The 72,089-nt window shown below is 37.2% G+C and overlaps 3 long non-coding RNA genes across 3 annotated transcripts; 1 reads left to right on the top strand and 2 right to left on the bottom strand.

Annotated features, from left to right (window-relative positions):
- The first annotated feature begins 18,025 nt into the window (after positions 1-18,025).
- LOC113277803 lies at positions 18,026-19,737 on the top strand. Its single transcript, XR_003325145.1, has 3 exons — positions 18,026-18,735; positions 18,963-19,265; positions 19,395-19,737. It is a non-coding gene; the product is annotated as an uncharacterized LOC113277803 (long non-coding RNA).
- Positions 19,738-30,808: 11,071 nt separating this feature from the next.
- Positions 30,809-31,496, bottom strand: LOC113282705. The gene is made up of 4 exons (XR_003327114.1): positions 31,414-31,496; positions 31,212-31,314; positions 31,013-31,122; positions 30,809-30,895 (listed from the first exon to the last, which is right to left on the bottom strand). It is a non-coding gene; the product is annotated as an uncharacterized LOC113282705 (long non-coding RNA).
- A 1,595-nt stretch (positions 31,497-33,091) lies between these two features.
- LOC113282706 lies at positions 33,092-39,900 on the bottom strand. The gene is made up of 2 exons (XR_003327115.1): positions 37,257-39,900; positions 33,092-34,172 (listed from the first exon to the last, which is right to left on the bottom strand). It is a non-coding gene; the product is annotated as an uncharacterized LOC113282706 (long non-coding RNA).
- Positions 39,901-72,089: the final 32,189 nt, after the last annotated feature.

Genomic DNA, 72,089 nt, shown 5'->3' with positions numbered 1-72,089 from the left:
ATGGAATATGAGCTTATATTTTGTCCTAGAACTTTGTAGGTACGTTCTAAGCAAACCTTCACGAGACTTCACTCGTCCACTAGGGACACTTAGTGGTTTAAAAGGCTTAGTGCATATGCTAAATGCATTCGAGAGACCAACGACAGTGGTATAGGTAGTATTTCCTTAATTTTGTTTTACTTGAGGACAAGTAAAATTCAGGTTTGGGGGTATTTGATGATTCCTAAAAAGTGCATATTTCTATATATTTTTCTTGGCATTTAACTCATCTTTTGTGCATTAATTCTACATTTTATCCCATATTCTGTATTTTCATTGTTTTCAAGAATAAATATTTTTATTAATTAATTTTGCATTTTTAGGTACTAAATAAAGCCTGGTTAACTCACGGAGCGAAAAGAGCAAAGAAACGGCAAAGACTCCCACAGAAAGGCAGCGAAGAATGATGTTTGCAAGAGCCGGATCAACTAGAAGTGGGCTTGAAGAGGAAAAATTGTCCTTAAAGAAGATATGGGCTTGGCATACCCAAGGCCCAAAACCCTTTCCCAAATCCATTTCCAATATCCATACCCATTTCCATGAGAGCCGTCAGATTGGATCCATCACATCATCCAACGGTCGCCTCATCACCGAGCATCAAATATTGAAGCTCCTGTCAAACATCATAGTACCTAACTCCAATCTAAGCCGTCAGAATTGTTGTATCACGCATCCAACGGTCGCTGCAAGCCTGTTCCATCTCGCCGTTAGATCGATCCATCATCTTCGCATCCAACGTCTCATCCTCGCTGTGCATCAACAATTGCTAAACCCGCTCAACACCCAAGAACCCAAATCTATTAACCCAACCAAACGCACCTTTCTTCCCAAAACCATCGACTCCATTCCTCTACAGACGCCATACCACCACCATCTCCACCACCTGCTCCTCCACCTGCTCTCCCAACTTCTCCGCCATCACCACCATAATCACCACAGCGTCAAACAATGATAACCCATCATTGTTCCCCTCTCCCTAGTCCATCTATTCTACCTATTTCACACATATCCTTCTCCGAAACCCAAAGTGTGAAGTGGGTAAATTAGGTCGAGCTAGAGTCAAATTGGCGGTATGGGAAGCAAGAGAGGACCAATTACAAGCATGGATCGAAGTTTGATTGGATTCAGAGATTAGGTAAAATTTTAATTTCAATTTTTAAAACCCTAATTTTTCCGACATTGGGGATTTTTTGGGGGAATCGATTACATGTTTAATTGAAGTATGGGTTAGTATATTAGGGTTGTTATCAGAGTTAGGTAGGATTTTTTTGATTTAATTTGTATTTTCACCAAACCCTAATTGGACTGTTGTGGTCCTGTTTTGGGGAAAGTTGGTTTGTGTATAAATAGGGATGATGGGTATGTGTTATAAGTCATTCCTGGACTAGCCAGTGCTTCACCCAAGAGGACTGGAATAGCCAGTGCCTCAAGGGTTAGTTTTTACTTTAAATGATGTTGTACATTTCAATTGTTTTTATCCTATCCATGCTTTGATCTTGTTGTGCTTGAACTGTCTAGGATTGAGCATCCTTTTAGGTTGTTAAAACACTAAGCAAGCTTCTCTGCGAGTAGTTTCAGTGTGATAGCCCCAATTACTACAAGGTTTAGAATTATCTTAGTGCCTTTAGCCTCCTTTCTAGACCAACCCTTAGATGAACAGCCGGCTTTGAACCGCAACTGTCATCTAGTTATTCAGAAAGCCTAGAAGCTGACTGATAACTAACAAGGGACAAGAACATAGCTGGAGGATTTGCCTTTGTTTCTTTATCACTTCCCTTGGCTAACAACCTTGGTTTGTTTGTCTTTGCTTCACTGTTCTTATTCACTGCCACTGATTTTTCTTGTTAACTGTCACTTGCTTCATTACTTCAATTCACACCCAAGTCTCTGTGGTTCGACCCTGCCTTGCACACTCACTACAACAGACCCTGTGCACTTGCAGGTATCATTTCTGTGACTCTTTTAGAGAGCCACCAGTAGCTTCATCAGAAAGACCATAAATGTCTGCAAGAAGGATCATTTAAATAAGATAAAACAACAAGATGAATGAATAAAGAGAAAAGAGAAAAGTAATATACCGTAAAGCTGATTATTAGATTGTTGAAGACTAGAAATTTTGTTCTTATAAGAGGAAAAATCAATTTCTAATTGTCTATTCTTCTCGCGAAGACCTTTAACTTCAACTTCCAATTCTTCATTCCTTTTGCGAATTTGAAGATTCTTCTTTTCAAGATTTTCACGTCTTCTCTCTAGATCTGAGTCAACCGCAAATGAAGCTTTTCCAGCCTGCAAAAGGAAATAAAAAATATTAATATAAAAAGAGATTTTGAGTTATAACAATGAAAAAGTAAAAAGATAAAAGTATACCAAACTATTGAGAGAATGCAAGAAGTCGGGAGTCACTGATCTAGAAACTCCGCTGAGAGAGCTATCACCATCTAGTAAAGGGGCATCACAAAGGGTAGCGAGAGCTTTGCAGGTATTTTCGAATTGGTTATCTCCCATTCCTTGTAGAGAATCAGAAAAGACGCCAGAAAGCTTATCCATAGAAGATTCAGGTGGAGAATCTTCAGTTACAGCAAGATCATCATTAGCCTCATCATCCTTGTCACTTTCGGAATTTTCATTGGGAAGAACATTTGAAGGAGAAGGAGAACGAATTTTTCTTTTCTTTGGAGGGGGACCAGTTGATTTTTCCCTGCGAATAGCACTTTTACCTTTATCACCAACCTTCGCAGCATCAGCAGATTCTTCTACTTCAGCAATAATCTTCACACACAAATAGAAGTAAGAAATGGAAGCATGGGAATGACATTACTATTTAAAGTCATAAGAGAAAATTTCTTGTCTCATCTGTGTATGAGCGAAGAGCTAACAGAGTACTGGATTTCCCAGTCCTGTTATAACTATCCTTTAGTTTTTGGATCTGCGGAATATCGCAAGAGTTAGCGAACAGAATAGTAAAAATCAATAAAGAAATATAAAATGAGTTAAAGGGGAAAAACATACCTCTTTCTCTTTTTCAGGACAAGAGAAAACCCAAGGTTGATATGCAGCGAGATTCACAGGAAGAATGTTTGATCCAACAATGTAGGGTCCCTTTAACATTAAAGGAAAAACACACCATTTATCGTCTTTGGATTGGCGAGGAGTTGTATTTTTACCAGAATGCCAGTCAATATCTTGCATAAGAATTTTGGCTTCATCGATGTTATCTTTCCTTCTTAATCGAATACCCCAGCGAGTATTCTCTTTCTTCATGGAGATAAGTTCGTAGTTTTCAAAGAAATTCGTCACTGTATACTTCTCAGCAACTATCTCTAGATTTGCGAATTTTGGATCCCTAAGTTCTTTGGAGTAAAGAGATCCTCTACCAGCACCACGATTAGCGAACTCTAGCATCAGACGGATGCAATCCCCACTTAGTTGGAAGATGGCTCGCGAAAATCCCGGATGAGCGAGAATTTCATAAAATAGAGGGAGTTCTGGGTTATAAAGAGGAATAGGAAGACCTGCGAGAATCTGACCTAGCGAAATTATGATTGATTGATCATCACAATTTTGATTAGAGAAAAGCTTGACAGAAAGAATTGATTTGGCATTCTCACCAGGAATGGTGGAGAGTGTAAAACCTTTATCAGCAAGATCTTTTTGGACATCTTGTAAATTCTTCTCATATCTATGACCACTTGGAGCCATGTTTGAATATAGAGTATGGAAATGTATGGAAAGTAAAAGGATTGAAGGAAGAAAAAATTACAGCAGCAGAATTTACAGAGATATAACAGAGTTGCAGAGATGAGAGAATAAAAATAGAAGAGAAAGTAAAAAGAAAAGTGGAAAAAGGGGGGATAAGAGTATATAAAGAAAATTTTTACTCGAAGAAATAAACACCATTAAGACGAAGAGACGTGAGCGGTTGAAAAGTAGCGGTTACAGAAGACGTCTCAAAAAATAAATGGAAGAGAGAGTACGTGTGATAAATGTGGAATATGAAAAGATAAGCAGCTGCGGCATTTCTCACATCATTCCCTACTTTGCAGAGAAAGATATGAGAAGAGGCAAGATGTAGGAAACCCTAATTTCACTGATTTGGGGGATTTTTGGGATTTTGCTTATATGTATAAATAGATGCTGTGGGATGTTTGTATTGCATGCCTGGACTAGCCAGTGCTTCACCCAATAGGACTGGAATAGCCAGTTCCTCAAGGGTTAGTTTTTATTTTAAATGATGTTGTGCATTTCAATTGTTTTTATCCTATCCATGCTTTGATCTTGTTGTGCTTGAATTATCTAGGATTGAATATCCTTATAGGTTGTTAAAACACTAAGCAAGCTTCTCTGCAGGTAGTTGCAGTGTGAGAGCCCCAACTATCACAAGGTTTAGAATTCATCTTAGTGCCTTTAGCCTCCTTTCTAGACCAACCCTTAGATGAACAGCCGGCTTTGAACCGCAACTGTCATCTAGTTATTCAGAAAGCCTAGAAGCTGACTGATAACTAACAAGGGACAAGAACATAGCTGGAGGATCTGCCTTTGTTTCTTTATCACTTCCCTTGGCTAACAACCTTGGTTTGTTTGTCTTTGTTTCACTGTTCTTATTCACTGCCACTGATTTTTCTTGTTAACTGTCACTTGCTTCATTACTTCAATTCACACCCAAGTCTCTGTGGTTCGACCCTGCCTTGCACACTCACTACAACAGACCCTGTGCACTTGCAGGTATCATTTCTGTGACTCTTTTAGAGAGCACCCAGTAGCTTCATCAGAAAGACCATAAATGTCTGCAAGAAGGATCATTTAAATAAGATAAAACAACAAGATGAATGAATAAAGAGAAAAGAGAAAAGTAATATACCGTAAAGCTGATTATTAGATTGTTGAAGAATAGAAATTTTGTTCTTATAAGAGGAAAAATCAATTTCTAATTGTCTATTCTTCTCGCGAAGACCTTTAACTTCAACTTCCAATTCTTCATTCCTTTTGCGAATTTGAAGATTCTTCTTTTCAAGATTTTCACGTCTTCTCTCTAGATCTGAGGAAACCGCAAATGAAGCTTTTCCAGCCTGCAAAAGGAAATAAAAAATATTAATATAAAAAGAGATTTTGAGTTATAACAATGAAAAAGTAAAAAGATAAAAGTATACCAAACTATTGAGAGAATGCAAGATGTCGGGAGTCACTGATCTAGAAACTCCGCTGAGAGAGCTATCACCATCTAGTAAAGGGGCATCACAAAGGGTAGCGAGAGCTTTGCAGGTATTTTCGAATTGGTTATCTCCCATTCCTTGTAGAGAATCAGAAAAGACGCCAGAAAGCTTATCCATAGAAGATTCAGGTGGAGAATCTTCAGTTACAGCAAGATCATCATTAGCCTCATCATCCTTGTCACTTTCGGAATTTTCATTGGGAAGAACATTTGAAGGAGAAGAAGAACGAATTTTTCTTTTCTTTGGAGGGGGACCAGTTGATTTTTCCCTGCGAATAGCACTTTTACCTTTATCACCAACCTTCGCAGCATCAGCAGATTCTTCTACTTCAACAATAATCTTCACACACAAATAGAAGTAAGAAATGGAAGCATGGGAATGACATTACTATTTAAAGTCATAAGAGAAAATTTCTTGCCTCATCTGTGTATGAGCGAAGAGCTAACAGAGTACTGGATTTCCCAGTCCTGTTATAACTATCCTTTAGTTTTTGGATCTGCGGAATATCGCAAGAGTTAGCGAACAGAATAGTAAAAATCAATAAAGAAATATAAAATGAGTTAAAGGGGAAAAACATACCTCTTTCTCTTTTTCAGGCCAAGAGAAAACCCAAGGTTGATATGCAGCGAGATTCACAGGAAGAATGTTTGATCCAACAATGTAGGGTCCCTTTAACATTAAAGGAAAAACACACCATTTATCGTCTTTGGATTGGCGAGGAGTTGTATTTTTACCAGAATGCCAGTCAATATCTTGCATAAGAATTTTGGCTTCATCGATGTTATCTTTCCTTCTTAATCGAATACCCCAGCGAGTATTCTCTTTCTTCATGGAGATAAGTTCGTAGTTTTCAAAGAAATTCGTCACTGTATACTTCTCAGCAAATATCTCTAGATTTGTGAATTTTGGATCCCTCAGTTCTTTGGAGTAAAGAGATCCTCTACCAGCACCACGATTAGCGAACTCTAGTATCAGACGGATGCAATCCCCACTTAGTTGGAAGATGGCTCGCGAAAATCCCGGATGAGCGAGAATTTCATAAAATAGAGGGAGTTCTGGGTTATAAAGAGGAATAGGAAGACCTGCGAGAATCTGACCTAGCGAAATTATGATTGATTGATCATCACAATTTTGATTAGAGAAAAGCTTGACCGAAAGAATTGATTTTTCATTCTCACCAGGAATGGTGGAGAGTGTAAAACCTTTATCAGCAAGATCTTTTTGGACATCTTGTAAATTCTTCTCATATATATGACCACTTGGAGCCATGTTTGAATATAGAGTATGGGAATGTATGGAAAGTAAAAGGATTGAAGGAAGAAAAAATTACAGCAGTAGAATTTACAGAGATATAACAGAGTTGCAGAGATGAGAGAATAAAAATAGAAGAGAAAGTAAAAAGAAAAGTGGAAAAAGGGGGGATAAGAGTATATAAAGAAAATTTTTACTCGAAGAAATAAACACCATTAAGACGAAGAGACGTGAGCGGTTGAAAAGTAGCGGTTACAGAAGACGTCTCAAAAAATAAATGGAAGAGAGAGTACGTGTGATAAATGTGGAATATGAAAAGATAAGCAGCTGCGGCATTTCTCACATCATTCCCTACTTTGCAGAGAAAGATATGAGAAGAGGCAAGACGTAGGAAACCCTAATTTCACTGATTTGGGGGATTTTTGGGATTTTGCTTATATGTATAAATAGATGCTGTGGGATGTTTGTATTGCATGCCTGGACTAGCCAGTGCTTCACCCAATAGGACTGGAATAGCCAGTTTCTCAAGGGTTAGTTTTTATTTTAAATTATGTTGTGCATTTCAATTGTTTTTATCCTATCCATGCTTTGATCTTGTTGTGCTTGAATTGTCTAGGATTGAATATCCTTATAGGTTGTTAAAACACTAAGCAAGCTTCTCTGCAGGTAGTTGCAGTGTGAGAGCCCCAACTATCACAAGGTTTAGAATTCATCTTAGTGCCTTTAGCCTCCTTTCTAGACCAACCCTTAGATGAACAGCCGGCTTTGAACCGCAACTGTCATCTAGTTATTCAGAAAGCCTAGAAGCTGACTGATAACTAACAAGGGACAAGAACATAGCTGGAGGACCTGCCTTTGTTTCTTTATCACTGCCCTTGGATCACAGCCTTGGTTTGTTTATCTTTGTTTCAATGTTTCTTATTCACTGCCACTGAATTTCACTTTCTTTGTTCTCTGTCACTGTTACCTCATTGCTTTAGTTACTACCTTGTTAATTTAGATAACTAGCTTAAAAACTTCAACTATACACCCTAGTCTCTGTGGTTCGACCCTGCCTTACACACTCACTACAACAGACCCTGTGCACTTGCAGGTATCATTTCTGTGACTCTTTTAGAGAGCCACCAATTTTTTGGCGCCGCTGCCGGGGACTTGGCATTGTGTGGTTGCTGTTTTTCCTTGCTTTCTTTTGCTGCTATTCCCTTGCATATCTTGCATTTAGTATAATCATTTAGTGTAAGCATTTATCTCATCATAACTTGCATTCATTACTGCATATTCATCTTTGCATTGCATACTCATTGCATCTTGCTGTCCTGATTGCATATCATATTTGCATATTAGTCATCTTTACATTCTTGCAGTCAATCTTGCGTTACAGTTCTTGTTCACTGCCTTTCTTTGCTGTCCTTGACATTTTTGTTGAGTGACCAGGTACTGTGACCTTGCTGTGAGGCTGAGAAAAACCTCTGGTGTTGTTGTGCTGCTGTGAAGCCCAAATGGTGCTGCTGCTGTTACCTGTGGTGCTGCAGCAGAGCTGCTGTTGCTGAAGTTGTTGCCCCTGTTGTTGTTGCTGTGACCTTGCCACAAACTGACCTGGTGCTGCTGTTGTTTCCTTCCAGGCCAAGCCTATTGCTGTTGTTGAGTTGATCTTGTGTTGTTGTCTGCTGATGCTGAAACTAGACCAAAACACAACTGGGCTACACAAGCTTAGGATGATCCAAAGCCCAACTGGGCTTTTGCAACCAAACTGAACAGCTGGGCTGTGCTTAAGCAAGTAAGCCTAAACCCATTAAGAGAACCCAAACTGTGGGCTTCCATTTTTCTTGTGGGCTTGTAATATTAGACCCAACATTTGGGCTTATATTTTCTGTTGGGTTTTTAATTAATTTCTTGTGGGCTTGTTTGTTTAATTTCTTGTGGGCTTGTGGTTTTAGATTGATTTGGGCCTGTTGTTTTAATTAAAGAAAACTGAACTTTTGAAAGCCCAGTTGGGCCTCATATTTTAGTTAGTAGCTAGCCAAAGCCCAACTAAATTTCTGGGACTGTGGGCTTAACATCCATTTGAAAACTAAACATTTACACTGTGGGCTTGACCCAAAAACAGAAAACGTTTTCAAAGCCCAGTTGGGCCTCGACCTTTGGCTATTTAAGAGCCCAAATTTCAAATTGTTACCTGGGCTTGTTTCTGAACTGTGGGCCTGAACCAAAATTTTAAAATTCCAAAAACCAACAGTGAGCTTTACTCACCAGCAGTGGGCCTGTTTTTCAAAAACGTAGCTGGGCTTCGCAAAACCCAACAGTGGGCTTGGTCTCCTTATCCCATTAAAAACCAAATGCCTTTTTCCCTAAAAACCAAATTTTTTTTTTCCCTAAAAACCAAAATTTTCTCTTTCCCATTAAAAAACCAAATGTTTTTCATTCCCAACAAAACCAAATGTCTCCCGACAAAACCAAATTTTTCCCAAAAAGTCCAATCTCATTAAAAACTAAATTTTCTTGTATAGAATCTAGTAGATAGTTTCTTAGTTAAATCTTTTGTTTCTTTTGTACATATTTTGCTAATCCAATGTGACTCTTAACTGAAATATGTTGGATTTTTGCCTTGAATAACGGAGTTCTAATTTTGCTTTCGCCGTCAAATCGGGTATTCTCTTTCCTTTTTCTCTACTCAGCATAATCTTCTTCGTATGTTATAATTCTTTTCATATTTTGAAACATTGAGGATAATGTTTAGTTTAGGTTTGGGGGTATAGAGTATACACCACGATAACATGTTATAATTAAAAACAGAACTCTTTCTTTTTGAAAAAAAAAAAATGAAAAATGAAAAAAAAAAATAAATATAAAAATGAAAAAAATCATAAAAATGGAGCTCATTTACCTTGAAATGTTGACTCTTGTGCATGTATGTAAACATAAGGATTCTTAGTCTAGATATTTAGGCACCCCGATTCTAGCACAATTCACATGTGATAAGAAACTTGCACGCGCACGATCTACCAATACATGTATAACCTCGATCTTCAAGGTGTTTGATAGGAAGTTAGATTGCCAATCACTTTAGAATACTGAATGAGACTTGACTAGCTTGTTCTTTGGTTGGCTGGGATAGAAGTTGGAGGATATGTTAAGAAAAGCAACCATAGAATTTGACCGGATGCATTCGATAAGGGCCACCTCTTGCTAAGAGTCATGTAATTATGTTTTTCTTTTTGTTCATGTATCAAAAGTGTCACTATGTTGTAAAGATCAAAGTTATTTCTTACAAAAAAAAAATCAAAAAAAAAAAATCAAAAAAAAAATATATCAAAAAAATAAAATAATAATAATAAAAAAAATCAAGTATTTATTCCATGTTTTGTCATGTTAAAGACAATAGTTCTCTCTTGTTCCAAAAATAAAAGAGAGTAATCAATGTAAATAAGAGTCATGTAAAGAGTCATCTTTTTGTTGTAAATAGTCTTGTAATAAGCAAGGAGGGTGCAGCCATCGATGTATAACGCGGGTAAACTGAAATATCACCAACTCATTGGGTGAACATTCACAATTCTCGTAAAGCCGGACAGCTAGCTTGGCTTAGAATTCGGTTCTTAGCCTAAAAACTATCTCTTGGTGATTAGTAGTCATAACTTCAGGTCATTCTAGAAACATGTGTAGATACACTTTACACTCTTATCACGTGTCTTTAGTTGTTATCAGTGCTAGGATTGTGCCTTTGATAGCTAGATTGACATCTCCATTTTGCTGTGAGCTTCTACTGTCTTGCACATGTCACATTTCATGGAATCTGAGCTTATATTTTGGCCTAGAACTTTGTAGGTACGTTCTAAGCAAACCTTCACGAGACTTCACTCGTCCACTAGGGACACTTAGTGGTTTAAAAGGCTTAGTGCATACGCTAAATGCATTCGAGAGACCAGCGACAGTGGTATAGTTAGGATTTCCTTAGTTTTGTTTTACTTGAGGACAAGTAAAATTCAGGTTTGGGGGTATTTGATGAGTGCTAAAAAGTGCATATTTATATATATTTTTCTTGGCATTTAACTCATCTTTTGTGCTCTAATTCTCCATTTTAACCCATATTCTGTATTTTCATTGTTTTCAAGAATAAATATTTTTATTAATTAATTTTGCATTTTTAGGTACCAAATAAAGTTTGGATGAATAGCGGAGCGGAAAAGAGCAGAAAAGTAGTGAAAAGCCGGGAGGAATTACGCAAGGAAGCCGCGAAGAATGTTGTGCACAAGATCAAAAGGCTAGAAATGGGCTTGAAGAGGAAGAATTGTTCTTAAAGAAGATATGTGCTTGGCATACCCAAGGCCCAAAACCCTCACCCAAATCCATTTCCTATATCCATACCCGTTTCCCTTTCTAGCCGTCAGATTGGATCATCTCAGCATCCTACGGTCGCAGCATCGTCAGTACATCAAAGTCTGAAGATCCTGTCTAACACTACAGCACCTAACTCCATCTTGCGCCGTTAGTTTCGTTGTTTTTTTGCATCTAACGGTCGCTCGTAATCTGTCTCCATTTGGCCGTTAGATCCGTCTCAGAAGATATCATCCCACGGCTCGTCTTTGCGAAACATCAAAAATCCTTATCCTCGCTCAACACCCTAGCACCTAGGTCTATTACACCCAAACAAACCCTAAGCTATCTTCCCATCGACCAACTCCATCTTCTTCCCCCTCTTCTTCACTGCAACAGCCTCTCCATCGCCTGCTCCACCACTGCCCCGCTCAACCACCACCTCAACCACCACCATCTCCTCTCAAATAAACCAAACACCATAACCCATCTCCACTACCATCATTACCACCTATCTAGCCACCTAATTTCCCATTTTTATACACGTTTTTCTTCCAAAACCCTAACGTGTGAAAATTGGTAAATTAGGTTGAGTTAGATGGACAATTGGACGTAGCTAGAGCATCAGGAGAAGAATTGGAGGCATGGGTCGACATCTACCAGTGTCATCAGTGATTAGGTAAATTTTAATAGAAATTTTTATAAGAACCCTAATTCCATAAATTGGGGATTTTTGGGGGAAATTGATTGTACGTATAATTAGAAGCATGGGTCACGTATTAGGGTTGTTATCAGTGTGTTAGGTGAGTGACTTTTGGATTCTTGGGCAAACTCTAATTTCACTGATTTGGGGGATTTTTTGGATTTTGCTTATATGTATAAATAGATGATGTGGGATGTTTGTATTGCATGCCTGGACTAGCCAGTGCTTCACCCAAGAGGACTGGAATAGCCAGTGCCTCAAGGGTTAGTTTTTATTTTAAATGATGTTGTGCATTTCAATTATTTTTATCCTATCCATGCTTTGATCTTGTTGTGCTTGAATTGTCTAGGATTGAATATCCTTATAGGTTGTTAAAACACTAAGCAAGCTTCTCTGCGGGTAGTTGCAGTGTGAGAGCCCCAACTATCACAAGGTTTAGAATTCATCTTAGTGCCTTTAGCCTCCTTTCTAGACCAACCCTTAGATGAACAGCCGGCTTTGAACCGCAACTGTCATCTAGTTATTCAGAAATCCTAGAAGCTGACTGATAACTAACAAGGGACAAGAACATAGCTGGAGGACCTTCCTTTGTTTCTTTATCACTGCCCTTGGCTCACAGCCTTGGTTTATTTATCTTTGTTTCAATGTTTCTTATTCACTGCCACTGAATTTCACTTTCTTTGTTCTCTGTCACTGTTACCTCATTGCTTTAGTTACTGCCTTGTTAATTTAGATAACTAGCTTAAAAACTTCAACTATACACCCTAGTCTCTGTGGTTCGACCCTGCCTTGCACACTCACTACAACAGACCCTGTGCACTTGCAGGTATCATTTCTGTGACTTTTTTAGAGAGCCACCAACTGCATTGTGATCTATCAAAAGAAGTATGGTTTGTTGTGCTTGGTATTCGCATTCAAACAAACATAAATATTGTGGATTGGTTCTGCTGTTAGTTTGACAAGCTTTTAGCTCATCAGATTCAAGAAGAGCAGCTATGCGAGATAGCTATTGTTACATGGTGCATTTGGTATGCCAGGTGTGATAGTGTTTAAGGGGTTAAAAATTAGTCCGGACTCCATCATTCTCAGAAGCAAGAAAGAGATTGAGCAACTCAGGAGGAAAACTCCTACTTATACGACAATTATCTCTAAACCAAAAATGACGAATCTTCATTGGAGTCCTCCTATTATGGGCTCTTACAAAGTTAATGTTGATGGGTCTTCTAATTATTCTAATAAAACAGGCGGCATTCGACTAATAATTCGTGATTTTACAGGTACACATAGGGGGTCTAAATGCATTTTCTTAGGAGCAACTTTGAGTCCGGAACAAGTAGAATGCAGAGGATTGTGGGTGGCAACTCAATGGGGCAAAGACATGAAACTGGAAAGAGTGGACTTTGAACTGGACTCACAACTTGTAGCTGACGCAGTGAATAAAGGAATTTTCAACATATATTGGAGAATTCACAATATGATTCTTTATATCTTTTTAGAAATAATGATTCTTGGCATTGTAGTTATGTGCCCAAAAAGAAAAACAAAGTTGCAGAAAACCCCACTTAGGGTGCAGTCTCGTAACCATAAACCTTATAGGTAAAAGGGATAAGAGGCTGCGAAAAAAACTGGTTGTTGTTAAGACGGGATGGGAGGAGCTAACCTTGTATGGTAGAAGTACGCCTCCTTGAAGGAGAAACCAGGGGGAGATAAGGGAGGCACCCTCCATTAGGGAGATGATAAGTGTCTTAAGACGCAAATGTCATGAGGCTTTTTACTCGCAAGGGTATTAAGGCTTGTCATATTTGTGCAACAATCCTGAAGAGGCAATAATACAAAAGAAAAAAATAGGACGAGATCAATGGGTTTTCGCATGAAAGTGCGAAGACGTCCTGCGATTTCGTCGCAAGACGGAAATGTCATGGGGTTTTATTTTCGCAAGAATATTTGGGCCTGTCATATTGTCGCAACATTCCTGAAGATGCCATAATACAAAAGAAAAAGTTAAGGCAAGATCAATGGGTTCTTGCATGAAAGTGCAAGAACGTCCTGCGATTTTGTCGCAATGACAAGAGGTGGCATAATAAGACCTTTAATTAGGAAGGAAAAATAAAACCACATGACAAAAAAAAAAATTTATAAGTATTCATAACAGATCATTTCTCGCAAGAAAGATAATGAGAGGCAAGTATGGGAATCAGTAAACAAGAGGCATTATCTTTCTCACCAGCAAAATACTAAAAGGGAAAATTGATTCCAAAGTTGGTTGAAGAATATTATTCGCAAAAAATAATAAAGATGAGACAATTCAAGAAGATATAACTAGATAAGAAGCTCATGCTTCAGTATTAATTCCAGTAGAAGGAGATAATAAACGTTCTTCGCCAATGTTCTTATTATCGCCAACCTCTCCTTCATTTCGATTCTTATCTTCACTAACAATAATTCCTCTGAGAGGAACTTCTTTTTCGCCGCCACCTTGATTATCGCCAGCAATTACTTCTTCAGCAGAGATTTCGTTTTCGTTTTCATCTTGATTAGCACCAGCAGTTGCTTCCTTAGAAGGAATCTCTTCTCCATCTTCCAAAAGACTATTCTCTTCACCACTTTCATAATCATAATCACTGTCAGCAGGAAGAGGAACTTCATCATCATCTACTTCCAAAGGTTCGATTGATGTAGGAGGAAGAGATTTGGACAATAAAATATCATTTACAAGGACTTCAGCCCGGAGATGAACTTGACGAAGAAGTGCTCTCTGATGATTCCTATCTTGAATATCCTTAAAGTAAGCAAGATGATCAAGTCTTCTTTCTGCTCGGTCGCGAGAACCAGTAAGGACAGAGACGAGTAGTGCATTTTCTTTGCGAATTTTGGCATATTTAGCCTCCAAAATAGAAATGGAGGAATGAAGATTTTTCTCAGACTCTGCGAAAAGTAGAATACAAAATTTCAGTAAGATGAAGAACTCAAAAAGATATGACAAAGAAAAGATAGTTCAGGCAGTCAAACTATTATGACTACCTTCCTTTTGCGAAATAAGATGTTGAATCAAGGTCAGACAACTATTCTCCCAACGGTCCATCGCATCATCAAATTTATCTACAACTAAACCTTTAAGTCGAGACTGAAGATTTTTCTCTTTAGAAATAAGAAAGGCATTTTTCTTCGCAAGAGAAGAATAAGATTCTTCTAATTTGGAATATTGTTCTTTAAGTTGATTCTCCTTTACACTTAAAGTTATTCTACCTTAAATGAGTGTATCTCTTTCAGCGATAGATGACTCTGTTACTTCTTTAAGTTCATTTCTCAAAGAGCGAAGAGATTGCTCTTGGTCATCACATACTTTCTGAAGGATGCTAAGTTATTGCGAAGATATCACCATCTTATTTAAACAAATTCGTTTCTCTTGAGATAGAGTTTTATTCTCATATGATAAAGATTCCATCCCAAGATTAGCTTTAGTTAAAGAATAAGAGAGGCGAGATATTTCATTACTTAATAAATCTTGCCTCCGAACTAATTGGGTATTTTCATTGGTAAGATTATTTATATGATCAACAGAGTATGAATAGAGGTTATCTAATTGGTTATATTGATCCATCAAAATCTCTTTATCAACACGGGCTTCTTCAACAACAGATTCAAATTGATATCTCTCCATTATTCGTTTCTGGTTTAAGGCTTAACATGCGAAAGAGGGATTTCAAGAATAATTAAATATGGAAAGGATAAAATTATTAGAAAGGCAAATTGAAGATATAGATAAGGAAATCATACCTCTCAGTTCATCATTCTTCTTGCGAAGATTGTCGCGATCCAGCGAAACATTATGAAGCTTTTGATTTTCGAGACGAAGAGCATTACACTCTTTTTCCAAAGTTGTTTGCGAAGCAGCTCTGTCAGAGCCAAAATACTTACTCAGAATTTCGCAAATACCAGACTTGACAGGATCAATGGGAGACTTCTTGCCATCATCCATGACCTCAGAAAAAACTTTGAAAGCAATATCTATTCCTTCCACGGTTTCTTTCGAAAAGGGAAGAGGCTCAGATAGAGAGCTGGCAATGATAGAAGGTTGAGAAACATTATCAATAGGAGGAGAAGAAGTTTCATTCACAGAAGGATTAATAAGGGGGTTTTCAATTATTGAAAGGTCAGTTGAAGAAATGAAATCTGAGACAGATTTTTCGCGAATTGGAGATAATGGTTTAACTTGCGAAGATGTTGCAGGAGATTTAGAAGAGATAAATAAGTGGAATGGAACAGAGGTTTCAACGGTTTTAAGGTGGCGAGATTTTTTGAGAGGTTTGTTGGCATCCTTATCACCCTACGAATTACAATCCAGATAAGAAACAGAGGCCACAATATTGTTATTAGAAAAGAATAATGTTTCTCACTACCTTCTGATTCGCAGACTTTCTTTTGTTTACAACAATCTTTTGCTGCGATTTGGGAATATTAGGGTTCTGAACCGTAAATTTGGTGTTAGAGGCGTTTTTGCTGAAATAACAACAGTATGGGAATCACATAAGCATCATCATCAAATAAAGCAGTAAGCAAGATCAATTTCAGCAAAACCCATAAGAAAGAAAAAAGAAAACTAACCTCGACGAATCCATGGAAAACACCAGCAGTAGGATTAATTCGTAAAAATTAAGAAAGTTACGAACTGTGAAGATCTTCAGAGGGAACAATATGGAGATGAAGAAGAAAATAAAAAGAGTAAAAGAAGAAGAAAGAAGAAAAGTTGCAATGGCAGAATTTACAGAAGAACAATAGAGTTGCAGAGATGAGAGAATAAAAAGAGAAGAGAAAGTAAAAATAAAATGGAAAGAAGATTAAGAAGAATATATAGAGAGAGGATTTTCTACTCGAAGAAATAAACACCATTAATACGAAAAGATGTGAGGGGTTAAAAAGCAGCGGTTACAGAAGACGTGTCAAGAAATAGATGGAGGAAAGGATACGTGTGATAAATGCATAATATGAAGAGATGAACAGTTGCGGCATTTCTCACATCGTTCTCTACTTCGCAGAGAAGATATGAGAAGAGGCAAGATGTAGGATCAGAATCTCGCAGCAATAATGTCTCAGCGAAATTATCAACAACACAACACAACACAACAGCGTCGCAGAACAATTTCAAAAATGACATAATAAACGACGTCAGCTAAAATCATGAGAAAAATGTAATGGTCCTGCGAAAATTAGAGAGTTTGCGAGAATAACATTTGTAAGTATGCAAGAATGTCGCAAGACATATCCGAAAATAAAGGACAGATTAGCTGTCATCCACTATGTAATTCCCTATAAATAGCCGCTCAGTTGTAAAGGAAAGGGATAAATCTTTTTCTGGGGGAGAAGCAAGTAAATAGGAGAGAGAAAATCTAGAGCAGTGGTTATTCTTGATTCCTTTATCTTTTCTTGTAAGATTGTTCAAAGATTCATCAATAAAATTAAGATTGTTAACCTAAAATGAGTTGAATGTTAATGAAATCTTGTGAGGGGCGTAGTGTAGGATTTCCTGCAACTACACATACATCTTAGCTAAGTTTGCTAGAGTTTCTTCTTTAAGAAGTGTTTGGTTATTATCTACTTCTGAAAATATATTATTTCAGTTATAACAATTTTTACATTTGCAGTCTGCTGACTGCTTTCATTAGAGGTACTACTATCCTTACTATCAACCAAAATAAATTTGGATAAGAAGCTTGGCATTTGCTCATTTCATGTCATGAAAATAGAAAATTTTCTCGCTTCCATTGCCAATTTGTCTGCCATCTGATTTCCACTTCTCCTTGTGAGCTTGAAACCCAAAAAAATTTCACACCTTTTCTAAATATTCATTGCTTCCTTGACAGTATCCTGATTCTGCCAGACCATTGGAGGCACATCAAGATGGAGCAAAGACTTATAAGCTACGGGTTCAAACCAATTTTTTCTTCAAGTCGGCCCTATAGACCCCACTTGCACCCTCTGCCAAAAACTAAAGCTCAAGTAACATTAAGGACTCGACGTGCAATTTTTGATTTGCCACCAAAATCCTATTTCTTTCAGTCCCGCCCAAAAATTAGCAATTGGAATAAGGTTACAATGTATCTGATATTGCGGATCCTCAACCAGAGATTGTCAAGTGAGAAGAGCCAGTATCTCCCCTCCTTTAAAACACTAAGTCATGTGAGTTCTCACATCGCACGGTGAGTTTGACACCTCCCTCAAATTAAATTAGATAAAAGTTTTCACACATAGCAATTCTGGAGAGGACAAGTGGCGGAACTCTATTGGTCGGTGCATTAAAATTTGAATTACACTTCGTATAGCAAAAACGTGGGTATACAACACTTATGTGTAGATTTACACCTGACTAATAACTTACACTTAGTTTACACCTAAAACTTAACTGTACGTTATTGACGACAGTTAAGTGTACATTACACCCGTAAGAAATCTGGGAAATCTAACATATTAGGGTCCTCCTACCTATTTTTATGATCGAACAAAAACAGCTGCGGTGCTTTTTGTTCTTAAACAAGCCATGGTTCTTCCCGTGATTTTCTTATTCTCCAGTGGATTTAGGGTTTCAATTTATTGTGGGTCCGAATATTTTCAATTATTCTTTCCTCCAATTACTTAACTTTTTTAATCGAGAAGTCTGAAGAAGGGGAGTTACAAATGATGGGTTGGTTGATTAAAAAAAGGAGGAAATTTGGTTTCGTTATTTGACTGTGGTGATAAATGGCGTAAATTGATTGATGGTTGATTTGAGTTCTGTGATGAATTAGGATTAAATATGGGTTTATGTCAATTTGATTGTTGTGCAGGGAAGGAGTTGTAATGCCTCAAAAATCAGAACCAACAGAGTACACATGCGGTGTTTGCTAAAATGGCTAAATGAATTGATTAGTTTTTATGCTACTCTACTGTTGTTGCCGATTGAGTGAGGGGTTTAATGGGTTCTGGTGGTGTTAAATTTTGGCAGAGAGTATGCTCCAGATTGCATCCGAGAGTTCTGCGAGGAGTATGAGTTCAGATGAGTGGGTATCTGTGGTGTTTATGTAGCTGATTGGTGTTGGTGGTTACTGTCAGTAAGGTAGGCGGCCAAAATATATTTGTGATCTGTGTTATTGTGTCTTACTACCTGATGCTCTTTTAAATGTAAGAGAAAATGGTGCAGAATTCCCGAGATAGGAAGACTTTCCGGAAGTAAAAGCAGAATTTTAGGTAATTTAATGATATCTCATATTGCTTTGCATAGCAAGTTCAAATCACTTTCTAATCCTTATAAATTTATTACATGTGCTTTGTTAAATTTGAAGTTTCTGCCATTTTGGTGTCATAGTTTATCGACTGGTGCACAGCTATAGGTGTAAACAATCATCATGCCCCAAATTGTTTTCTTGAAGTCGATGTATCTGCATTGAGTAAGTTGGTGTTTTCTGGTCATGCAGATGATTGAGTAAGTACGAGGAAGAAGAAATATAAGAGTACCTACATTTTCAGGAGCAGATGTTAATAAATAAAAATATTTGGGAAGCACATCGGCCTACACCACCTAATGGTTTTGTCAAAGTTAACTTACATCTAGGTATTGCCTCATTTCTTCATGACCAGACAAGGAATAGGTACGAGGTTAAAGGAGAAAGATTCGGGTCAGCTAGCACCAGAGGTCGAATACACAGCTCTAAAAAGGGTATACAATAGATAACAGTACTTGAAATTCCTGACATCCACATGTACAAGTTTTACTACAGGTTGGGGAGAAAAAAACTGACATTCATTTATTATTTTTAAAGAACAATAAGCAGGTCTATCTCCTATGACTTATGAGCAGATATCGTTTCGTTCTTTTAACGTGTACTTACTAGTTTTTTTTTTTGCAGGCATTCAATGAGAAGAAATGGAGAAGTTTAATAGTGAAAGGCATCCTTTTTAGCATATGCCTAAATACAGGAAAAGGAAGCCCTAATTACCCACTTCCAGATCTCTAGCTTGATGAATGAAGATGTACCAAGTGACACAAATCCACTCGAGTTCAAGCTGCTGGTGGCTTGGGTACGTCAACATTTATATCTTCTTTCACATTAGAAGATTAATATCATTTTTATTGGCCGACTGTTAAGGAGGCCTTCTATGTGATGAGGATATGTAGTGTTTGTCGGTCGCAACAAATGTACAGAAAAAATGAAATTGTTTTTTTTGAAGGAAAATTTCTTGTTTGGTCCTAGGCCCATATAGTTATTTATAGTAGGGTCCAACCGGATCTTTTTTTTATCCGGAGGTCCAAAATTAATTAAAACATGGAAATGTCCATAATACCCATTACTACCAAACGTGTGTGTCTACACTGCTTACAAATTTGAGTACATATCTGGTACACTGCTTACAAATCTGAGTACATATCTGCTACACTATGTACAAATCTAAGTATGTATCTGCCTCACTGCTTACATATAGAGTATGTATCCGTTGGACATATTGAACCTGTAAATGTGACCAGAATATAACTGTATTAAAACACAGCAACAAAACTAGCATCTATTTCAGTATTTCGCATACGTACTCATGGATCAAACCAAAATAAAGTGGCAAAACTATGAATAAAACAGAATTAAAAGAAGTTTTTATCAGTACAACATATATGTACCGCGGATTCATAAACTAAAAACTCAATTACATGTCAAGAAGTGATGAATCCATGAATATAACCGAATCAAAGCACATAATTCAGTATTTCACATACGAACTCATGGATCAAACCAAAAAAAGTGGCAAAACTCTGAATAAAACAGAATCAGAAGAAGTTTCAACCAGTACAACATATATGTACTCCTGGATCAAACCAAAAAAATAAGAGAAAACCTATAGATTCATAGTAAACAAAAAAAGAAAACAGTACGTATATGTTACCCGAGGACTATGGCATCACTCAATCTGCTGGCCCCGCTAAACTACATTTTGCACAAACGAAAAAAGGATATTAAGATCACATCTTCTTAGGTAAGGAAAGATGGTCCAGATGTAATTTAATGATTGATCACATTGGTGGGTGTAACTGATCTCGAACAAGTCTTTTCCCAGAAATAGACGAGATTACAAATATTCAAAAGTGTAAATGCATGATTCTGTTACAAATTACAAATTTAAATTAAGACAGACAAACTAGATTTACCTTTTGCGGAGTATTATTCTTTCCAAAAGCCATATCCTGTAGTATGCGGGCAGTCACCTGAATTATCAACAAGGTCACTATCAGCTATAACAACTAAAAAATTTAGGTAAATACTAAATATCATTCAGATGAGAATACACTGGTGACAACTTGGAGTCCGAGATACATCAACTGGAAAACGATGATCGAGCAAATTGCAAGTTAATTTCTAAACACGGATTTTATCAAAAGGCTGTATGAATAGAGACAAATTGACTCTTAACAAGTTCCATAAGTGAAGAACTGCAAATGCACAAAGGTGTCGTGTATTTCTTAACTAGTTTATCCAGAATAGCAAGGATTACCTTGCCACTATTGATAGACACATTTTTGTGTCTAATTTGATCTCAATACTATATATTGTTGGCACTCGATTTTGTACTAATTTTGTTATTTTATGTATTTGTAGGTATTTTTGGAAATAAATATTTTTGGAAAATTCGGCTCGAAAAGTTGATTTTGGCACCCGGAGGACAAGTGTTATTCGGACTCTCGCTTTTGGATAAGGGGTAACCTAATTACTAAGGGGCACCCCCAGGTCACCCCAAGGAAGATGCTATTCGCACCCCAGTTCAGGATAGGGGGACACCCTTTCTTCTTCGTTTAAAAACTGAAAATTGGCGGGAAACGAAGAACAGTTCTGCATGATGTTTGATCGAGAAAATGAAGAAGTTGGAATGCGATTCAATCGCTGAAAATTGGCATAAAGATGTGATATGACATAGGGAAGACATTTTGGGCATCGAATTTGATCGACATTGGCTGGAAAGCTCGTTTTGATTCACGAGCTCAAAACAGAGCAACGTGAACTGAACACGAGCTCAATCGTGTTTCTGCTATGCATGGAGTGATGTGGAGGCGCGGGAAAGCTTCTGAGGCGTGGAGAAGATGATTAGGAGCGTACATGGAGTGAGTTAACGTGTGGAGAATCTAAATTTGGTAATTATTCCTATTTCTGGGCAGCGAGCAATTAGAGGATTAATGGGAAATTATACGCATTGATGTTAGTATTTTTGGGCTCCAAAACACTATAAATACTAGCCTAATTCGTCGAAAAGAGGTTAGCAAGTCATTGGGAGAGAGTTAGAGCCGAGAGAATCGAAAGAAGAGGTCGACATCAAAAGAAGTTCTGTTGCTGCTCAACCAAGAACACGAAGAATATTTACAGTCCAGGAAAGTCGTTGATTAGTGTCGCATATTTGCGACAATTCTCAGTTCCTTTCCCGCGTCTTCACAACAGTGCTTACAACACTTCAGTTGTGTCGTTCTTCCTTGACGCTTCTTGTGTGTCGCAACGGACGGTCTTAAAATCGATTTTCCTATTATTTCATCATTTGTAATCAACTTGTGAGCATCAATAAAATCTTTTGAGTATTTTTCCAACATGATGAGAGGCTAAATTCTTGGTAATTGAGGCAATGGAGGATCTATTCACTCATGTTTGATTGGTAATATTTTTATTTATAATTTCGTTAATTATTTATTTGTTTAATTCACTTGGATAAATATATAAAAAAAAAGATAAAATGGTTTTCTTTATTATTTGTGAATCAGTTGATGTTTTATGCTTAGAATAATTCTTTGATAAATCATGCTTAAGGATTACAACTTAATATTTGGACACCTTTTAAATTAAAAAGTGATTTAATAAGAAAAAGATTTAATAATAATTTCTGAAATATTATTTATAACCAATCAACTTGAAGTGGTAGTGAATCCTGAGCCTTAATCCTTCTAAAATCTTGACATTACTATTAAAAAAAATTAATTTCCTTCATTTATTTATTTATTTAAATCTAAAAAAAGTTACCTTCACAAGTTCGAAAAGAACCCTTTTACCACTATCTACAACAACTTTTGAAAATACATCAAATTTTTGGCGCCGCCGACGCGGACCTGTGCTTAGGTAGAATTTTTTTTAGGTTTATTATTTTTTTTTCCTTTTTACGTTTCTTTTTGTCTTTGATTTGCAGGTTCGAAGTGGAGTACTAAGGACCTTGGAAGGAAAAGCTTAAAGCGAAGGAGCGAAAGAGAATTTTTTTTTTTTTATATATAGAAAAGAGAGAAAAAAAAGAGAGATTTTTATATTTTTTTTAGGTTATTTTTCTTTTTCTTTTGCACTTTACTTTATTTGGACTGGACTCTTGGACTTTATTATTTTTTTAAACCCTACGGAAGGGTAGTTAAATACAAACTGTGTGCAGGGAAGGACGGTGATTACAATATCACCTCGGCCCCTCGGGTTCACACGGCATAGGAGTCGTGGCCCGAGTCGACGACAACGGTTCATCGCCCGCTGGTACGGAGGTAACTTCTAAACACCCGTGAATCTCCTGCAAGCGGTTACTGTATTCCTTAAGGTGATCATTGATTGAGGAAGAATTTGGACTGTCTTTATTTTCCTAGTAAAGGGCAAGGCCTGGCCTAAACAAGATAAGGGTTCGGATTTCATCACCGCTCCCTTCTTGCCCGCTTTAGGAGAACAAAACCTAACGCGAACCCAAGCTTTAAAATCTGATTAGAAAGAGACCTATAGGGTATCGAGCTTGTTAGGAAAAATTTTCGAAGGATATTGGTTATTCTTTTAGCATACTTCGAAGTTCATGACGGTTTCTGTGAGTTGAATGCGTGACTGCGCCGCCTTGTACTGCGGTGAGGCCTTGGGTATCAAAGCTCCACTAAGCTTCCCTCGCCTCGATTCAACTTACTTTGACTCGGATTGATTCCAGAGGGGTTTGCTTAAATTGTAACGAATTCCCTTCGAGATAGAAGCTGGTCTAGAAACAATCTAAGTGAGCCATCATGCTTGTTGTTTGCTAGAAATCTCTAGGTTTGTTGTGGTAAAGTCGAGTCAGCCTGCTGTGTGATTGCTAGAACCTTCCTGTTAGGATTTTTATTTCTTTTTGATTTTTTTAGTGTATGCCCGATTTTGTTAATAGGGCTTGGAAAAGAGATACTCTAGGTCGATTGATTAGCGAAAAACCTAGTAGTTCTTCTGATTTAAGCAGGGAGCTCGAAGATTGTTCTTTTGAGAGCCCTGTTTTTGGAAACTTCAGTTTTGAGAATCTGTCTCTTCGTGAAAATATACCCCTAGTACTTCTGTTGTGCCAGCGATGGCAACTTTGAAAGATTACATGTTCCCAACTAGGACCAACCGAGCTTCGTGCATTAAATTGCCAGCCACTACGGCTAATTTCGAGATAAAACCTAGTATTCTTCAGATGATCCCTATATTCTTAGGAAAAGATGATGAGAACCCTTATTTCCATATTAGGGACTTTGAGGAAATTTGTGGGACAATTAGAATAAAAGACCTTACTGATGAAGTCTTGAAACTTAAGATGTTTCCCTTTTCCTTGAGAGATAAAGCCAAGACCTGGCTGAACAACCTACCATCTGAATCCATTGAAACATGGCAGGAACTTATTGCCGCTTTCTATATGAAATTCTACCCTAAGCATAAAACTGCAGCTGTTAGGCAGACAATTAGTGCTAGTGTGCAACAAGAGGGAGAGTCTCTTTATAGATTTTTAGAGAGATTCAATGATCTCCTATCTCAGTGTCCTCACCATGGATTTGATAAGATGAAACTCGTACAAATTATTTATGATGGTTTAGACTATTCGACCAAAGCCATGGTTGAGTCTATGTGCGCTGGTGAGTTCACTAGTAAAAGTGCTGATGATGCTTTTACCTTCTTAGAAGTTATCGCTGAAAAATCCCAACAGTGGGAATCTTGTGTTGAACCCCCTAAAAGACTCTTGGTCAATAGAAGTAGCACCAATGTGGTAGATACGAGTTTTGGTCTGATGCTAAGTTTGCTGCTTTGTCTAGAAGGTTAGAAGCTTTGGAAATGGGTCAGTCTAAAAATAGGTCCCTTGTTGAACCTAATAGAGCCTCTCAAGTCTCTAGTTGTGGAATAGAGCCCGATAATTCATTTTGGGAAGGTCAGGTTAGTGAAGAGCAAGCTCATGCTGTCTATAACAATGCTAGGTTTGAGAACCGTCAGAAGATTGACCCATACTCAGAGACCTACAATCCTGGTTGGAGAAACCATCCTAATTTTTCTTGGTCTAAGGGTCAGAATCAAGGACAGTCTAGTAATTCTCAGCCTCCCCCAGGATTTGGTTTTAAGAACTCTTCGGTCAAACTCAGTTTCAGAACACTTCCGAGAAAAAATCTCTGCCTTAGAGGAAAATCTCATAATGCTATCAAAGAACCACATGAGCTTTCAACAAGAAACTAGGCAAGAATTGAAGAATACTTCCCAAAGTCTTGCCGAATTAAAACTTCAAGTAGGACAAATAGCTAAGTTTAAGTGAGAGAGAAGATGGAAAGTTCCCTAGTCATACTGACCTAATCCCAAAGGGAGAAATCGTACAATCATGTGAATGCTGTCACAACCCTTAGGAGTGGAAAGAAAGTAGACAACAAGGTTGCCATGCCTGATAGTGAACATGTGTAGTTCACCCTGTCTGAACCAGAAATGAAGACTGATAGAGTCTCTAAAGAGACCAATGAGGGTCATTGAGTCTGATTTGTTCCCAGAGCCCCATTCCCACAACTGCTAGTTCCGACTAAGAGGGAGTCCAACTTTAATGATATATTGGAGGTTTTTAAGCAGGTTAATATCAACCTTCCATTATTAGATGCAATTAGGCAGATTCCCTCTTATGCCAAGTTCCTTAAGGACTTGTGTACGCGAAAGCGTAAGCTCAGTGTCCAGAAGAAAGCCTTCATAGCTAGTCATGTGAGTTCTATTATTCAGAATACCACTACTCCTAAGTATAAAGACCCCAGGGTCCCCTACCATTGCTTGTACAATAGGTAAGTACCGTGTTGAGAAAGCATTGCTTGACTTAGGAGCCAGTGTGAACTTACTGCCATACCATGTGTACCTTAAGCTAGGACTTGGTGAGATGAAACCTACACAGATGACACTTCAGTTAGCTGATAGGTCCGTTAAAATTCCTCGTGGTGTGATCGAGGATGTTCTCATAGAGGTCGACAAGTTTATATATCCGGTGGATTTTGTTATCCTAGATACCCAACCTATCCCTGACCCAGAGAACCAAATACCAGTGATTTTAGGTCGCCCGTTTTTAGCTACATCCAATGCGATCATTAACTGTCGAAATGGTATTATGAATTTGTCTTTTGGTAATATGACTATTGAGCTGAACATTTTTAATATTAGTAAGCTACCCTCTGAACTAGATGACTCGAATATAGAAGAGGTGAACATGATAGGAACATTAGTCGAGGAGTCATTACCAAACACTTTGTTAGAAGATCCATTAGAGAAATGCCTAGCTCACTTTGGGATTGATTTTGATGATGATAATGTGATTAATGAGGTGAATGCTTTGTTAGATTCAACCCCTTTGTTAGATACTAGTAATGGATGGAAACCTAAGTTCGAACCACTACCAGTTTCTAAGTCTACCCTAGTTCCTTCTTTAGAAGAGCCTCCTAAGTTGGACCTAAAACCATTGCCAGATACCCTGAAGTATGTGTTTTTAGGCCCGTCTGAGACTTTACCTGTGATTGTTTCTTCCGACTTGGATAGAGATCAGGAAAGTAGGCTAGTAACCGTCCTTCAAAACAACAAGGAAGCTTTAGGGTGGACCATAGCAGACATTAAGGGTATAAGTCCTATTTGTATGCATCAGATCTATTTAGAGAAGACACCAAACCTTCTAGGGAGATGCAACGTCGACTAAACCCCAATATGAAAGAAGTAGTTCGAACTGAGGTTCTTAAGCTATAGATGCAGGCATTATCTACCCTATTTCAGACAGTAAGTGGGTCACCCCGTTCAGGTTGTTCCCAAGAAATCTGGTATTACTGTAGTCCAGAATGATAAAATGAGTTAATCCCGACCCGAGTGACCACGGGTTGGCGTGTTTGTATTGACTATAGGAAATTGAACAAGGTCACTAGGAAGGACCACTTTCCCCTTCCCTTCATCGACCAGATGCTAGAGAGATTAGCTGGACATAGTCACTACTGCTTTTTAGATGGCTACTCTGGATATAATCAGATCGTTATTTCCCCAGAAGACCAGGAGAAAACCACTTTTACCTGTCCATTTGGTACCTTTGCGTATAGACGCATGCCTTTCGGGCTATGTAATGCCCCTGCGACTTTTCAGCGTTGCATGATGAGCATATTTTCTGACATGGTAGAACGGTTCTTAGAGGTCTTTATGGATGATTTTTCAGTGTTTGGTTCATCTTTCGATGAGTGCTTGCATCATTTGTCATTAGTTTTGACTAGGTGTAAGGAAAAGAATTTAGTGCTTAATTGGGAGAAATGTCACTTTATGGTTCGTTCAGGAATTGTTCTAGGGCATATTGTATCTTCAAAGGGTATAGAGGTAGATAGAGCCAAAGTTGACCTTATTAAAACTTTACCGGTCCCAAAAACCGTAAGAGATATTAGGTCATTCTTAGGGCATGCTGGTTTTTATCGTCGTTTCATTAAGGATTTTAGCTTGATGTCTAGACCTCTTTGCAATTTGCTTGCAAAAGATGTTAAGTTTGTCTTTGATGATGCTTGTTTAGAGGCTTTTGAGAATTAAGTCATTACTCACTACCGCCCCCATAGTCCAGGCACCCAACTGGAACCTACCCTTTGAGATCATGTGTGATGCTTCAGATTATGCTATTGGTGTTGTGCTAGGTCAGCGAGAAAATAAGTTACTTCATGTGATTTACTATGCTAGCAAAACTCTGAATGATGCCCAGTTGAACTATACCACTACCGAGAAGGAGCTACTAGCCATTGTGTTTGCCTTAGAAAGTTTAGACCCTATCTCTTAGGTTCTAAGATCATCATATATACTGATCATGCTGCTTTAAAATATCTTTTGTCTAAGAAGGATACTAAACCTAGATTGATTAGGTGGATTCTGTTGTTGCAAGAGTTTTCTCCAGACATTAGAGACAAAAAGGGTGCCGAAAATGTTGTAGCAGATCACTTGTCTAGGCTAGTTGTTAGTTCCCCAGATGATTCCCTTCCTATAAGGGATAGCTTTCCTGATGAACAATTGTTCTTTGTTACCCAATCCTTGGTACGAATATAGTGAACTATCTTGTTACTGGTCGAATGCCCCAACATTGGGGTAAACAAGATCGTTCTAGATTTTTATCCGAGGTTAAGCACTTCTTTTGGGATGATCCTTATTTGTTTAAGTATTGTCCAGACCAGATTATTAGGAGATGTATACCTGAGAGTGACCAGTCCAGTATTATTTCCTTTTGTCATGATCATGCTTGTGGGGGTCACTTTAGTGCTAAGAAGACTGCTGCTAAGATATTGCAGTGTGGATTCTATTGGCCTTCGTTGTTTAAAGACTCCCATAGTTACTGTGTTACTTGTGAACGTTGCCAGAAATTAGGAACCATTTCCCGTAGGAACATGATGCCCTTGAACCCGATTCTGATTGTTGAGGTCTTTGATGTGTGGGATATTGACTTTATGGGCCCGTTTCCTAATTATTTTGGTAACCTATACATCCTTGTCGTCGTAGACTATGTCTCCAAGTGGATTGAGGTGGTTGCGTGTAAAACCAATGACCATAGGGTTGTGATTGAGTTCTTGAAAAATAATATACTTACACGTTTTGGTACACCGCGAGCTATAATTAGTGATGGAGGGTCGCACTTTTGTAATGGGCCTTTTAGGCTTCTGATGAAGAAATATGGTATTACACATAAGGTAGATACCCCGTATCATCCACAGACTAGTGGTCAGGTAGAGGTTTCCAATAGAGAGATAAAACATATATTAGAGAAAACAGTTAATCCTAATCGGAAAGACTGGTCGTCTAGGCTTACTGATGCCTTATGGGCTTACCGTACTGCGTTTAAGACCCCCATTGGAATGTCGCCTTATCGGCTTGTTTATGGCAAGGCATGTCACTTATCTGTTGAGTTAGAACATAGAGCTTATTGGGCTGTTAAGAAGCTAAATTTTTCACTTGACGAGGAAAATCCAGCTCAATGAGTTGGACGATATTCGTATAGATGCTTACGATAGTGCGAAGGAGTATAAGAACAAAATAAAACTTGTGCATGATAGAAACATTTTACGGAAGTCATTTTCTCCAGGTCAAAAAGTTCTTCTGTATGATACCCGCTTGCATCTTTTCCCTGGGAAGTTACGTTCTCGGTGGACGGGTCCTTTTATTGTTCGCACTGTTTTTCCTCATGGAGCTGTTGAGATCGAGACACCGGATGGTAGTAGTTCTTCGAAGGTTAACGGTCAGAGATTGAAACCCTTTTTAGAGCCCTTTCCTACAGGTGATGTTGAGGAGGTCCCTCTGGAGGACCCTGTTTACCCTTGATTGACCATCGAGGAGGATTGTATGTTGTATATTATTTTTTGATTTTCTTCACCCAGGTACTATCTTTCCAACTTCTCCTCGTGTTATGTTACTTTTGGTACTGCTCTTTCATTAGAAACATTGAGGACAATGTTAGATTTAAGTTTGGGGGTGGGGAAGAAACTTTTTGTTAGTTTTAAGTTGCAATAAATAAACTCCAGAGCCTAGAAATTTACGCCTATTAAGGATAGCACTAACCAATCTAAGTGGATGGAAACATTTTTGTTTTAGGAGTTGAGGAACCAATCTGACTAGATGGAAACATCTATAGAGTCTATTCATAAAAGCACAGAGCTCAGGTGTTAGAAATAACATGATAGTTTCGCCATATCTCGTCGAGTCCTTTTCACTTTCTATTTTTAGTTTTCTTTTGTTTCAAGTGATTTGGTGGGGCACACGATTCAAGTTGTTACCTTTGCTAGGGTGAAATAGAGTGACTGAGTTACCTTTTTCAAAAAAAAAAAAGACCGGACCAGTTAGACCAATCGGAATAAGTATTAACACTTGGATAGCAATATGCGTGTGTTCTCCCTGTTTCCGTCGCCTAAGCAAGCGTGGAATGCAGGACCCGTGGGAACTATCGTGTAATCTGCTGACAAGAAGCATGCGCTTGGAGCAAAAAGATCTATTCATGCCGTTAAGTTAAAAAAAAATGGTTATTGTTATGTGTAGTCAACTGCTGGTTCCCTTGTATTTGCCAGTTTGTTGATCTAGATTTAAGTTATTGACCACTGGTTCCCTTGTATATGCCAGTGTGTTAATATTAGTCAGACCGGTATCTCAGTCATTTAGGTTAGGTTCATCTTGGCAGAGGCCTTCAGACAGATATGGGAAACACCGTTCACTTTTCAACCATCTACATTTTTCTTTTTCCATCTTCTTAATCTTTTCATGTGATTAGTCTGACTCCGAGTATGATGTCCATTGTGAAACTATCTTAGTAGAGCTCTGTCACTTATATGAATTTTAGTATGCTTGAGTGCAAACTCGTGTACAACAATTGGAATTTCGCATCAGGGTTCTTCCTCTTAGAGTCAATAATTGTATGCCAACCAAGGAGGTTCTTTAGTGCTTTCCAAGGTTCTGCATAGATAGCTAGGGTCTGGAGTATTGGTTTTTGTGGGTACACCTCTGATAAACCCACCCGACGGTCTTAAAATCGATTTTCCTATTATTTCATCATTTGTAATCAACTTGTGAGCATCAATAAAATCTTTTGAGTATTTTTCCAACATGATGAGAGGCTAAATTCTTGGTGATTGAGGCAATGGAGGATCTATTCACTCATGTTTGATTGGTAATATTTTTATTTATAATTTCGTTAATTATTTATTTTGTGAATCAGTTTGATGTTTTATGCTTAGAATAATTCTTTGATAAATCATGCTTAAGGATTACAACTTAATATTTGGACACCTTTTAAATTAAAAAGTGATTTAATAAGAAAAAGAGTTTAATAATAATTTCTGAAATATTATTTATAACCAATCAACTTGAAGTGGTAGTGAATCCTGAGCCTTAATCCTTCTAAAATCTTGACATTACTATTAAAAAAAAATAATTTCCTTCATTTATTTATTTATTTATTTAAATCTAAAAAAAAGTTACATTCACAAGTTCGAAAAGAACCCCTTTTACCACTATCTACAACAACTTTTGAAAATACATCAACCATCAACCCCTCCTTCATAGTAGGGTTTCAAACTAATTGCACGATGAAGGTAAGGTGCCCAGCGTCCTGTGAGCAAATCCCTCCTAATCATTTCAACGCCGTTTTGGTAATACTATTTTGAAAAAAAAAAAGAAAAAAAAGATCAGGTCAACCACACAAACTCACATATCCCAACTATTATAGTGATAAATGGGTAAAGAGCTAAAGTATCAGCTAGTGACTTGTATACCTCAAGCATATTTCTAACGAACGGTTCTTCATTAAAGAAGTCTCTCCGTACAAATACGAAAGGAAACTTGTATGACAGAGCCTCACTTACTGTTCCATACCCAATCTTTCCTGAAACAAAATATAACTAAGTATCTGATTTTATTATCAGACTAACAGAAACGAAAAACTTAAATATTCAACGAAACTTAATCCAATACCGATCATATAGTCACATGCTGCCATCACATCTGGTGTGTATACATCTCTTTTGAGCTTTATAAAATTTGGAGGAAGTTCTTGATTGTCAGATGCACCACATACCTGATTTAGAATAGATTATTATTCTGCTATAATTCAAGTCCGGCAAAATATTTGCCTGCCTAAAACAGATCAAGGGGATAGTTCTGCAAACAAAAGTACCAGACAGAGCCAACCAGGCGGTAAATACTCCTCCTTTAGCGTCCAAAAAACAGAATCAGAAGAAGTTTCAACCAATACAACATATATGTACTCCTGGATCAAACCAAAAAAATAAGAGAAAACCTATAGATTCATAGTAAACAAAAAAAGAAAACAGTACGTCAGATATGTATTGATGGTTAATACACAAAAGAAAACTGAAAATCAAACCAAAAATCATAAAAATATCAGATCTATTAATGAAATAAACATAAAACATGATTTTTTATTTAGATCTGAACTTGTTTCATTAAAATCCACCAATATATCATATACGTACCGATGATTAATACACAAAAGCAACTCAAAAGCATATAAAAAAACAAAATGGAACTAAAATCAGCTGCATGTGAAAACCAAGTAATGAATCTATAAAAAACTGAATTGAAACACTTTTTTTTCCAGTATTCCATATATGTACTTCTAGATCGAAGAAGAAGAATATCCAAAACTACAAAAATAACAAAATTAAAGCATAATTTTTTAGTACACCATATATGTACTGCTGATTCATAATCTAAAATTTAGCTGCATGTGAAAAACAAGTAGGGAATCTATGAAAAAATAGAATCGAAACACTTTAATTTGAGTATTTCGTATATGTACTTCTGGATCAAACAAGAAAAATCTCCAAAACTATAAAAAAAACAACAAAATTAGAGCAGTATATTTCAGTACAACAAATATGTACTGTTGATTCATAGTTTAAAAATCAGCAGCACGTGAAAAACTAGAGAACATCATGAAATCGAACTACCAAAACTGGAAAAAGAAAGTGAAAACATCATGAAATCAATCAGATCTTCATGATTCAGTTGAGAATTAATCAAAAACAAAGAAGAACTGGAAAAAAGATTACATAACATACCTGTAAAACCACGAAACATCTTCGCAAACCCTAGGTCTAAACTTCATAAGCGGCTGCAGAAGAGGAGAGCGAACGAGAGAGAGAAAACGGATCTGAGAAGAAAATTGAGAAAACATGACTTTTATTTCTGTTATATTTATAGTGAAGGCCATTCTGGGAATTATTAAAATGCACGTAATAGGTTACACACGTGTGTAGGACCTGGGTTTAAAAAATTTGGTCCATTTTTATGTTTTCTTTTAATTATGGACCTCCGGTTACTGGACTTTAATGGGTGGACCTGCCACTAACTAAGAACACTATAATAGTACCTATTGGTAATTCCTACTTTTTTGAATCCACAATTTCACAAAATTAAGATGAATCTTGAGATTATTGATCGAATTGATGACAAATTTTCTTCATATACAGTCAATGACACAAAGTTCAAGTTCAAAGTTCTGGGAAAACACCACTAAATCGATTGGAATCGACCAATCAGAAGATCTGAATCCGTTTTTTTTTGTTCTTCCAATTTTTGTGAAATCACTTAAATTGGGATTATTAAACCATCATACTTCAGTGATTTCAAAACTCACATTTATAAGAGAATAAATCACTGTTTTTTACCATAAAAAACTATCAATCCAAAGAAATTTAGAAAATAACAGAGATGATCATCATCAGAAAAGAAACAGAGATGTTCTTCTGATACTGGGTAAGAAGATAGAACAGCAGGCCGAGTAAACCAGAAACCAAATTTTGGTGTTATCATCATCATCAACACAACTGAATAACATTATTAGATTGAAATCTTATTAAGAACATAACAAATGGATTGATCAATTGCAATTGTACTAACATACCCACACAATAAAAGTAAATTCAAATTGACGACAGAGAAGAACCAAAAGATAGAAACGAAAAATACTAATACGGGTTATAAAGCAAACCATATACAAGAAATTTACAGACAAACAAAGCAAGAGAATTGAATCAATGTCACATGAGTTGAAAAAAAATATCACATGTGCAATGATCTCTTCTTCGTTTTCTTCTTTCGGGAACTTAGTTAAACATCGAAAATCTCATATGAAATAGATTTTTCTGATGGAAAGTAATGGTGTTGTTGTGCTAAAGGATATTGTACTGGCAGGAAGTTAGTGGTGGGATTACCGTCACTGAGACGGAAAAGATGATGCTGGTGAAAGGAACAAAGACATGAATGTTAGACATAGATAAGGGTTATATCGTCTAATAACCAGAATTTTCCCTTAACCTCTTAAAAAAATTGAACAAGTGGGCTTCATGCATTTGGTATCCTTGCACGCTGTCGACAACTAAATGGACCGATAAATTAATTTCTATACGTCTATAAGTAACTGATGTCAAATGTACCGTAGCTAAACGCAAAAGAATTGTTTGCTCCACGTAATTATTATTATTTTTTTTTTGATAGAACATGAGAATATATTAATTTAAACAATATAAAACATGAGTTCTACAATTTCATTTTTTCCGGAAGTATTAGAAAGAATATTTTTTTTCAGCACTTGTTGTTGCAAGTGTTTCGACATGTGTTGTAGTCTTCTTATTCTTGCTTCTTTTGCTACCGAGTCCGCTGCTGCATTATGATCTCTGTTAATAAATTTTAGCTTGATTTGTGGTAACTTGTCTAGACTAGAAGTAATTTCTTCTATAGTATTCTCCGCCACCCAAGCAACTGCCGTTTCTTTATTGTTAATGCAATCTGACAGAACTTTACAATCTGTAGCAATAAATACACTAGAGAGGATATTGTCTTCTAGCCATTTTAAAGCCTTAAAAAGAGATTTTGCTTCTGCATGTAAAGCTGAGGACGCCCAATTTGAACCTGCAGAGAGATGCATAAAAGTTTCTTATTCTACCGAATATAGAATGAAGGCGTAGCCCATGGATAAGTTTTCTTTGTTAAACGAAGCATCTGTAAAAATAATCCAATCGGCGTTGAAATTGTTCCACGCATTTTTAGTTGCTTTCTTTTTCTGAGTATCTTTCTTCAAATTCTCCTTGTTGTACGGTTGAGCTTGTAAGAATTTCTTAATTTGTTGAATCAAAGCAAATGGGTCAGGATTGATTTTTCTAAAAATCACTTCACATCTATATTTCCATAGGAACCAAATGATTGTTGCAATTTGTTCACAAATTTTTGAGTATTTGGGATCCGATATCCAAATTTCAACCCACTTAACAATTGAGTTTGTGTTAATTTGTGAGTTGACCGTGTTCAAATCGCAGCCAAACCAGATCGATCTAGCGAAATGACATTTCCTGAAAAGATGGTTTTCTGTTTCTGACACTTGGTTATCACATAAAGGACACTCAGCGGAGATCTCTGAGTTGTGGGCTGCTAGTCTGCTATTTGTCGGAAGAGCCTTTTGAACCAGTTTCCAAATAAACAATCTAATCCGGGGGATTGCCTGCAAATTCCAAAGGTTTTTCCATGGAAAAATAATATCCTCCTCATCATTATTATTCTGATTTATGAGGTAATTGTAAACATTTTTTGCCGAAAAAGCCCCAGAAATATGATGTTTCCATCTAATTCGATCTCTCTTATCTTTATGCGGGGTAATTGCTAGAATTTTATTCTTAATTTCTGGTGTAAAGTACTCATCTATTTTTCCGATGTCACAGGAACCGTCAGTATTTAGAAGCTCATGGACCTTTTGAGGCAGTGGGTCAGCCATATCACTTGGTTGAGTTACTATGTCTGCATTGGGTATCCAGTTGTCTTCCCAGATCTTCGTATTTGTTCCATCTTTCACTTTCCATATGTAATTTCCTTTTATAATATTGAGACCTTTCTGAATGCTTATCCAGATCCACGAGAGTTCATAATTTCTTGTCGGTTGGAAAGGATTTGAGCCATGAAAATATTTCGCTTCTAAAAGTTTTACCCACAATTGATCATTTTCTGTCATTACTCTGCTTGCTAGCTTCGTTAGGAGGGCTATATTGAAATTGTGGGGGTTCTTAATTCCTAAACCACCTTGCGTTTTTGGTTTACACATGCCTTTCCACGCTTTTATATAACCACCTTTTCCTTTTGACCTATCTTTGTTCCACCAAAAATCCCTTTGTATTTTGTCAAGCTTATCTGGAGTTTCTTTTGGAAGGCTAGCATCTGCATTTGATATGTTGGGTAAGACTGGAGAATTGATTGGATTAAAACTGTCCTTCCCGCTTGCGATAGCAATTTTGCTTTCCAACCTTGTAGTGTATTGTAGTACCTTTGGAGGAGTGGTTCAAAATTCTCTTTTCTATTTTTGTCGAAGAAAAGAGGAGTACCCAGATACCTATCCTTTTTTGTCAGCAAAGGAACTCTTAAGATTTTTGCGATTATCTTTCCATGTTTTGGGTGGATTTTAGGGCTGAAATAAATTCCAGATTTTTGTAAATTTACCAACTGCCCTGTAATTTCCCCAAATTTAGATAGAATATCCAATAAGTTTTTTGCTTCCCCTAAGTCTGCTTTGGTGAAAAGAAAACAGTCATCTGCGAAGAATAGATGGGATGTAGAAGGGACGTTTTTGTTTATTTTAATCCCCGAGATTTTATTTTCTTCTGTGGCTTTTACAAGGAGCCTATAGAGGACCTCCATGCAGATTAGAAATAGATAAGGAGATAGAGGGTCTCCCTGTCTTAAACCCCTAGAGGTGGAGAAATTTGGACCTGGGGAACCATTTAGGAGAATAGAATAAGAGGTTGTGGATATGCATTGAAAGATGAGGTTTACCCAACAATCGCTAAACCCAAAGGAAGTTAAGGCTTTTTTGATAAAAGGCCACTCCACTCTATCAAATGCTTTTAATAGACCAATCTTGAGAGCTAGAAATCCCTTTTTTTTCTTGGACGTTTTCATCGAGTGAATCAGTTCATGAGCTATGATGATATTGTCTGTTATTTGTCTTTCTGGCAAGAAAACAGATTGATTCGGAGATATTAATCTATTTAAGAGGGGTTTTAGTCTGTTCGCCAGAATTTTTGAGATGAGCTTATAGATAGTATTGCTGAGGCTGATGGGTCTAAAATCTGCTGGGGTTTGTGGAGTGGAGATTTTTGGTATAAGAGTAATAAACGAGTGGTTGAAATCTTTTTCCATAATCCCTGTTCTAAAGAAATCTTGTGTAGCTTTTATTATATCCGGACCTAATATACCCCAATTAGCTTTAAAGAAACCTGGCTGGAAACCGTCCGGGCCTGGAGCACCCCAAGGATTCATGTTAGAAAGAGTTGACCAGATTTCTTCTATTGTAGGAATTTGGGTTAAATCTATGTTTTCTGAGTCTGAGATGCAAGGTTGGATGATTTCTTAGAGGTCCACATTGTAGTTATTCATTTGCGAAGTTCCTATTTGGGTAAAATGGTTGATTAATAGGGAACTGATTTGATCTCGATCCGAGAGCCAGATACCAGATGGTTCTCTAAGAGAATGTATAGCATTGATTTTCTTCCTATTTGAGACAGAGGCATGGAAATATTCCGTATTTTGATCATATTCTCTAAAGAATTTATCTCTTGAGAGTTGATGATAATAGTCATTTTTAATTTCGTATCATTTGACCAGTTCAGCTTGAAGGGTTTTGAGAATATCTATTTTGGACGATATGTTTCCGTATTTATGAATGTTCTCTATTTTGATATTAAGATTTTTGATATTTTTATGAATATATCCGAAGACGTCTGAATTTCATTGGGCCAGATCCGAGGAAAGGGATTTCAGGTTTGAACTGAGATTTCTAGATGAAGAATTATAGGAATGAAGGTTCCAAGACGCCTCCACTAAAGTTGATAGCGTGGGGTGAGAGAGCCAAGACCTAAGACATCTAAATGGCTTATTTATTCTTTTTGTTTCTGGGTTGGAGTCGAAAAGTATAGGAGTATGGTCGGAGCCAACTCTTGTAAGGTGACTTACCTTAGTATTATGGAACATCTGAATCTATTGATATGATATTAAAGCTCTGTCAATCCTCTAGCATATATTCGCCTCTCCACTTCTGCTGTTTGACCATGTGAATGGAGCACCTTCGTAGCCCGCATCTTGTAATCCCAGAGAGTCTATTATCTGAGTTACGAACATTTTGCTGCTTGAGCTTGTACTATTGCCACCTTGTTTTTCTCCCGGGTCGAGAATTATATTCAGGTCACCAGTTAGTACCCATGGCTTTTTAACTTGTTTCGACAATTCCAAAATGTGTGACCATTGTGCTATCTTTTCATTTGCCTCAACTGCACCATAAACACATGTAATATCTATTTCTTTTTCACCAATTGTTGTTTCAAAATGGCAAACGTTTAAATGCGCCGATAGCAATTTTAGCTCTACATTATTGTGCCAGGCTATTGCTAACCCCTTCGCTATACCCACAGACGGGACTATGAACCAATCATGAAAATCAGATTTTTTCAAAGAAAATCCATTCTATCGAACGGGGCTTTTGTCTCGGATAAGAAAATAATATCTCGTTTATAAAAATGACACTATTTTTAGAGAGATTAAATGAGAAAAAGCAGACTAACAGACCAGTAAAGAAAGCTTGATTTTTCACTTTAAGAAAGGAGGGAAGTGAGAATAATTTGGTTTACAAACACAGGGTCATAAGAATAAAGGAAAATCTTATTTACACTCAGAAACAAATTTTATATTGTACTCTGAGACAGCACTATGGGAGCTAGAAAAAAAGCACAATTTTTTTTGGAAAAAGACTAAGCAAGCTGCAAGAAAATGCAAAAACAAAGAAAAAAGAAAAAGAAATGCAAACCGAAATGAGAGCTCATACGCTCTGATGTCAACTTGATATACTCATGTTTATATTAATGTAATTTACTGCTTTTTAGGGGATAGTCTATTCTTCAGATATGCTAGGAAATTCATTTGAAAGGATCTTAAACAGCAATATCAGTTCGAGTTCAATTCAATATTTGTCCCTCCAAGCTCTTGGCACGATAACAACTGAATTTGGCAAAGCCGTAGCACAGGAAAGTTATGCAATTCTGAATTCACCCCATATAAGATAGAAACAAAAACAGGAATACTCCACAATAACCAAAATAACTATGATCTCAAAGGAAACCATTACAGGAGGAGATAGGGATGAAAATGAAATGTGAAATCTTTTGTTGGGAATCAGATTAGAAAATCATAAAACACCCACTCTTTAAATTTAAAAGTCCCCAAAACTCTCAAGAACCAGAGTAAAAACCCTGTGCAAATCAGGCTCATGTTGCAGTCTTTAAATAAAACCTCATACCAAGATTACAGACAGATAAGCTCCTTGAATTTTCCAATGGACAGAATTTTTTTAACACATCATCATGTCAAGCACCTAAACATGGTGATACACAAGACCCAGCTGATAAGCTACAGCATTAAAAGAAATTTTCAGAATTTTTAGAAATAGGGGAAAAAACATCAAGGAGGCCAGTTGAACACAAAGAAACATCACCATGCCAATCAGCGAAACAAGGTGATACTCCAATACACAGCTGAACAGCTACATGAAGGGGAAAAAACTAACACGGGTTTTATTAAAGTTTGGAAACAACATAGGATCAAAAGAAGCACAACATATGATGAACATAAACCAAATCAACAGAATTTTGAGGAGCAATAATAGGGTTTGATTTTCTAAATAAAAACCACAAGCTGAAAGATCCAGGAAGAAATTGAAATCAAAATACGATGGCGTTAAACAGATTTAGTTACTCTTTTCAAGACCAGGGATATGAAGCATTCCTATAGCGAAACTCTAAATAAAGATAATTAGAGTCACAATAATACCAAAATCCAATCAATCAGATTCAAATGGGGGGTGAATTAAAAAGCATAAAATTCCTAATCAAGGCTAAAGATCAATCAATTCTAAGACTTAAAGTACTTATCTCCAGCATCAATAGATAGCATGCAAAAAGGATTTGAGTTGTTGCAGAGACCAAGTTTTATTTCCACCTCCTCAAACTTATTAATCATATCCCCTTATTATTGGAGTAGATCTGATAGAATCGATTAATCTTCATATCATCAACGTCTGCAGGATGCGTGTGAGAAGGGGTTTTCTTCTTTATTCAATTGCAGATCTTCTAAGCAATTCCGCCTCTTGTTTTTGAGAAACATATCCCAAAATTGCAGTAAATCTAAGAATTGAGTATATCTTCTCCATCAGAGCCTATGAGACGGCGAATTAGCCGCTCATGGCAGGATTAAAACAAAGAAAAATCGAATAAAATCGGTGGAGATTAGGGAAGAAAGTCTGGTCGGTGGAGATAGGGATGCTCCGGAGTCTCGACAATTTCATATTCCCAAATTAGTGTCTACACACAAACGATCCCATATAAAGTTCCCACGTAATTATTAAGTAACATTAGGATTAAGGTGACTTTTTTATTTAGCGAGGATTAAGGTGACTTGTAGAACGCAAGTATAGATTTTTATCGAAGCTCATAAGCCTAACTAGCCTTACAAATTGGCTTTCAATACATACTGCTCGGTTTACTTGCATCTTTTAGTGACCAGTATTTTCATGGACTTGTTTCTTATGAGAGTTTAAGGAAATGGTCTTGCATTTGTTTCTTTGCCAGCCCTCATCGCGTATGATCATCTTCTTGTCGCCCCCGCCACTGTAGCAGTCACCGAATTTTTGTGTTTCATTACATGGTTATCATATTCCAGAATAGATTTACAGAAATGTGTTGGAGAAGAAAATGATGTATGCACATCGTTTCTCTGTCGGACCCCACCGCGCGCGGTCATCTAATATTACTTCCAATATATTTTTGGGTTATTGATTTTTCCTTTTCTCCTAGTTTTTTCATATTTGGTCTTTAGTGGCTAAAACATTAAAAATTCAACCATCGACAGCTTTAAAGAATTCATTCATATTTGCTAAATGTCATATGCAGGTTGTTGTGATCAATTCTTAAAGTATTTGCTAAATGCAATATGAAGGTTGTTCATTGTTGTGATCAAATCCCAAGGGACTGGGTGAGATGAAGTCGAGCCACACCAAATAAAAAATCTTAAATATGTATCAGGACAGGGGGAGGCGAAGCCAATGGCGGAACCAGAAATCCTGGTTACCCCTGGCTTGACCATTTTACACTCCCGGTTAGGCTGGCTTAAGCCTAAAATTTGGGTACTAAAATTTGGCACAATAGAAATAGGCTGGTAAAAAAATGGTTTTTATGGGCTTTAGGGGTGGCTTAAGCCAGCCCAACCTAGGCTGTAGTTCCGCCCCTGGGCGAAGCCGAGCAACACCAAATCAAAAATCCTAAACATTCATCGGGACGGGGCGAGACAAAGGTTTTTGGGTTCGCCCGATGCGTAGCACGGGCACTAAATCTAGTTAACATCATTTGTGGTAGAAAAATAGCACAGTAAAGCTCCACTATAGTGATGCCACAGCTCCTAGACATGCTATGACTTCTAAATTTAGGGTTTGGATTGGACTCATGAAAAATTTCAATTTTTCCCACAGGCCAAATCTGTATAGTCAGTGCACGACAAAAATTTTAGTGCTCGATCAACTATCTCAAATTCTATATATTCGTCAAAAATCAATTTTAAGTTTCCAATATGTGTACAAAAAAAACTCGATGATAAACGATTCCACAGTAGGTTCAACTCGCCCGCTAGTGATGAACATCATAAACTTCTTCTTCGTTGCCATCATCGAAGTTAAGAGCATAACTTTGTGCATCATAAGATGTACTCATTCGCTTGCGGTTATTCTTTCGATTGTCGTTGCAATAACTTCCAACCTTCCGAATGAATGTTTTCCACTTTGGTCCCGCTATCAACTCCGATATTTCTCTTAGTTTCTTGCCTCTCTTTACAAACCAATTACTCTGAGTCTCGCTGCTATTGTAATACTGATCATCTCCTCCGTCTTCTTGTTGTATCATACCATAATTTCGTGTACCAGCCCTTTTCGATTTGAAGCAAAAAAGATCAAAACCCCAACAGCGACCAGCACCAAACGTTCTTCGAAATCATCATCGCTATCTACGTATTTGTCGTCTTCATCACCTCTTCCCTTGTCTTCAGCTTCACCAAAAGTTTGTTTCATATGAGGCACTGTTATGGACTCCATGAAACTGTATGTAACACAAGAAGCTTTTTGGAATCAGAAAACGGAGAGATTTTTGAGACTTGAAAAATAGAAAGACTGCTGCTATATAAATAGTGGTTACGAAATTTCAAAGAAACCAAGAAGTTTGAAACAAGTAGAAAACGTGTTTGGAAGTATTTATCGGTTTAATTGAGGAAATGGTTGTAGTAGTAGTAGGAGTCGTACTACAACTTTGCCGGCTTGACCACATATTCATCCAATATAACGTGTTTCGCTTTTTCTTGTTTTATACTTCTGACAGAGATAGGCATTAGCCAAGATCCAGAAGGATGGATTATGAGCTGCAGTTTATCCAACAACTAGAATCAAATCGGGGATTTGGGAAATACGTGTTGCCCACAAACTCGTTAGACCCAAAATATCAGAAAAGTCAATTTGGAAGGTACGAAACTTCCTAGCTCGTAGATATTTTTTGTTGGTCGAAATTAACTGGAAATCAACGGTTTCCGCCTTTGCCGTTGTTTTCCCGAACAGGCCGTTTTGTTTTTCGACTTAGGGCGCACTGGGGCTAACTCTCATGAACCGACCCATCAAGTTGGACAGGCCCACCAACGATTCAACTTGCCATTCTCAAGGACAAATTCAACCTCGGTTCTATCTAGGAGTGTGCAACGGACGTACGGATGCGGATTAGGGGTCATCCGCGTCCAATCCGTCAAAATTGCGGGATTTGGAAAATTCAACCGTGTCCGGCCTAATCAGCCGCGAATTTGAAATCCACGGATCAGCGGGTGATACAGACCGGATGTGGATTAATCGCGCATTTAGCCAAAAGAAAAAATATGTAAAACAATTCCATGGTGATTGTAGGTAGGTGCGACTTCTCGTCCTTGTGTTCGTTTGATAAGAGTCCAGGTAATGTTTAGCTTTGCTTTATATCATTTACCCTTTAATTATTACGAAGCCCATGCTGTCGTTTGCCTACTTTCCTGGTTACGGTCATAATCGTACTGCCTCTCTAGGTCGACGTCTTCCGTGATACTACTGATGAGGTCCGTCGGCTTTCCGTATACATTTACATAAACACTTGTGGAATGGTCATTTAAAAAAGTTCCATTCCTTTTAAAATCCAACCGGGGATTTGCAAATAAGAATAATAAACTTTATTTTCTAATCATTAAATGAATCATTGAACTGAGAGTTATTCGAGAAACTTCAAATTAATTTTACCTTTGGATTTTTATCGTTTGCATGTTAGTATTGCGAGAAATAATAACTTGAGTACAAGTGAGAAATCAACAGTGAAGCTTAGTTCGGCTTTTGTTTCTTCACATAGTTTAGCTGGCTCATTGCAACATTTTTTCAGAATAAAACTATGAACTTTGCCTCTTTATATGATGGTGCTTACCGAAGAAAGTTGAGAAGAATTAGGTCCGAGAAAGATAGAAATTTATATATAAAACTGATACTTCCAATATTATCCTTATTACTTTTATTAATTTACTTTATTATCCTATAGTGCGGGTGAATTCGCGGATTTCAACGTCCAACCGCAGCTAAACCGTTAAAAATGCGGATTTGAGAATTCCATCCGTGTCTAACCCATAAATCTTACGGATTGCGTTTCGTGCGTAATTTTGCGGACGGATACGGATGAAATCCGTGGTTCCGGATTTTTTGCTCACCCCTAATTTTATCCATAAAAGGAAATATGACACTCTCTATTGAGAGTCTCATGAGCCAACCCATCAAGGTGGGCAGGCCCACCAATGATTCAACTTGCCATTCTCAAGGACAAATTCTACCTCGGTTCTCAATTGAGAGTCAGTCTTTGTACATCTCGCTCGCAGAGGATATGGGAATTAAGGGTGAGCATGGGTCGGTATAGACCGATTTTCATCGTCCGCATCTAATCCAATTCAATATGGATTTAAATTTGGCACCCGCATCCAATCTAGCATTCAACAGATTTGCATCTGATGAATGCACGAATGAACGAATTGGATACGAATAATCCAATAAATTTTCTTTATAATTAAATGTTTTAATAGAGAAAGAAAGTTTTAGGTGTGGTAATTTTTTTTTCTTTCTTAGTTTATTTGTTGTTCTCAAAAGACGACAATACAATGTAATATGTTGAATTGTAGGAAACTTGGGACCTAACTAGAAAGGGCCTAGCATTGTATAACTCTTTCGAGTTAGCAACTTGTTAGAGTATTGCTCGGTCGAAATCACAAGTGTTGTTATTTCAAGCTTGTTGTCAAATTTAGTTGTCAAAATTATATCTTGATTTCTAGTCTACAATTAGTTAAGTCTCGGTTTGGGATAGAGGTAGTTGAGAAACGAACCAGTCATCATTTGCGTTCTACCGTTTGAAAGCGAAGATCAATCGAAGCTTTTGGAAAACTTCATCAACAAAAGGTAAGTGAAGACTGAACCACCTGTTTCTCAAGTTATATTCACTTTTCTATCCCTGAGACGTCTGTCGTATAACTAATTAGACTAGCTTGCATAGAAAAGAATTTCGGGCCAAGAACTAATTATTTGTTTACGAATTTCTCGAAATATAATGACTAAGTTTAATGAACATTTGTTCATACTTGATGTAGTGCACGAGATGGCTTTAGGTTACCATGAGGAAAGGGAGCGCCGAGCACGTGGTCGTCTATAAATTTGGAAGTCTATCATAGTTTGGTATGTTTTGGTTTATTTTAGCTTAAGAATAATGAATATATTCTTGCTTTATGGCTTGAACAGATATTCTCATTAAATGTTTAGATTTTGGTGATCTTCAGATTTAGTTTTTAAGTTATGTGAAGCCTATATTTCAAGGTTGCGTCAATGATGTCAAGGTAGTGAATTAGAGATGAATGAAAATACTTCCAGTTGAGAAGTTTTTATAATAGTGTGTTGATTCGGTCGTTATAGTACTAACATCCTACACCATTTGGTATTCAGAATCTGGGTATTGATCCTTCCAACATGGTTCGTGGTAGAGGTCAGGGTGGTCCTCGCGAAGCTTTGGTTGATGAGGTGATGGAGAGAACTAGGTACGATGCACTCTCACGCGCGGCTGAGCTGCTTGCCGGTCAAGTAGTTATGTTGCTATAATGACATGAGCGTCGTCGGCTTCCTACTGATGAGTCAGACATCGAGCGAACCGATGATGATGATATTGAAAACCCATTTGATTATCGTGAACGGGGGAACTTGCATCATGAACATGAGTCTAGAAGGTGGGAACCTGCATTCCGCGTGGAGATTCCTGAGTTTCATGGTAGTGGATTGACGCCGGAAGATTGTATCGACTGGTTTTCTACAGTGGAAGAAGTGCTTGAGTTTAAGAGGGTATCGGCTGCTCGTGTGGTTTCTCTTGTTACTACCTGCTTTCGAGGAAGGGCTGTTGTTTGGTGGCGGCAATTGAAAGAAACGTGTATACAACAAGGCAAACCAGCGATTTCATCTTGGGCTAGGCTTGAAAAGTATATGCGTGCAACATTTTTACCTTTTAATTACACTCGAGAGCTATATATTCGTCTTCAAAATCTTCGTCAAGGTTCTCGTTCCGTTGACGAATATACGAAGGAATTTTATGATTTGGTTACTAGATCGGGTATTATGGAGCCCGAAGAACAACTTGTTTATCGCTATATAGGAGGTTTGTGTCAAATATTTCAAGATACTCTGAACTTGTTTGATTATTTTTCTGTTTCTGAAGTCCATCAGCGTGTGTTGCGTTTGGAAAAATAATGGACCCGTCAGAATGTTACGTCTGTTGTTAGTCACCCTCCTATGGTCCCGTTACAGAATGCTTCCGCAGTACAGGATGTTAGTTCTTCGTCAAAGTCTGCTTCTAACTCATGTTATCGTTGTGGAGAGTCTGGTCATTTTGCGAAGGATTTTCGCAAAGCCGGAAGGCCTTACAATTCCTTATTAGTGGACGGTGATGCAAAGGATGAATCTATCGCTGACACTAAAGATAAAACGGATGTGCCACAAGAAGTATTTTTGACTGGAGATCAAGGTGAGTGTTTGATGGTTCTCCGTCGTTCATTTTTGACTCCAGAAAATGATGAGCCATGGGTGCGAAAGAATATTTTTCAGAAAACTTGTACTATTGGTGGAAATGTTTGTCGTATGATTATCGATTCCGGCAGTTGTGAAAATGTCATTTCGGAGGAAGCCGTTCGTAAGTTGAAGCTAACTACTGAAAAACACCCCCATCCTTACTCTCTTCATTGGCTTAGTAAAGGTTCAGAGGTAACTATTTCTAAACGTTGTCTAGTGAATTTTTACATTGGCTCTTTATATCAAGACAGTGTTATGGTGTGATGTTGTGGTCATAATTTGTTTCCACATGCGCCTGACTTGCAACCGATTCATGTTCCCGTTGAAACATTAATGTGGAAACCCCCAGGAGTTCTATTTACTACTGGCCAGAACTTGTTGTCCTCTTCCACTAAGTACAAGTCATCTACTGATTTTCACAGTCGCCAAATGGAGTTTGTTATTGGTGATTTTGTTTTCGCGATAATTCCCAAAGAGCATTTTCGCAAGATTGGCCCTTTGGAAGTCATTGAAAAAATCAATCCCACTGCCTACCGTTTGAAGCTTCCAAGCCATATTCGTACTGCAGATGTCTTTAATGTACGTCACCTTATTCCTTACGATGAAGACTCCTTCGACGGTGACCCGCCTAATTCGAGGGCGAATTTCCTCCTTCCAGGGGAGAATGATGTAGTGCACGAGATGGCTTTAGGTTACCATGAGGAAACGGAGCGCCGAGCACGTGGTCGTCTCTAAATTTGGAAGTCTATCATAGTTTGGTATGTTTTGGTTTATTTTAGCTTAAGAATAATGAATATATTCTTGCTTTATAGCTTGAACAGATATTCTCATTAAATGTTTAGATTTTGGTGATCTTTAGATTTAGTTTTTAAGTTATGTCAAGCCTATATATGAAGGTTGCATCAATGATGTCAAGGTAGTGAATTAGAGATGAATGAAAATACTTCCAGTTGAGAAGTTTTTATAATAGTGTGTTGATTCGATCGTTATAGTACTAACATCCTACACCAATACTTGATCAATTTCGATGGAGAATAATGTATTGTTCGGAACCAAATCGTGACTCAAGTTTATCATTCGAAAATAGCCTGGAAAAGTGATATGTGTCATTGATGTTATTCGGGAATGCTTCGAATTGATATAGAGAAATATAGAACTACTATATTTGGAATACAAGACAGTGTTATCATTCTTGCAGACTGGGGATATTGTTATAAGTCTGAAGCCGTATTACTAGAACTAGTACACGTAGCAGAGTAGTTATAGATCGACTTAAAGATTTGTGTGATACGCATATTCGTATGCAAATCATGAGAAATTTGTTTGTTTCGTGATCCAGATAGGTATGCATATTCGTATACAAACCATTTTGAAACTGCGATAAGGGAACCGGGTTTAAGTATCCAAACCGGTATGCGAACCAATACAATTTTATGTTGTTGAACCAGTTTAGTACCCAAACCTGTACACAAACTGAAAAAGTTCTATGAACTCCGAAACCGGTAAAGTCTTAAGGTTTCCAAACCGGCTCGCAAACTAAAACAGTTCTTTCAACTCTGGAACTCAGTTTTGCACCTTAGTTTGCACACCAATACGTGAACTGAAAAAATATGTCAACTTCGGAACTCGGTTTTTCTCATAAGTTTGCAAGCCGTTCCGCGTACCATGACTCAGCCGATTCACGAACGACTCATGTATTTGTACTTTGTGCATTTACCAGCTATGTCGATTGTGTTCAATTGCGATTAAATTATTTATATGAGATAATTTGCATTTATCAATTCTCTAAAACACTAGACTTATTTGATCACTTGATTGTGACTCAAGATTAAAGTCTCTGTGTTCATAAAAATGAGTATTAAGCTTTTAAGTTCAAACCGGCTAGTTTCGGCTAACCATGTTGAACATAGCCTTTGTACACAGTTTGGTTACGGTTTACCTAACCAGAGTGTATATCTTGTTTATGTGAATAAGATTCAAAGATTTCACCTAACGGTGAATATTGTTTGCTTGGTTCCAAAGATATCTTAGCATAAACCTAAATAAACCTAGGCTTTGAACTCTATATAAGGGGAACTCTTGGCAACTGGGATCTTTGAATCCTGACACTACTTTTTGGTGTGTCCTAGTTGTATCTATAATCGTCCTCTCCAGAAAACCTTTTAGGTTTGGCGACTATCAAAGACTTCATTGGGATTCGTGAAGCCAGGTCCAGTTATCTTTTATCTTGATAACTTGAGTACTCTGATCTTGTTCGATTGTTGATTTATCACTTAAACAAGATAGATAGAAATCATAAAGTTCTCTTCGTCTCAACTTTGTGATTCCACAAGTTTTATACTTGTGAGGTGAATAATAATCTAGGCTGCACCTCGGGTTGCATAAGTCCGGATTTTGAGGATAGCTAGACTTTATCAAGTTGCTATCGATTTTCATCACCTTGATCCTACATTTGATTTGATCTGTTTCGATCGTAAATCTGGAAATCAATTATACATGCTTAATCTGTGGGAGGCAAATTTGGTTTACAGTCTTCAATTGAGTTGAAACAACTTTTAGTTGGTGTGATGTTATCTAAGGAAATCAATTGCGTGGAGTCCTACTGGGATTCAAGAGGCGTAAGGAGCGCGACTGTACCTGAATCAGTGGGAGACCGATTTTGGGATCAACAACACTCTATACCGAAGTTAATTGGTAGTAGGCTAGTATCTGTAGCGGCTTAATACAGTTTGGTGTTCAATCTGGACTAGGTTCCGGGGTTTTTCTGCATCTGCGGTTTCCTCGTTAACAAAATTTCTGGTGTTTGTGTTATTTCTTTTTTCGCATTATATTTTTTATCTTTATAATTGAAATATCACAGGTTTTGCGTTGATCAATTGGAGTAGAGATGTCCGACCTAGTTTGTTGGATACGACTTGATTGATTCTTGGACGTTGGTCTTTGGTACCATCCAAGAAATCTCTTTGTGATTAGGTTCATGGATTTAATTTTGTAAACGTTCTAATCGCAAGAGAGATAGAGATATAACTCTAGACACTTTCCTTGATTGAGTTTTAACTCTCGGAGTTATGTTGAGTTTGTCCATACAGATTGCCTATGAAAAAGTTGGTGGTGTATTTTGGTACCCCCAGTGTTTTCACAACAAATTACATGATACATTGAAATCAAGCCCACCAGAGAACAAAGTAATGAAAAAGGAGTGTACTATTGGAGTTGCGACTACAACTAGGGTGAACATTTGGGATCGAAAAGAAGCCGTCACATCTCAAGTTTGACTATCTGCTAATCTAATGGGTTTTCATGTTCAACGGATTTTAATAGTTGCACCCAGACATAATTCGTAACCCTTTGGAGTTTAAAAGTCTCATCCGCATCCGACCCACTAATGAACGGTCCGGACATCCATTCACAAAAGATACGGTTGGGACGGATAAAATCCACGGATTCTGGACCAAATTCTCACCCCTAATGGGTATCATTGTTGTATAAGACAACAGAACCCATCTCCCCCTTAATGCTCCGGATTATGTGAGGTAGAAATAACCGTTTATTCCCAGAGGTAGTGGACTTCGGACGCTCTAATCTTGTCACCCCAATCCTAACACTAACTGGTTCAATAATCCCCCACCCAAACAATTCATCCCAAAATTTTGACGAGTCAATTCTTTTTTATCCAACGATCCAAAAAAAAGTTTTTTTTCTTCTGTTAACCAAAATATCCCTGAACTAATATGTTATTTTTTAGGAGAGAAAAATAAGATCGGAAAAATAGCAAAGAGATGGAGATAGGAGAGAGACAATCTCAAACTGGACATTCATAAACAGTTGATTCATCTAAATTTAATTCAAAACAAGCACAAATAACCTAAAAACCATCATCAACAGCGCTTGTCTTAAAGATCTAATGGAAATAAGTGATGAAAACTTGATGAGCATCATCATCAACAATTAAATATAATGATTTTCGTCAGCAAAAATGATTATGAAGATAAGTTTCATCTTCCACTTATCACTTTCATTTGATCTAAATTTATTAGTTTAACCTTTTCGAGACTGAATTTCGGGTCAAATATTTTCTAGGATTTTTATAAGATTAAACTCAAGTTTTATTATTCACATTTCCAGTATGAAATTATAGAATTTTGATTTTTTTTTGTTTTGTTTTGTTTTGGATTAGATCTGAAGGATACGATTTTAGATGAGATTCATAGAGAGAGGCGACATGTTAATGAGATTCAAAGATCGACTTTTGTTTTCAGTTTTCTTTTTGATTGATTAAAAATATTTATTAATTGTTTGATCACTTGTTTCAAAAAAAAATTCTTCAGTTTTTAAATTTTCTTGTTTCATGTTTTGATTTATTTTTTATATTCACAAAACTTTAATAAACGGAGAAATCACATGTTTTTATAGTTATGTTTTTGAAATAAAGCTTAAGCATACGATCATGACTGGACCTCATGTATAGATATATATCATTGTTTAAATTGATGCTCGATTTTGTTATTTCTTTTTGTAGATACGTACATGTTTGCCAACTGAAATGCTATGTGATGAGTAAAGTGGAAATTGAATAAATATCTCTAATTTCAATGACCTTCACAAATATCTGTACATTAGGCATATATACCCTCCACCTTGCGGAAGGAATCTAAAAATAAAATCATTCCATTTTTACCCCATATTAAATTCTCACTACATCACCTATTTCCTTTCGCATTTGAAATTCCCATTATAGATATATGTCTTTCTCTATCTCCAGCCACCACTGTCCACAACCACCACCACCATCACCCTCACCACATATGTAACTACCACGACCTCCATTTCTACTAACTCTCCACCACCATCTCCACCATCAAAAACAATCTACTCCCTTAAAAAACGTAACCTAGATAGATGTCAACAGCGTTCGTCCTTGAAGGTTTGCTGAAACTCGAAGAGAAGCATTGATGCGATTCAACATTAACAAATAATTTATCATAAAAAATGATTGAATATAAGTTTCGTTTATCATTATCCTTTTAACTCAATAGAAAGCTTCAATTGATCGATTTCAGGTTTGAAATTTCTGAAAGTTTAATTTCAACTCAAATCTTTCATTCAATTCATTATCAGAGTGTATATCTATAATTATCTGTTCCTAATATTCATTTTGAGATCGAAAAATCTCGAGCAAAAATAATCGTCAAGGTTTTTAAGGCTCTTGCCTAAATTTTGATTTATAATCTATCATTAATTCTGATCGACAATCAGTTCTAGGACTCTAAATTAGTGAATCCTTATCACTATTACCCATCAAATCAATATGAATTTGATTTACTTTCAAGTTTTGATATAATATTAACTTATGTTTGTTCTTGAATGATTGTTATAGCTTCAATAGAAAGGTTTTTGTTGTTTCCAGCAAATTGCAATAAACAAGGTTTTGATATTTTAAAAATCATGTTTCTTCATTTGTATCAGGAATAAAAGTCTATCTCACTGATGAAAAGGAGATGATAACGTAGTGGTGCTTGAAATAGGCAGGAAATCCTAATGTTATGGGATGAAAGTTATTGTTCCGGTTATCCGTCTTTTCCCCTGTGAAGGAATTCCTCTTCAGTTCTCCTTTTAATTTTTGAGTTGTTATCCTTATAATTTCTGTTGAGAATGGCAGGTGGTGGGTTGCAAATATTTTCTTAACCGAGGATTAACCTAAGCCACTGGTTCCTATCTTTCCTTATTTTGCAAAAATTCTGGTCTCTCTCATGGAGAAGGCGAGTGATACATAATGTGTGAATTTGTCCTGATGTGTTTATTTGTTCTAAATACAACTTGTTATTATGTCGTATTTGGCTCAATGATTTGAACTCTTTATAGAGTAGATACCGTTGTTTTCTTATGTTGCATGAAGTAAATATAATCTCATTATATTCACTGTCCATACCCTATATAATATAATATAATATAAAATAAATGTTGGTTTTGTTGCAGATTGATAAGAGTTTAATATTATTTACAAAGAGAGATGGAAAACTGGCGATTACTGGTACTGAGTACAAATGGCTAACTGCTTATCTATTTAGACTTTAATTTCTTATGTGCAACTAGTTTGTCAAAGGAGCCGATTATCTCCACTTTGGGGGATTGGGTATGTACAATGCCCTGTATTTTGAAAATAAGGACCAACATCAAGAACCAACAACCTGACAGAACCAGCATATTTACCAACAATGTTTATTAGGCTACAACTTTCCAATTTCATGAAACACTAATTCAATACCAAGAGATAAGAAACTAAAGAAAAAAAACTTACAACATCAACTGATGGATATCTGATTGACCTGGTGACCCATGAGAAACATTCATTCCCATAATCATAGTTGGAGTATCATTAATAAGGGGAATGGGAGGAACTTGCTCAACAACTAGCAAAGAATTCGTACCCCTAATCTAATAAATAAAGAGAAACAAGGTGGACATACAAATAAGAGATTAAGACCATAAAAAAGGGAAGAAGGGGAAAAAATAGTAGTAGAGTACACGGTTTACCTTCGTATTGAGTTTCAAAAGAACATTATTAAGGTACTGATCATTTATCTTCATTGTGCAGATACATTGTGTGACAATACCTGCTTCAGAAAGACATTTCTTCTAACAAGTTCTTTCATAATGCTAAGTAGAACATTCAAATTTTAAAGATGATTAATAAAAGGAAACTTTGTGTTAAAACCATGTTTTAGAGACCAAACCATAAACATAAGAATTCCACTCTGCCAAGGCACACAGAAGAAATTTAGAAGGACCAGGTAACTTATGTTTTATATGTTCAAACATCATTTCAACCCTGGTAATATGAGATAATCTCCTAGATTGCTTCTATTCCTCCATAAGAAAGTATGGGCCCTCCATATTCTACATGGAGTGGAACCAGATCAATACAGTGCATCATAAAGAAGAATTACTCAAAGTATGGATGAAATAAGTTAGGAAAGTCAGAAAACTCACTACTCCTGAATTTCTTGAAAAATCTACAAGCTCCCTGGAAAGTTGACTAGTGATTGTATGTTATTGACTATCATGATTTATTAATTTATGGAGATATTTTGTAAAACTGGTCGTAAAACATACGGTTGATGTGTTTGGGTCATAAACTGCGCAAAAACTACCATAATTGTCTGTATTTGTTGCTAAAATGCCCTTGCTAAAATGATTAATGACATCATATCATGAACACTGTTTAAAACCCCGACCAGAAACATCTTCCTCGGTATTAACTCTTCTTATTCGTTCAATCTTGTATCCTCCCATGTTATTGCATCAATAAGATTTATCATCACTATATCTCTAAAAATATTAGCAACCTATAAAATAATTGAATCTACACCAATACATTAGATTTCTTTCTCTCGATCAATCCTTTGCATCTCAATCAAAAAAGAGAAATAAAAACTTACTTGAAATTAGGGGTTTGCTACTTGCTTTTTTTATTTGCAATTGAATTCAAAATTGTTTTCTTCTTCTTAGGTGCCAACTCCCGTCTCACTATCGGCAGAGAAATACAAGAACTGCATCCACAGTTGAACTTGAAAAGCTTTAGATCTTTTCATGATGGTAAGGATTCTCATTTCAAGTCCTCTGAGACTTTGAGGTAAAATTGATTAGTCAGATATCAGTTGTGTTTATATGGAATTATGGAATGATTTCACGAATGTAAGATGTTGAAATTGGGTTTCTGAAAAAGTCAAATTCGTTTTCTTTTAATGATGTTATCATGTCTAAATTTTCTCCTGGAACTCCATTATAACCATACATGGACATGAGCAGTAAAGAAGATGGAAAATGACGGAATGATACGCTTGATAATATTTAAACGGTCAAAGTAGTCAATTAATGGTCAAGGTATGTGGCAAAATAATGTCTTAGATTAGTCTACGACCCAAACACATTAACGACATGTTTTACGACCCAGATTCTAATATGATCGAAAAATACGATTTTTTTACAAAATATCTCTAATTTATATAATTTGTATGTTATGTTTATCAATTACTTATTTTATTAGCACTTTCCTTCCCATCGCCTCGACATCTTTCTAAACCTTATTATCTATCACCTTGACATCCTTCTCTAGAACTATTCTATCTGTCGAATGTACAGGTGCACATCACCTAAGTTTATTAATTCTATAGATCAACAAATCTGATCTAATTATAAACTCATTCTGATTAATAAAGCATGACATTGAACTTGATGACATTTACAGAATATTCAAAGGTAACAACTAGATGACCGCGTGCGGTGGGGGCCGACGACGAAAGAAACATGATAGTGCGGACAAAATGTGCCCGTGCAAATTCTGCTAGCATCTTACACATCATGGAATGTAAAATTTCATATACCTGTATTTTCTTTCACCCAAGTAAACAAAATGTACCAAAGTAAATTTTACAAGCATTTTACAGTACATTTTAAACACTAAGAAATATAGCGCATTTTTAAATCAACGCCAAGTACGTGTGAGTCAGTGTCATGGGTTCGGAACTATACAAACTCATTTTTACACCACGTGTTGTCATATGCTAATGCATAGTCAATACGTGTTCAAGATAGGAGGGATAAATTGGTAGACAGTAACTGAATTTGTTAATCAAAATAACCAAGATTGTTTTGTTTTTGCTTTCCACCTAAACCGATTCTTTCTTTTACTTTAATTTTCTCTCACAAGCTTGACCCTACTGATGTGTGGTGGTGAGGGAGCCTTTTACTTTGTACAACGCCTTTGGAAGAAAAAAAAATAGTATGAATTTTTGAAGCTACGAGTAACTGTTGGAATATTTTCAACACCGCTTACCAAAGGGGGGTCCTGGGGGGCATCGCCCCCCAGGCTGTGGTCGACCTGACAGGTCAGGTCGTGGGGGTCCAGGGGAGACCGCCCCTGGTGGGGGTTTCAAGGGGGCAACGCCCCCGGAAGAATTTTTTGAACTGACGGTTTTATTTGGCCGATAAAAGCCTGTTCGAAAATTTCGAATCCAAAAGACACCATTGATGTCTGTTGATGAAGGAACCCGACGTTTCGTGAATAGAAACCTGTTGGCGAATAAAAACCTATTCCCAACAGGTGCAAAACCCTTTATAAATAGCTTCTCCCAGTTTCGTTTAAACATATAAGAAAAATCAATCTGTTTTCTCTGTTTCAAAAAGCATCATCAGAAATCAGAAATCTCTTTGTGTGTTCTTGATTGAATCAAGGGGTACAAACCTTGAATTCAGTTTTCGTTGCAGGGCTTTCATTGTATCCTGAAGGCAATATTTCGCATACCTGTTGTAATCGCCAATTGTTATTGGGAGGGTAGAAATATTTGTCTAAAAGAAATTTATACAAGCCTTGAAAGTTTTGGAGTGCAACACTTTCTTCTCTGATTCATTCATCCTTTGTGAAACCCAATTTTTTCCAACAGTTTTTAGACAAATATTTCTGGCAATGGAGGGTGAATCTTCGAATTCGAATGCTACTGCTCAATCTCTGCAAGTGATGAACCAAACCTTTACTCGATTGGAACGTTTTGATGGTGAAGGTTTTACCCGTTGGCAAGAGACTGTGAAGTTTTTCCTGATCACCATCAAGTTGTGGTACATACTTGAAGATGGATTGGAGGAAATTCCTGCTGCAACTGACAATGACACTGAGGAATTGAAGGCTAGACGAAAGCAGCGTCAGGAAGATGATTTCATGTGTCGTGGTCATATTTTGAATGCTCTGGACAAACATGTGTACAATGCACATCGGAGTATTGGGACTGCAAAGGGATTGTGGACTGCGCTTGACAACAAATACAAGATTTCTGAAGCAAGCAACAAGAAATTCCTGATTTGCAATTTCATGGATTTTAAGATGGTTGACAGTAAGTCAATCATTGCCCAGGTCAGTGAACTTTTACTCATAGTTAATCACTTAAGGATGCTGGAATTGATCTTGTTTCTGCGTTTGTTGTTGGGGTTATTATTTCTCGTCTCCCCCCTTCTTGGAATGGTTATAAGAAGAAACTTAAGCATGCTGAGACTGACTATGATTTAGAGGCCTTACAACGTCATCTTCGCATAGAAGAGGACTCTCGTAAGCGAGAACTTAAGGATAGTCCACATTCTGAAAACCATTCTAAGGTGAATAGCGTAGAAGAATCTAAAACACCGAATTCCTTGAAACCTAAGAATGATACTCAGTTTAAGAAGCATCCCAACAAGAAGAGTAAGAAGAAGGGCGCTGTCGGCCCTTGCTACTTCTGTGACAAACCCGGCCATTTTGCTCGTGACTGTCGTCTCAAAAAGAAACAACAGCAGAACCAGAAAAAGGAGGCAAATATGGTCGATGACAAACTTGTGATCGTGGTGCAAGCCGCCAATGCTGTTGCTGAAACTGGGGGTGGATGGTGGTACGACAATGGTGCAACCATCCATATCTGTAAGGATAGAAATCTTTACAAGACATACGAACCGGTTAGTGGAGAAGGAAACGATGTTGTCTCCGCAAACGGTCAACGCAGCAAAGTTATTGGGAAAGGCACTGTTGAACTCTCGTTTACTTCGGGAAAGACTGTGACTCTTACTAATGTTTTACATGTCCCTGACATCGTGAAGAACCTTGTTTCCGGCGACCTTGTAATGAAGGCTGGATTCAAGACGACCTATGAGTCTAATAAGTTTGTGTTGTCCAAAAATGGTGTGTTTGTTGGACAAGGATATGCTTTTAATGGGATGATTAAGCTTAATTTAATAAATAATGGTTCTGCTTATATTGTTGACTCTGTTAATTTATGGCATGGTAGATTAGGGCATGTGAATTATGGTTCTCTTAGAAACATGAATCGATTAGGCTTGATTTCTGATTGCAATTTTGATCATGCTTCTAAATGTGAAATATGTGTGCAAGCAAAGATAACTAGAATTTCCCATAAGTCTGTAGTACGAAATTCTTCCTTACTTGAATTAGTACATAGTGATGTGGGTGATTTGCATGGTTCTGCCACTCGTGGTGGAAATAAGTATTATGTCACTTTTATAGAAGATAGTACTAGATATGCTTATACATATTTAATGAAATCTAAGGATGAAGTCTTTGATAAATTTAGGATTTATAAAGCAGAAGTAGAGACACAATTAGAGCACAAAATTAAGATTTTACGTTCTGATCGTGGTGGTGAATACTTTCCTACTGAATTTAATTACTTTTGTCAAGAGCATGGTTTAGTTCATCAACGTACTGCACCTTACACACCTCAACAAAATGGTATGGCTGAAAGGAAAAATAGAACTTTGATTGATATGGTTAATTGCATGCTTATAAGTTCTGGTTTGCCTAATTCTTTGTGGGGTGAAGCTATGTTGTCTGCATGTTATATTTTGAATAGAATTCCTTTGAAAAAGAAGAGTGTTTCTCCTTATGAGTTGTGGTTTAAGAGGAAACCAAACTTGAGAAGACTTAAAGTCTGGGGTTGTTTAGCATATGTTCGAAAGCCTGATCCCAAAAGACCAAAGTTGGGAAACAGGGCTTATAAATGTGCTTTTGTGGGATACTCTCTTAATAGTATCACCTACAGATTTATAAACCTTGACACTTTTGAGATTATAGAATCTGTATATGTGGAATTCTTTGAGAACTTAAATAGGAACAGTTCTCAAATGCAACCCATGGAGAATCCATTGTTACCTGATATAGAACCTATGGAGATTGATAACAATGATGAAAATCCCTCTCCTACTTATGACAATGATATTTCAGTGCCTACTGAAGATATCGAACCTAGAAGGAGTAAGAGAGGAAGGATTGAGAAAAAGCCTGATCCAAACTTTATTTATTACCTTGTAGAGGCAAATAAGAATAGAATTCTTAGTGTTAACCAGTATGTTATGCATACTGATGATGACCCTAAAACTTATGCTGAAGCCATGAGTTCTAGAGATGCAAATTTCTGGAAAGAAGCCATCAATGATGAAAAGCATTCGCTTTTGACTAACGGGACTTGGGTATTAGTAAATTTACCTCCTGGTGCTAAAGCAATAGGAAGTAAATGGATATTCAAGAGAAAGTTGAGAGCTGATGGTGAAGTTGATAAGTTTAAGGCAAGGCTAGTTGCCAAGGGTTATAAACAAAGACATGGTATTGATTACTTTGATACATATGCTCCTGTTGCCCGCATCTCATCCATTCGTTGCTTGATTGCACTTGCTTCTATTCATAAGTTGGTTGTGCATCAAATGGATGTCAAAACTGCTTTTCTAAATGGGGATTTAGAAGAAGAGATATATATGGAACAACCTGAAGGTTTCATATCACCAGGCCAAGAGAAGAAAGTTTGCAAGTTAGTGAAATCTCTCTATGGTTTGAAGCAAGCCCCTATGCAATGGCATGAGAACAAACATAGGCACAAAGATATACGTGGTTCGGTATGATTACTTACGTCTACGGGATGAAAGGATGAATGTTATTATTTCTTTTCTTTGATTACAAGATGTTCTCTCCTTCTCAAATGGTGTAACTCTCCTTCTCAAATGGTGTAACTCTCAAACTTTCCAATGTAGTGTCTTGTTTTTTTCTCTCTTCCAACCTGCCTCTCTCTCTCGACCTGCCCTTATATTTATAGGCCAAGATCGACATACAACAGAATTACAATGTTGGTCACATTACATCAATTTAGCTGTTTTCTATCGGACCTTCACTGCTCGCCCGACTTTCTGGTTTGACCGATAGTTCTTCACCCGAGGCCGAGTCTTAATCGTCTGGTTAACACGATGTCGCCCTTTTCTTCTTCTCGTTCCTTTGTTTGACCATCTCCCTTCGTCTGACCGAGTGCTTTCTGATTGTTCGCCGACCTGTCAGAGGATAAGGATCACGTCACATCTGACCCACGTGGTACCTCGCTCCTTGCGTCGTCTGGTTCTATCTTGTGCTTCGCCGCTCTTTGTTATTTGGTGTATCACAGCTTAGGATCTTGCCACCTAGTCCTGTGGATTATCTACACCTACAAAGACCAAAACCAACAATTTCTGGGTGAAACAGACTGCTAGGTTTTGATACTGTTTATATGGACATTAATCAGAAAAATATTGTTCAATTGTCCATTGTGGATATTTCACCCACAAAAATGTAAATAGGCTATATATTTTAGCCTAAAATGCCCTTAAATATTACTACTCATCTACTAATACAACCATACTGATTACATTTCTCCTTGTTGTCTCTCTAATTAATCAAATCTTCTTCATGTAAAATTCTAGCTCCTACATATTACCAAATAATTAAACAATTATTAACAAACATAAATTAAATATTAGTATATTTTTATTGCAAACAATAATCAATATTCAGTACTGGAATCATAAAACATAATGGAAAATATGGTATTGTTTTCTAATCAATCTAGTAGTATACCTCTCCCTGTAAAGGTTACATCTTGTTGATATGAATTTGTACATCTGTAAAGCTTCCGGTTACTGGACTGTCTGAATGGACATTTGAATGCGAAACTACGAGTTTTTCGCAGTTCCTTTGCCTTCATTTAAAACCACCACCACCAGAACGGTGTAACGGTCATATCATGTGATGGTTGTCTCCCATCCTGAGGTGGAATGAACATGATTGCTACCTCATTAGGGGGGGGGGGGGGGGGGGGGGGGGGGGGGGAGCTCCTGAAATGTCTCTGCAGAGCTTCCACACCCTGCACACAATCATAGGTGGAAAACATATGGTCAATAGAAGAGGTGAACACTTGTTATGAGCTGCCAAACCTCATAAAATGATGAAATCAGGTTACCTGAAATGGTGCGTATATTACTCGGCATAGGCTTCGACCAGAAAAAACTTGTTGCTTAAAATGGTGTTCCATGTGGAATCTCCATGCAGCTTGTGGATGGATACACTTCCAAAGTCGCTGCAATTTTGTTTTCATCCAAAGCAGGAGCAACAACTTGAAGTAGAAAATATCAAAAGCATAGAAAAATAGAACTCTTACCCTGAGGCTAAAGTGAGACTAAAAAAGTCATAGGCTGAGTTCCAACTTTTGCAATGCATATCGAGCAAGTGGAGTAGTCGGGTTGGACTAAAACAAAAACAAACGTATTAGAAACTAAACCAGAAACACACTTCATGATTAAAATAATAACGATAAGGTAACCGTCTTTTACAACCTTAGTAATGTCTTCTCCTCTTCTAGCTACTCTTATCTATACCATCTGTTGTAAATCTTACTGTTTTCACACCTTTATGCCCATCAAAACACCAAAGAAAGACTGCAATTTGATGGTGGTATTGGAATGGTTATGTTTTTAATGCCAGTGTAAGTGGTGGACTTGGTGTAAGCTTTTTGCGCCTACTTTAATCTGACAATCACCAGTCCAACACCCCCCACTGCAACCAACCCCAACAAATCACCAGTCCAACATCCCCATCACCACCACTGCGTTTCCCCAAGTATTTGTTTTATACTTCCTATAGATGTGTCACAATATCAACATTCAAACCAAGAATTTTGGTTATTTAATGGGCATAAGTATTTAAATAGCCAACCACCAAGAGTTGAAACTGATATATCTAGCAACCCTCTTTGGAACCTCCAGGCACTGTGTTGTATCATTCCAAGCTGTTGGAGTGATAGGTTTAGCTTCTACAAAAATTAACAACCATTTTTGATTGCTTAAATTTCTGTTTATGTAGGCCTATTAGTGCAACGTTTTGACATATATGTTGTGCATTACATACCGACAACTAATTATTAACCAAGCATTGGTCAAAATGAATGAACAATTTTGATAGATGCAATGTAAAAGTGCAGATGGAATGGAAGAACCAACCTGGTGAAATTGGATTGTGTTGCTTCCAACGTCCATGACATTAAAAAAAATCTAAAGAGTACCAACATTCCTATGAACATAATGAACCAAACAACTTATACGTTATAGTCAGTAATTTTCGGGAATAAGAAGCACTTTGGGGGATTAAAAAAACCATGAATATGAAAGATAAATCAGTTTAAGTGGGATTAAATTATTTTTAATCCAATCTAAAATGGGATGAAACCAGTTTCATCCTGGTTTAAAATAGGTAAAAACAAATTCAACCCATTCTAAAACACGATGAAACCAGTTTCATCCGAGTTTAAAATGGATGAAACTAAACTAAACCCAATTCCAAACACGATGAAATTAGTTTCATCTCAGTCCCAAATAGGTGAAACCAAATTCAACCTAACCTAAGACACGATGCAACCAATTTCATCCTTGTTAAAAATGTGTGAGACAAATTCAATCCATTCTAAAATACGATGAAACCAGTTTCATTCGAGTTTAAAATTAATGAAACCAAATTAAACCCAATTCCAAACACGATGAAATTAGTTTTATCTCAGTCTCAAATAGGTGAAACCAAATTCAGCCTAACCTAAGACACGATGCAACCAGTTTCATCCTAGTTTAAAATGGGTGAAACAAACTCAATCGAGTCTAAAACACGATAAAACCAATTTCTTCCTAGTATAAAATGGGTGAAAAAAAATTAAACCCAATTCAAACACGACGAAATCAGTTTCATCCTATCTAGATTGAACAATTTCTTTTATACCATAATCCATATTACCAAAATAAAAATAAATCAATATGAAAATTTAAAACAAGATGAAAACCCATATTTTTCCAATCAAAATAAACATGCAAACATTTTCAGTAAAAACAAGTGCAATGCTTCAATCATAAAATTTTAATTTCATACTTAGAAACAAATCTACATATGTGTACATGTGCACCAAATTTTTAACAAAGATAAACCAATTTGAGTTCGAACATAATCTAAAAGACAATTAAGGTTATGAAACTTACGAATTGAGAATATTCTTCGTCACTCATCTTCTGAAATTGATTTAACAAAAATCCCGAAAAAATTTAATTTGAAAATTTTAGGGCATCTGAAAATACCAATCTTGATGGTGGCGTTGACAGTATCTATGATGGTGTTGCTGGAGAAACATGATGAATTCGATGTTGGTGATGGTGGAAGAGATTAAGATGACGGAGGAAGATGATGTTATCAATAATTGTGTTTATGTAAACGGTGGTGGAGAAGAGATCGCAGAGGAAGATGATAACGATGGTGGAGTTGGAGTTCTGTGGTGGTGGAGACGATGAAAGAAGAACCAGTAATGGTAGTTGAAGAAAGATGGTAAAAGAGATCTACTTTCGATATTCTCTATAAGGTTTCCTAATAATAACACATTTTGTAAGGGAATTTCTGTCTGTTTCAAATAAAAAAGAGTATTGTCCATTTGATCCAGGGAAAAGGTTTACCCGTCCATCTGAACCGGGAACAATACCTTTTTGGCCAAATCGTCCATTTTCTGTACATAGAATTTCAATATTAGTCCGCTTACTTTTGTTTGGGACTGTCAAAAAAGGTGAGTATTTTGTATTTTTTAAGAAGAAGAAGAGAAGGTGGAAACAGATAGTAGGGGTGGGAAAAAAGTGAATCAAATATGGATTCGTGGGTCGGATATCTGTATTGGCACGATAAGCCGGACCCATAACCCATTGTCTTCTCCACATAAGAAGTTCTCTGAAACTTTTTCTGAACTCTGATTTTTTAACAGAAAATTTGATTTCTAAATATGAAATATATACGAATTGGATAAACTAAAAGGGGAAGTCACTCAAATGGGGACTTCAGTGTTCAATATGGCATTGAATTGAAGTACACTATTCTCTTATTTATCCTTCAAATGGATTCAAAATTGTGAACCGTTTTTTTTTCTTTTTCAATGTTGGATGAAAAATAAACTGAAAATCATAGATTCTGATTGATCTAATGTATTACTTGATGCTCTTTGAACTGTTAATTTGCTTGTTTGATCATATTTTACAGAAATTCATGATTAATTTCATTGATTACCTCCAATTTAATCTCAATTCTATGAGATTGTGAAATCAGAAAGTTCAATTTTGATTCTTTTTGTACAAATTTTGTTACTGACAAAGACTACATCCTCTCATCACATAGAAGGCCTCCTTAATAGTCGGGCCAATAAACCGACTAGAAGTTATTCTTCAATCATTAAAAAAGGCAAAAAATAATTCCATCCATATTAACTTAGAAAATATTTTTCTTCATGATGTTCAAGCAAGAAATCTGATCTGGTAATAAACTTATTTCGATTAATGAAGCATGAAATTGGAAAAAATTTTCTCTCCAAGATTGCAGCCTGATCATCATGATGATGATCCGCTAAGACTATATCACAACTGAAAAGAAGTTCCAAAAACAACACACCATGATCATATTCACTCGTTGATAATGATAAAGAAACATAAAATTCAGACAAAACCTAAGATGATTAAAGAAACTTACGCTAGTGGTATTTCACAAGAGCTATTAAATCTCATAAAAAAATTGCACACGTTCCACTATTTAGACTTATGTCACCCTAATTTGATATCTGCATCCATCAAAATAAATCAGATCATAACATTTTTACATTATGAGTCGGATCTTCTTCATATTTACATTTTGTTAGTTGTTATTCCAATCTCAACTGAGTCGTTTGAATTTGAATTTGACTTACTATTGTGATTTAAAATTATCAAATGAAATGCTTTGATACGACGTAAATACTTTTGAGTTATATATATGAGGTGTGTCAGATATTAAGGAGAGCAAAGAAAATTTAATATCGGATTTATAAATATATGAATTTTGAATCTGGAAAAAACCAAATAAATGCCCAAACTCAAAATATTACGAGACATGACGAAGTTACGCTAATATTTTTTTTCCATTTTTCTTTAATGCAATTAACTTATTTTGTATTCTAGACTAGATTACCGTTTCCACGGTGGGGGGCCGACTAAGAAATGGGCCTGCATATTCCGTTCTTCTTCGTTATAGCATTTCTGTGCATAAGATCGGAAATTTCAGCAAACCTACATCTACCAACTAAACCAATCAGTGACAAAATCAACTTATAGACAGTGTAGTTATGTAAATATGAAAAGATATATGTGTCATTTTCTGGATACCGGCCCGGCACGATCCAGAACTTCATCGTCTTCAGCAGAACTTTTGTAGTTGCAGGAAATCCTACACTACACCTCTCATATGATTTCATTATTACTCAACTCATTTTTAGGTTTACACTCTTAATTTTATTGATCAATCTTTGAATGTTTTTACAAGAAAAGATAAAGGAATCAAGAATGACCTCTGCTCTAGACTTTCTCTCTCCTATTTACTTGTTTCTTACTCAAAAAGATCTTCCCTCTCTTCTTTACAACTTGAACGATTATTTATAGGGAAATACATAGTGGATGACAGCTAATCTGTCCTTTATTTTCGGGTATGGTCTGCGACATTCTCGCAACCTTACAAATGTTAATTTCGCAAGCTCTCTAATTTTCGCAGGACTATCACATCTTTCTCATGATTCTAGATGACGACGTTTATCGTATCATTTCTGAAATTGTTCTGCGACGCTGTTGTGTTGTGTTGTTGATAATTTCGCTGAGACATTATCGTTGCGAGATTCTGATCCTACATCTTGCCTCTTCTCATATCTTCTCTGCAAAGTAGATAATGATGTGAGAAATGCCGCAGCTATTCATCTCTTCATATTCTGCATTTATCACACGTATTCTTTCTTCCATCTGTTTCTTGACACGTCTTCTGTAACCGCTGCTTTTCAACCGCTCACGTATTTTCGTCTTAATGATGTTTATTTCTTCGAGTAAAAAAAATCTCCTTTATATACTCTTCTTTCCACTTTCTTTTTACTTTCTCTTCTCTTTTTATTCTCTCATCTCTGCAACTCTGTTATTCTTCTGCAAGTTCTGCTACTGTAATTTTTCCCCCTTCAATCTTCTTACTTTTCATTCATTCCCATACTCTATATTCAAATATGCCTCCAAGTGGTCATAGACATGAGAAGAATTTAAAAGATATCCAAAAAGATCTTGCTGAGAAAGGTTTCACACTCACTACCATTCTTGGTGAAAGTGCCAAGTCAATTCTTTCTGTCAAACTTTTTTCTGATCAGTATTGTGATGATCAATCAATCATAATTTCGCTAGGTCAGATTCTCGCAGGTCTCCCAATTCCTCTTTATGACCCAGATATTCCTCTATTCTATGAAATTCTCGCTCACTCGGGATTTCCGCGAGCTATCTTCCAACTGAGTGGGGACTGCATCCGTATGATACTAGAGTCGCTAACCGTGGTGCTGGTAAAGGATATATGTATTCCAAAGAACTTAGGGATCCTAAATTCGCAGACCTAGAGATAATTGCTGAGAAATACACAGTAGCGAGTTTCTTTGAGAACTATGAATTGATCTCCATGAAGAATACTCGCTGGGGTATTCGCTTAAAAAGAAAAGATAACATTGATGAAGCTAAAATTCTCATGCAAGACATTGACTGGCATTCTGGTAAGAACACAACTCCTCGCCAATCCAAAGATGATAAATGGTGTGTTTTTCCTTTAATGCTAAAAGGACCTTACATTGCTGGGTCAAATGTTCTTCCTGCGAATCTCGCTGCTTATCAACCTTGGGTTTTCTCTTGGACCGAGAAGGAGAAAGAGGTATGTTTCTTCCCGTTTAGCTCACTTTATATTTCTTTATTTGTCTTTATTATTTTGTTCGCTAACTCTTGCGACATTCTGCAGATCCAAAAACTGAAAGATAGTTATAACAGGACTGGGAAAGTTAGTACTCTGTTAGCTCTTCGCTCATACACAGATGAGGTAAGAAATTTTCTCTTATGATTTTAAACAATATACTGTTGCTTCCATTTCTTATTTCTATCTGTGTGAAGATTATTGCTGAAATAGAAGAGCCTGCTGATGTTGCGAAGATTGGTGATAAAGGTAAAGGTGCTCTTCGTAGAGAAAAATCAACTGCTCCTCCTTCAAAGAAAAGGAAAGTCCGTTCTTCTTCTCCTTCAAATATTCCTCCTCATGAAAATTCCGAAAGTGACAAGGATGATGAGGATAATAATGATCTTGCCGCAAGTGAAGATTTTCCACCTGAATCTTCTATGGCTAAGCTCTCTAGCCTCTTTTCTGATTCTCTGCAAGGAATGGGAGATAACCAATTCGCTAACACCTGCAAGGCTCTCGCTACAATTTGCGATGTCCCTTTGTTGGATGGTGATAGTTCTCTTCGTGGAGGTTCTAGATCAGTGACTCCCGACTTCTTGCATTCCCTCAATAGTCTAGTATATTTTTATCCTTTTATTTCTTCATTGTCATAACTCAAAATTTCTTTCTATATTAATATTTTTTATATTTTCTCGCAGGATGGAAAAGCTTCTTTCGCTATTGCCTCGGATCTAGAGAGGAGACGCGAAAATCTTGAAAAGAAGAATCTTCAATTTCGCACAAAGAATGAAGAATTGGAAGCTGAAGTTAAAGGTATTCGCGAGAAAAATAGACAACTAGAAATTGATTCTTCTTCGTATAAGAACAAAATCTCTAGTCTTCAGCAAGCTAATAATCAGCTTTACGGTATGTTACTTTTCTCTTTTCCCTTCATTCATTCATTCATCATGTTGTTTTATCTTATTTAAATGATCCTTTTTGCAGACATTTATGGTCTTTCTGATGAAGCTACCCTTCTTCGTTCATTTCCTAATGCCTTGGATGATGATACCCTTCTTGAGCGTCTTAACAATTACTTAAATAGTTTCTCAAATGATAGAATTTCATCTCTTTCTCTAAATGAGCTTAGATCTAAATTTCGCCTCTGAGAAATTGACCATAGATCTAGTTTAGGCTTAGCCAACCGATTTATGCGTCTCTTTCTTGATTCTAAAGAGAAAACCAATGAGTTAAGAACCAAAATTAGCGGTCTCATAGATGATAAGGATCGCATCTCTGATCAAGGTGCTAAGACTTTGGCGAAATTCCAAGAGACTCTTCTTGAAGTTCAACTTGAACGAGATGAAGCTAGCCGCAAGAACCTCGAACACTGCGAAAGGAAAAATCAAATTCGTTCTCGTCTTCTTATAAGTAATGAGGATGAATTTGTTTGGGCTGCGAAAATCTTAGATGATGCCAGAAAAGATTTAGGTGTAAATGTTAGTCTCCAAGTTGAGCATACAGCCTTGATTAGAGATATGATTTCTGACAGAGAAGGTTACTAACTGCTCTTCTTTACTAATCTTTTGCTTCTTATGAATTTTCATCAAGTTAATAATTGATTGTCTTTTGCTCGCAGATTCTGAAAGTAGATATCGTGAAAATATTGAGGAACTCGAAGCTGAAAAGGAGGAACTCGCAAAGAATCTTTCTTCTCGCAACGACAAGTATTCTAGATTAAAGAATCAAATCAAGATCACTGTTGCGAATTTTAAGAATGATGCTATGCATTTTCGCAATCAAACTATCCAAATGGTTTGTGACGATCATAATATCCCACATTCTGATTATCCTTGTCTCTTGGAAAAGATCCCACAGAATACTCTCAGTCTGATTATCTCTGATAGCGAAGCTGATGATGAAGAATCTGATGGTGATGAAGGTTCTGATGGTGATGAAGATTCTGACGCAGACGAAGAAGGGAACAAGTATGATGAAGATAATGAAGGATAAACTAAGAAGTAGTCTTTGTTTCTTTCTTTGATTCTATGTAATACTTATACATTTATTCCTTCTTTCTGTATATTTGTGTTTCTTTCATTTTGACCTGCATTCATTAAAACAATTCTTCCTTGCAATACAGTTAATCAATATAATCATTAATTTTTGAATCTTTCGGTAAATCTATCATATGGAGACAAATAACATTTTCTAATTTCATTCATTACCATACTTGCCTCTGTTATTTGTATCCAAATGAGAGATTTTATAAATTTTTCTTATTTTATGCCTCAATTTCGCAGTTAATTATGTATAGTTTCGCTATCTTATGCGAAGTGACTTTTGATTATTTTCAAAATTTCATTCCTGTGTGGTCTTATTTTTCCTTCCTAATTAGAGGTTTTATTATGCCACCTCTTGTCATTGCGAAAAAATCGCAGGATGTCCTTGCACTTTCATGCAAAAACCCATTGATCTTGCCTTAACTTTTTCCTTTGTATTGTGGCCTCTTCAGGAATGTTGCGACAATATGACAGGCCTAAATATTCTTGCGAAAATAAATCCCCACGACATTGCCGTCTTGTGACGAAATCGCAGGACGTCTTTACACTTTCATGCGAAAACCCATTGATCTCGTCTTATCTTTTTCTTTTGTATTATTGCCTCTTCAGGATTGTTGCACAAATATGACAAGCCTTAATACCCTTGCGAATAAAAAGCCTCATGACATTTGCGTCTTAAGATACTTATCATCTCCCTAATGGAGGGTGCCGCCCTTATCTCCCCCTGGTTTCCCCTTCAAGGAGGCGTACTTCTACCATACAAGGTTAGCCCCTCCCATCCAGTCTTAACAACAACCAGTTGTTTTCGCAGCCTCTTATCCCTTTTACCTATAGGGCTTATGGTTACGAGACTGCACCCTAAGTGGGGTTTTCTTCAGGCCGAGTGCAGTATAAGCCAAGACTTTTCAAGAATGGCAAAGTACGCTTCAAACGTCTCTGGCACTCTTGACTCAACTGTGTACCTCGGCACCTTGATCAGATCTGCACTCCTTAGGAGAGTCCTTATTACCTTATTCTCCCAACCTAAGTCACATGCTTAAGCTGAGAATCCAAGGTGCCTCTCCCGGATGGGCTTCATTGACCCCAAATCTCCATGACTCAGGTTCCGGTGGCGGTGTAGCCTTTCCCTGAGTCATGCAATAGGTACCCCCTTATATGACTGATGAGTGCTAAAAAGTGCATATTTCTATATATTTTTCTTGGCAATTAACTCATCTTTTGTGCTCTAATTCTCCATTTTAACCCATATTCTGTATTTTCATTGTTTTCAAGAATAAATACTTTTCTTACTTAATTTTGCATTTTTAGGTACCAAATAAAGTCTAGATGAGTTGCGGAGCGAAAAGAGCAAAGAACCGGCAAAGACTCCCGCTAGGAGGAAGCGAAGATTGGTGTTTGCAAGAGCCGGATCAATTAGAAGTGGGCTTGAAGAGGAAGAATTGTTCTTAAAGAAGATATGGGCTTGGCATACCCAAGGCCCAAAACCCTTACCCAAATCCATTTCCAAGATCCATACCCATTTCCATGAGAGCCGTCAGATTGGATCACATCTGAATCCAATGGTCGCAGCATTGCCAGTACATCAAAGTCTGAAGCTCCTGTCTAACACTACAACACCTAACTCCATCTTGAGCCGTCAGTTTCGTTGTATCAGGCATCCGACGGTCGATACCAGCCTCTTCACTTGTAGCCATTAGATCAATCTATCATTTCCGCATCCCACGGCTGAGCTTCGAAAATCATCAAGCTTGCTATCCCCGCCACACACCCAAGCACCTAACACCTATACCCCGCACCAAACAACCCCTTCTCCTATTCTCCATCGAATCCATCTTCTCCTCCACTCCGCTGCAGAGAAAACCCATGTCCGCCATCACCATAACCACCACCTCAACCACCACCACCTACTCTGCCACAACCAAACCACCAACTCCACCTGCTCGAACATCATCACCCCCTCTTTCTAGCCCCCTATTTGATTGATATTTCTTCTCACCTTTCTCTGAAACCCTAGAAGAAAAATCAATCGATTATGCGAGTCTAGAGTAGCAATTGACACATGGGAATGGAGCAAAGGACCAAGGGAAAGAATGGGTCGAAGACAAACTCGTCAAATCACATCAATATGGGTAAGAATTACCAAACCCTAAATTTTCTGATTTGGGGGAATTTATTAAAGAACCCTAATGTTCTGTTAGGGAGAGCATTAGAGAAGATATGGGTCTGTTTTGTACTGTCAAATTAGGTAGAAATAATTTACCTAATTTCTGTTTAAATTGGGGATATTTTTGGGGAAGAACCCTAATTTTGTAATTTGGGGGAAAACCCAAATTGGGTCTGTGGGTATAAATTGAGACTGTGGGTATGTTTTAATGGGGAAGCCTGGATTAGCCAGAGCACCACCAAGAGGCCTGGAATAGCCAGGACCTCAACTGTTAATGTTGTTTCAATTTCAGTTCAATTTCAGTTCAATGTTTTAAACAATTTCAATTCCATTGTCATTTAATTTCATTATGTTCTAACTCCATTTGCTAGGGGTTAGATGATACTCTTGAATTGTAAGCTAGAATAGTCCTTGTTCATGTCACTGTTCTTGTAGTGCTGAAACTAAGTAGGATTGATAATTAGCTAGTTGAGTGAATGCACCTGTGATCAGCTGTGCTGTAAGAAGACAGCTGATTCTAGGGGTGTAAGAGTGAGAGTAGCTAAGGATTCAGTCCATTTGAAGGGATGTGCTTAATTGAAGTAGGGAAGTTAGTAAACTTAGTGATCAAATGCACCTGTGATTGAGTGTGCTGTAAGAAGACACTCAATGCTAGGGGTGAACTAGAGAACTTAGGGGATTAACCTTCCACTAATGCGGATTGCTAGATGACTGGTTGAGCAAACAAGCCTGTGATCAGCTGTACTGTGAGAAGACAGTTGATGCTAGGGGTAAGTTAGTAAGATTAGTTAAGTAAATCATCCACAATCTTCCCTGAGATGAAACAAGAACATGATTGATTAGGATCTGCCTTAGTTTAGGATCAAGAAGTGAATTCAAAAGCCCTAGCATGTTCCTGTTTACTTGCTTTATATTCTACTGTTTTTCAGTTCAGTCACTGCCATCATCTCATGTGTGTTTTGACACAACCAAGACTCTTTGTTACAACTCAGTTTTAGTGAAACCTTAAGCTTCAACTACACACACCAAGTCTCTGTGGATCGACCCTGCTTGCCCTGTTCTATACACTAGACCCTGTGCACTTGCAGGTATAATGTTTGTGACTCTTTTAGAGAGCCACCAAGTTTTTGGCGCCGTTGCCGGGGACTTGGCCGTTGCCGGGGACTTGGCACTTGAAGTTGTTACTGCCCTGTAACTTAGTTTTTCAGCATCTTAGTGTAACTTAACTGTTTTGCATTACATCTTAGGTTAACTGCATCTTAGTGTAACTTGCATTAGCATCTTGCATATTGCATATTAGTTTGCATCTTAGTTTGCATATCACTGCATACCTGCAAATCATCACTGTATCTGTAGCATTGCCCTGTTGCTTTGCTCATTGTCTGTGATTTTCTCATTTTGACATTGGCTTTGCTCATTGTCTGCATATTTGGTCACTGCATTTGTAGCTTTGCTTAGCCCTGTATCTGCAAACTACTAATGTGGCTTTGCTCATTGCTCTGTAGCCTTCCTCTGAAATATACCTACAAAGCATCACTACATCTGAAGCATTGGTGTGCATCTTAGCAATATCACATGTACTTAAGCATTGAGTCTTATCATTGCAACTACCATTGAGTCTATGTTAGCTGCAGTTGTCTCCCTGTAGTCAGCTGCACCTTCCCTTTGTTAGTATATCCATCTTGATGTGCTATGCTTCGCTTCAAAGAGACTGATCTCCTCTTTTGAGCCAACAGGTGTTGCTACAGCCAGCCTCTGGTGCTGCTGCTGTTTTCTGTGTTGCTGCTGTACTCCTGTTGCTGTTCCCTGTTCCTGTTGCTGCTGCCAGCCTCTGCTGCTGCCAAGACTGCTGCTGTGCTGCTGCTGCTGCATATTGCTGCTGCTGAGTGCTGTGTAGCCCTGCTGTTGCTGGTGCTACTGTGCTACTGTTGCTGGTGCTGGTGCTACTGTGCTGCTGAGCCAAGCCCAACTGAGCCTCAACAAAGACAAAAGCTTAGGATGATCCAAAGCCCAACTGGGCTTTTGCAACCAAACTGAGCAGTTGGGCTGTGCTTAAGCAAGTAAGCCTAAACCCATTAAGAGAACCCAACCTGTGGGCTTCCATTTTTAATTTGTGGGCTTGTAATAATTTTTTCCATTTTTCTGTTGGGTTTGTAATTAATTTCTTGTGGGCTTGTTTGTTTAATTTCTTGTGGGCTTGTGGTTTTAGATTGATTTGGGCCTGTTGTTTGAATTAAAGAAAACTGAACTTTTGAAAACCCAGTTGGGCCTCATATTTTAGTTAGTAGCGAGCCAAAGCCCAACTAAATTTCTGGGACTGTGGGCTTAACATCCATTTGAAAACTAAACATTTACATTGTTGGCTTGACCCAAAAACAGAAAACGTTTTCAAAGCCTAGTTGGGCCTCGACCTTTGGCTATTTAAGAGCCCAAATTTCAAATTGTTACCTGGGCTTGTTTCTGAACTGTGGGCCTGAACCAAAGTTCAAGTGGGCCAAAATTTCAAAATTCCAAAAACCAACAGTGAGCTTTACTCATCAGCAGTGGGCCTGTTTTTCAAAAACGTAGTTGGGCTTCGCAAAACCCAACAGTGGGCTTGGTCTCCATATCCCATTAAAAACCAAATGTTTTTCTCCCATAAAACCAAAGTTTTCCAAATGTTTCCCTAAAAACCAAAATTTTTCTTTTTCCCATCAAAACCAAATGTCTCCCGACAAAACCAAATTTTTCCCAAAAAGTCCAATCCCATTAAAAACCAAATTTTCCTGTATAAAATCTAGTAGATAGTTTCTTA

The sequence above is a fragment of the Papaver somniferum genome, chromosome 5, assembly GCF_003573695.1.
Source record: "Papaver somniferum cultivar HN1 chromosome 5, ASM357369v1, whole genome shotgun sequence".
Lineage (NCBI taxonomy): Eukaryota > Viridiplantae > Streptophyta > Magnoliopsida > Ranunculales > Papaveraceae > Papaver > Papaver somniferum.
This window is presented reverse-complemented; position numbering and strand designations above follow the sequence as displayed.